General features: G+C 43.1%; 3 protein-coding genes, 1 long non-coding RNA gene and 1 pseudogene across 16 annotated transcripts; 3 read left to right on the top strand and 2 right to left on the bottom strand.

The window, feature by feature from the left end:
- Positions 1–1914: 1914 nt before the first annotated feature.
- LOC4325227 (protein DMP10) lies at positions 1915–2943 on the bottom strand. The gene has a single exon (XM_015779345.2). It carries the CDS (start codon positions 2918–2920, stop codon positions 2126–2128), a length of 795 nt encoding a protein of 264 aa, XP_015634831.1. The 5' UTR covers positions 2921–2943; the 3' UTR covers positions 1915–2125.
- Positions 2944–21257: 18314 nt separating this feature from the next.
- On the top strand, positions 21258–21384 carry LOC112937694 (small nucleolar RNA Z247; annotated as a pseudogene).
- A 3094-nt stretch (positions 21385–24478) lies between these two features.
- On the top strand, positions 24479–25686 carry LOC4325226 (protein DMP2). Its single transcript, XM_015788120.3, has one exon. The coding sequence runs from the start codon at positions 24766–24768 to the stop codon at positions 25441–25443; it is 678 nt and encodes a 225-aa protein (XP_015643606.1). The 5' UTR covers positions 24479–24765; the 3' UTR covers positions 25444–25686.
- Positions 25687–28178: 2492 nt separating this feature from the next.
- On the bottom strand, positions 28179–53101 carry LOC9271287 (piezo-type mechanosensitive ion channel homolog). 13 transcript variants are annotated; one of them, XM_015755187.3, is made up of 21 exons: positions 52862–53101; positions 51199–51279; positions 50227–50386; positions 49964–50109; positions 48852–49008; positions 48562–48748; positions 47100–47215; positions 45571–45655; positions 42729–42944; positions 42469–42659; positions 41811–41939; positions 40908–41081; positions 39515–39751; positions 37570–39114; positions 34921–37472; positions 34402–34797; positions 33400–33558; positions 31969–32484; positions 31742–31883; positions 30415–30559; positions 28179–28617 (listed from the first exon to the last, which is right to left on the bottom strand). In XM_015755187.3, exons 1-10 carry the CDS (start codon positions 52920–52922, stop codon positions 42546–42548), a joined length of 1323 nt encoding a protein of 440 aa, XP_015610673.2. In that variant the 5' UTR covers positions 52923–53101; the 3' UTR covers positions 28179–28617; positions 30415–30559; positions 31742–31883; positions 31969–32484; positions 33400–33558; positions 34402–34797; positions 34921–37472; positions 37570–39114; positions 39515–39751; positions 40908–41081; positions 41811–41939; positions 42469–42545. The 13 variants fall into 13 exon arrangements, with proteins under 13 accessions (XP_015610673.2, XP_066167448.1, XP_015610642.1 ...); XM_066311351.1 differs by having other exon boundaries at positions 40924–41081; XM_015755156.3 differs by having other exon boundaries at positions 42469–42646.
- Positions 53102–68427: 15326 nt separating this feature from the next.
- On the top strand, positions 68428–71018 carry LOC4325223 (uncharacterized). The gene is made up of 3 exons (XR_010737637.1): positions 68428–69239; positions 70003–70155; positions 70490–71018. It is a non-coding gene; the product is annotated as an uncharacterized lncRNA (long non-coding RNA).
- Positions 71019–72089: the final 1071 nt, after the last annotated feature.

Here is a 72089-nt window from a genome sequence, read left to right as displayed (position 1 = left end):
CTCAGTAAATTCATAAAAATGCATTGAATCCATTAAAAATGGTTTTGTTTCCTATTTCAGTAGACTTATAGCATGTTTTGCTTGTGTGCTTTGTTTGTCGCGTAGATTTCGGCTGTTTCGTCGATCCGCGGTTTCTCGAAGACGTTGCTGTGGTCTCATCAGTGCGAGAGCAAGGAAATTCATGCATTACAATTGATCATATTGTACCCAATTTACAAATGTCCCGCATTTCTATTAAATGTTGCATTGTTTTACAATATCATGTGGGATGGGTCCTACTACTCAGTCATATATTATTTACCTTATGCCATTGATAACTTGGGTATTAACATGATTAGATATTAGTTTAGGGAATGCTTAGCCATGCTTAGTTCAACTAGTACACAAAAGGGGAATCACATTAATGCATATACTTTGATTATTGGCATAGCTTTGGATTAGTGCCACCGCAATGGTGTTAGTTAATTAAAATACACTACATGGTGGGCTGTGGGTGCATGGTTTTGCTAGTCGTGCCCATGGCGATTAAGGACCGGTTCGCGGGATGCCCTGGAAGAACTTATCGTACTTACCACAAGCCAGCGTGGGCAATGGCTGGACTTGTAGTGTAGCTTTCCTCTAGCCGATGTACCCAGGCAAGGGTGGGCGTGATGGAGTTGGGTCGGCCGGGGTGTCCGGTTGATCGGCTTCCGAATTCACCGTGGCACGAGAGGGGACTGCCCGCTGCCTTGCGAGGAGTGGGGGTGAAACTTGAGGTGTGGTGCGATTGGTTAGAGGGGCTTATGCGAAGGGTCCTGTCACGGCCTCTTTCTGGTATGTCATGGTGGCATGTCGGCGTGCGGTAACGTGTCGTGGGGCTGTTTCTTGTGGGTACAGTTGTACACCTCTGATCAGAGTAAAACTATTCGAATAGTCGTGCCCGCGGTTATGGGCGGTCGACCAGATTCACTGTGATTAGTCTCACCCCTAGTTAGCTAATGAACTGGTGTAGTTCAGGTGGTTGGTTGGGCCTGTTGCAACGTGGTATAGTGTTGGACAGTGATTGGTTAATATTGATTAATTACTACAACTGTTTTACTGCTTTCAACTACTGCTTTTAAATGTCTGCTTTATTGCAAATGAACCTCTAGCCACAGTGGGTAGTACTCAGTCTTGCTCTCTTTTCCCCTACACCAGAGCAGAAGTTCTTCCCAGTTGGAGCCGTGTCGAAGAAGTTGGTTTTGTTGATGCCATCAAGGATGCCTGTGGAATGGAGTCGCCCACTGCAGGAGTCAAGTCTTCAGGCTTAGCTCGTTTTACCTTTTCCGCTGCATTTGTAATCTTTTATATTTTTGTAAGACGTGGATCTGTATGTCAATAATTATCGTTTGTGTACCCTGACTGGTCCTGGACAGGGGTTTAATGCACATTCAGCTTAGAAATTCTGGTTTGTGAATTTCTGGGCATGACAATAAGTTTGTGCACCTCGAGTACAAAACTAAAAAAAATACTCCCTCCATTTCAAAAAATTTTAGAAAAATGTAATAATATTTAACAAACATATTATCAAAATATATTCAATATTACATTTAATGAAACTAATATGTAATTTGGTATGGTAATATCGCTACTATTTTTTTATAAACTTAGGCAAATATAAAAATAAGTTTGACTAAAAGGAAAGGTCAATCTAACTTATAATATGAAATGTATAATTCTATAAATAAAACCCGGGTAGAATTATTTATAGAATTCTATGAAATATATAATTCTATAAATAAAACCAGCTTATGATAGCAAACTAGCAGCGGGGACCGCCAGGCTCCACCGCTGCATCTCTAGTACCAACTGCTATATTTACCATTATCGATACCTTAGAAAAATGATTTGTCATTGGAAAATTCTATTAGTTGTATAGTATTGTTGGCTCCACTATTGTAAACCAGTAATCTATAGGGTATGGTATTCATCTAATGATGGGTACAATAAGAATAAAGAATAATGTACGTCAAACAGTAATAATTTTACTCGACAATAAATTGAACGGAGGAATTAGCATTGTGTCCTTCAAGCACCTCCAATCTCGCTAATATGCAAACTAAATTAGCAGTTAGCAATACTGTAATACAGTGTAAGTATAATGGTCCTATGGCATGTGATCTGAAACTTGTGTAGGCTTGTTCGTTTCTGGCGCCGGACGGGGAGTGGTGTCGGTGTATCCGATGCCCTTCCTTTTCGTTGGGAAGAGCAAGAAGACGAACGTCGACATGAACGCCATCCCCAGGGGCAGGTTCTTGAGCAGCTCCTTGGTGTCGTTGCCGGCGTCGGGGAAGAAGCACTTGGTGAGCCCGACGTCGCTGAATGCCACGGTGAGGAACACCACCGCCGTGAAGAAGGCGTGCACGATGTCCAGCGGCCGCACCCGCAGCTCCCGTAGCTTGGTGCGCGACAACTCCTGCGCTTCCTCCTCCTCCCGGGACAAATTGAACACGTTGAACCCCCGCGGCGTGGCCATGCCGTAGTATAGCTTGCCACCGCGTCCGACGACGCTGTCCGTGAGGGAGAAGAAGATGGAGGAGGCGGTGAGGACGGCGACGAGACCAGCGGTGAGCCACCGGTTTGACCTGTAGCACTGGCCGTGGTTGGTGAAGGACGTGGACAGCGCCTGGTAGGCCAACGCCGTGCCCGTAGGCAGCAGCTGCGCCAGGTTCGCCGTGCTGGCCATAACCTTGTCAGTCATCTCCGGTGGCGGCCTAGCCGCCGGCAGCGCAGGCGCAGCTGTCGCCTTACGCTCGCCGACACCGTTGGGCATCAGCGTCGTGGCCATGCTTATATCTGCCTCAGGAGCTGCCTCGCCGTCACCATTGGTTTCTTGTGGTTGTGGCATATCAATCAGCTTGGTCTCAAGTGAGGATTCCATTACTTGGTTTTCCTTGTGCATTAACGAAATCCGGTTGATAATTATGTATAATACGTTACGTTCTTGAGGATTTATATAGGTGAATCGTTTGCAGTTTTTTCCACGCGTGGTTGGTACGCGTGCATTGGATTAAGAGGAAATGGTCAACCAGAGACTAAGCTGAGCTAGGTAGTTGGAAAGTTGGAATCATTCTTAGCTTTGGAATTGGTATACTAGTTGATCCTCCTCCCATCCTAAATTATTGGGCGCCCCATTTTTTTTTAAAATCAAAGTCGGTAATTTTTAACTAATGATCATACTAACCACATCTATAATAAGTATTATATATGTTATATCACTAGATTTATATTTTGAAGCACTTACATATGATGTTAATTTCATATTCATCGGAAACTTTACATAGAATAAATTAAAAGTCAAAGTATGCTGCTCATCTCTACAAATGGATTCATGCAATCCATACTGAAACCAAACCTTATGTTTCATACAGACTTTTCGAAGTCTTGAAATGTGATGTCGATGCTTCGCCGATGCGATCCATCGGCAGAGTTTTTTCCCATATGTTCTTTTACGTGCCAACGCATCATTTTAACTTGAGCTTTGTACCTAAAGAAATGCCTCAGCCGTGATATTATAGGGAAATATCGCATTACCTTAGCAGAAACTCTCGTCTTGGAAGGTTATCCGTCAACATCACCGGAGTCATCTCGTCTAATCTTATATTGTAACGCCATACAAACTGGGCATGTTTCTAAGTTCTCGTAATCCTCACCACAATAGAGGATATAATCGTTCGAATATGCGTGTATCTGATCTGTACTTCAAGTCCTAGAGGGCAGACTACCTGTTAGCTTCGTACGTTGTTTCGGGCCATTTATTTCCCTCCGGAAGAATATTCTTTATGAGTTTCAATAACTCACAAAATGCCTTGTCAGTCACACCATTTTTTTGCCTTCCATTGTAAGAATTCCAGCGTATTACCTAACTTTTTATGCCCTGTTCACAGCCTGGGTACAAGAACATTTTGTGGTCCGTTAACATACGCTCAAATTTCGTGACCTCCTTTTCACTTTCGTAGTCCTTCTTTGCGTCGTACAACATCCGACAAAAATCATCTGCACTGTCATTTTCTGCAACAGGCCCGCCTGTCGCGCCTGTTGTATTTTCTTCAAATTCACCGAATTGAGCCTAATCTGGAATGTTGTTATCTTTTTCTTCATTTTCAACCATTGGAAACTGTCAAGGTTACGGGTAGGGTATACCCTCTACCCTTCGATATACGTCACGTATCGATATGGTATGCTCACGAGTATACGGACGTGTTCGTCATACGTTAAGGAAATTCATCATGGAGTTCACAGGTAGAAGGAGTCCTATTCGGTCAAAACTGGGTCGTCATTGTGTCATGTTCGGTCCGGCTTCTCCGAGTCCTACTTGGAGACAGTTGACCTGCGATATAAAAGGGACCCCTCGGAAGGACCTAAGGCATCGAATCTCAGAGCCAACACATCCACCACAGCCTACGAAGCCGAAGCTTGTCAGAGCCAAGTCGCCGGGAGATCTAGTCGAATCAACTCGACTACGATCTCGTCGGTATCATCGAGTTCTGCTATTCCCTTTGTAATCTGTGGTTTCCACCATATAATCCCATATCAACTAGATTAGGGCTATTACCTGCCAAGGGGCCTGAACCAGTATAATCCCTGTTTCCTGTTTGCTTGATGTCGTACTACGTAGATCCTCGTACCAGCGTACCCCAATACCCTCTATATTCGGTCTACGGGTATCCCCCGTCGACAGTGGCGTGCCAGGTAGGGGGACTTGGTGCTCAAGGTTCTACTACTATGACATCCAGTTTCACCGACAACAGCGTTAACACCAATCTCAACCAAGGAGTTCCTACTTCAACAACACTGGTGTGGACTCAAGTCGGCGAAATCGTCTTTCCGGTTTACACCATAGTGCTGATCTCAGCTGGTCCGCCAATGGCCGGAAACGAGAACGCAGTGGCTAGAACCCGGGGTGACTCCATGTCGAAGAATCCAGCCGCCGAAGCGGAGATCGGAACGTCGACAACATCCGAGCCCGAGAAGGATCCTAGTGCGGCCAAGCCTTGTCTTTCCAACAGGAATCACGAGCCGATGAGGATTACTTCCGAGGTGACAAGGTCCTGGTGTCCTATCCACAAAACTAGGAAACACACCCTGCAAGCCTGGTGGGTCTTTCTCAACGTTCATGCTGAAATTCGTGCCTGCAAAGAGTGTGGAATTCAACATACCTCTCCAACTCGTGATGTCCATTGTCCTATTCACAAGACAAAAAATCACGACCTCTCGAGTTGCAAGGTCTTTCTCAGCGCCATGAAGACACCACCTCCTAAGGTCCAGCAGTCACGCATCCCCATCAGGGATGAAGACAAGGAACAAGGAGCGACGCCGATTTTAGATCGATTTGTTGGGGTAATCGACATCGATCCCCACGAACCATCAGTCTTGCACTTGCTCGAAGACTATGGATCATCGACAACGAGTACGCCGCGTGAGGTATTGGCTATTGACGATGTCGGCACGTCAGTGCGCACCAATGCGGAAGCGGAGAATCAAGTGACTGCTCCGACCCAGCACATCAGAGCCATCAACGCAATACTGAGGGAAACCCCCTACGATCCCATTCTGAACGACGATCTCGCACGTTGGATAGAACGACTACAGGAATCAGTGACCAACCTCAGCAACGTGTTCGAAGAGGCCGCTACCGCAGCACACCCAGAACAGCCACCAACTGGCGATGCTAATGGTGAAAACCCTGAACGGCGGGAATCGCCTCATCGAGCCACCCCTCCACCTCGCGGCACCTGCGATCTCCTCGATCACCTGAATGGCCGCCGAGAGGCACGACACACACGAGACAACGAGAACCGTTCCCGGCATCATGTCTCTTCACGGGCCATTCAAGCGAAGATCGAGGAGGCCATTCAAGCGAAGACCGAGACCGTGATAACCACCATAACCACGATGATCGCGAACGGCGGTGCTGGGCGATACTGGTCGAGGACATCGCCATAATAACGACGATGATGGAGATCGGCGCCGAGACAATAACGGGAGACGACGACAGGATTCTCGAGAACCCGGCTGACGTCCTCATAATCGTACGCCGGAACCAAGCGACCCATCATCATCGTCATCATCCTCGTCATCTTCATCATCAGATAGACATCCACGAAGGACTTATGATCGCCGACAACCCACCGCCCCAGCGCTAGGTGTAGAGCTTTCAGTCGTTCACTTCGGGATGTCCGATGGCTACTCAGAGATTATTCGAAATTGTCGATCGATGCGCTCATGCGGATGACGCACTGAACGACAAACCGAAGACCGGAGAAGAGAAGAAACCAGCCAAGGACGCACCTGAGTCAAGCAAGAAGAAAAATCGCAAGAGTGGGAAAAGGAAAGCTCAATCGGAAGTTCTCGCAACAGAATATGCGGACCCTCCCAAGCGCCCAGACCCACAAGGCAGCGACACGAATAAAGCATGGTGCCCCATACACAAGTCGGACATACATTCTCTAGAAGATTGCCTCGTTTTCAAAAAGTCGCTCGCAAAACACATGGCATCGGAAAAAGGCAAACGAGTACACGTGGTTGAGAAGGACGCTGAGGCGCCTACTCAGGAATCGGACTCAGCATACCCAGATTCCGATCTTCATGTCTCACACATCTTCGGAGGTTCCACGGCATACTCCTCAAAGCGAGAATACAAGAAAGTGGAGCGTGAAGTCTGTTCGACGTGGCAGGGGGCTACGCCAAAGATGAAGTGGTCCGAGCAGAAGATAGAATTCTCGGAAGAGGACCACCCCAAGATTGCTGTCATCCCAGGGCGATATCCGATCATGGTCGAACCCACTATTCGTAATATCAAGGTCGCACGAGTCCTGATCGACGGCGGCAGCTGAATCAACCTTCTCTTCACCAGTGCCTTGGACGCGATGGGGATCCCACGAAGCGAGTTGACACCCACTGATCAACCCTTCCATGGAATTACTCCTCAGTCATTGTCCAAATCATTGGGCAAAATTACGTTGCCTGTGACTTTCGGCCAAGCAAATAGCTTCCGAACGGAACAGATCACCTTTGATGTCACTGAATTCGATACAGCATATAATGCCATCATTGGGAGAACTGCACTCGCGAAGTTCATGGCCGCATCTCACTACGCGTATCAAGTGCTCAAGATGCCAGGACCGAAGGGAACAATCACTATTCAAGGGAACGCTAAGCTGGCAGTACAATGCGACAAGCGGAGCCTCGACATGGTCGAGCACACGCCTAGCCCACCCGCCACAGCTGAATCACCCAAGAAAGTGAGCAAAACAAACAAGACGCCGAAGCCGGACGGCGCAATCAAGATCGTTCCACTCTCCAGTGCCAACCCCGACAAGACCGTCAAGATCGGGGCATCACTAGGCGAGAAATAGGAACTCGCACTCATCACCTTCCTCCGCGACAATGCTGACGTGTTCGCTTGGCAGCCGTCTGACATGCCGGGGGTACCCAAGGAGGTGATTGAGCACAAACTCATGGTGCGACCCGATGCAAAGCCAGTAAAGCAAAAACTGCGGAGATTTGCACCAGATCGAAAACAAGCCATACGAGAAGAGCTCGACAAGCTTCTCAAAGCCGGTTTCACCAGAGAGGTACTCCATCCAGAGTGGCTAGCCAACCTAGTCATGGTACGGAAGGCCAATGGGAAGTGGAGAATGTGAGTCGATTTTACCGACCTCAACAAGGCGTGTCCCAAGGATCACTTTCCTCTTCCTCGAATAGACCAACTGGTGGACTCAACAGCCGGTTGCGAGTTGTTGAGCTTCCTCGACGCTTACTCCGGTTACCACCAAATAAGCATGGCAAAAGAGGACGAGGAGAAGACAGCATTCATCACGCCGTTTAGGGTATTCTGCTACGTTAAGATGCCATTCGGACTAATAACCGCAAGAAACACTCTCCAGTGCACGGTCCAAGGTGCACTTAGCGACCAGCTCGGAAACAATGTCGAGGCTTACATCGATGACATTGTTGTCAAGACCAAGACAAGCGACTCATTGATTGATGACCTGCAGGAAACGTTCGACAACCTCCGACAATATCGCCTCATGCTCAATCCAGAGAAGTGCACGTTCGGAGTACCATCGAGCAAGCTACTCGGCTTCCTCGTCTCTGGCAGAGGAATAGAAGCAAATCCCGAGAAGATCAAGGCAATCGAGAACATGAAGTCGCCTACAAGACTCAAGGAAGTACAGAAGCTAACCGGATGCATGGCAGCACTAAGCAGGTTCGTCGCTAGGATGGGAGAGCGAGGACAACCTTTCTTCGCTCTGCTGAACAAGCAAGACAAATTTGTATGGACACAGGAGGCCGAAGAGGCATTCATTGCACTCAAGCACTACCTATCAAATCCACCTGTACTTGTTGCCCCCCAACCTAATGAAGAATTATTTCTCTATATTGCCGCCACGCCATATTCCGTTAGCACTGTCATTGTTGTCAAGAGAGAGAAGGTGCAACGACCAGTCTACTATGTCAGCGAAGCTCTCCACAACACAAAGACAAGATATCCACAGATCCAAAAACTGCTCTACGCAGTAATCCTGACATCAAGAAAGCTACGCCAATACTTCCAAGCCCACAGGGTCACAGTTGTCTCCTCCTTCCCTCTCGGTGAAGTCGTGAGAAACAAAGACGTTGTCGGCCGCATTGCCAAATGGGTAGTCGAGCTAAGCCAATTTGATATCCACTTCGTGCCACGAACAGCCATCAAGTCCCAGGTACTCGCCGATTTCGTAGCCGATTGGACCATGCCTGATAACAGGTCAGACAACAAAATCGGCAATGAAACGTGGACAATGGCGTTCGATGGCGCACTCAACAGCCAGGGAGCAGGGGCAGGATTCATCTTGACATCACCTTCGGGAGATCAATTCAAGCATGCAATTCACCTCAACTTCAGGGCAACCAATAACACAGCCGAATACGAAGGACTACTCGCCGGGATAAGAGCTGCAGCTGCACTCGAAGTCAGGCGACTGATCATGAAAGGGGATTCCGAACTAGTCGTGAACCAGGTGCGTAAAGATTACAAGTGCTCTACCCCCGAGTTATCCAAGTATCTTGCAAAAGTCAGGAAGCTGGAAAAAAGGTTCGATGGGATCGAGGTCCGACATGTATACCGCAAAGACAACATCAAACCGGATGATCTAGCACGACGTGCGTCCAGATGAGAACCACTTGAACCTGGCACCTTTCTGGATGTCCTGATGAGGCCATCAGTGAAAGAGGCAACCAGTGAAGATAGCCCGGTCGCCCCCAACATCGGCTCGGGGGCTACAGAGGCAAAGCGCGCCGTTGCCGATATAGAGACCACAGACGACTGGCGCACCCCACTCATTAAATTCATAGGCAGCGAAGAGTTGCCCGAGGACAATGCAGAAGCCGAGAAAATATCCCGTAAAGCAAAAGTCTACTGTATGATCGGCAACGATCTATACAAGAAGGTACAAAACAGATACTCCTAAAATGCGTCTCGTCCGACGACGGCAGACACCTCCTCCTCGACATACATGAAGGGATCTGTGGGTCACATGCCGCCGGTCGGACATTAGTTGGAAAAGCTTTTCGACAAGGGTTTTTTTGGCCAACTGCCCTCGAAGATGCCTGCGACATGGTTCAGCGGAGTGAAGCCTGTCAATTCCACAGTAAACACAAAAAGCTGCCAGCGCAAGCACTCCAGACTATCCCTCTCACTTGGCAATTCTTGTGCTAGGGGCTAGATATACTCGGGCCATTCCCACGAGGACAGGGCGGCTACAGGTTCCTATTCGTGGCGATCGACAAATTCACCAAGTGGATTGAAGCGACACCCATGGGGGAAATCAAAGCCGACAACGCCATCAAATTCATCAAAGGGATATTCTGCATATTCGGATTGCCCCACCGTATCATAACAAACAACGGCTCCCAGTTCATCAGTGCCGATTTCCAGGATTACTGCATCAGGCTGGGAGTCAAGATCTGCTTTGCCTCGGTTTCTCACCCTCAGAGTAATGGACAAGTCGAGAGGGCAAACGGCATAGTACTACAAGGAATCAAGACCCGCGTCTACGACAGGCTCATGTCACACGACAAGAAGTGGGTCGAGGAACTTCCATCAGTACTATGGGCCGTGTGTACCACACCGACAACATCCAACAAGGAAACACCCTTCTTCCTCGTGTATGGCTCAGAGGCCATGCTCCCCACCGAGCTACGACATCAAAGTACATGAGTACAGAAGTATTTCGATGAGAATCAGGAGGAGCAGCGATACGCGATGTGAATCTACTCGAGGAACATCGTGAACGAGTTGCCGTTCGAGCGGCCAGCTACCAACAAGCCCTTCGCCGTTACCACGAGAAGCGCATCCGAGCACACATGTCACGACCGGAAATAACCCAACGGGCGTTCCTTACGTGCGTGCATTATTCCTTGTCCCAGGAGGCAAGGTACACCAAAAGTTGATACAATTCAGAGTTCAACAAGCGGAAGCGTAAATAGTTAATTTATTACATGGGCAGCAAAGGCCCAGCACACACAAAGACAAACGAGAAACAGCGGAAGACTAGGGCGACGACCACAGGCGCTTGACGGCAGGCACGAGCTAGACACCAAAACCTTCATCTTCCAGAGACTCCTCTTCTGGGTTTGGGAAAAAAAATTGAGCAAGACTGAGTACAACCACCGTACTCAACAAGACACACCCACAAGTGCATAATAAATGCAAGGGAGTACAAGGGAGTTATAATATAAAGGGTTAGGGTTGCAGTAAACAGCATTTAAAGATACTTAGTTGCTCAAAGCTATTTTGTAAACACGATTCTAGAACTATACAATATTATTTATCAAGGCCGTGAACCCACACGAACCTGCCTTAACCCAAGGCCTACGATGATTCAGACCGAACCGGCAACTCGACCCTGGGTCCCAGCTCGTCCCAAGCCAACCCAGGCCAACCATTCCACATTTTAGTTGTTAAGCAGGTTTTAAGAATTAAAACACTAACTTGGGTACATTGCTCGGCTTGCCCATAACCGAGGGCGCGGCTATTCGAATAGATTATACTCTGATCAGAGGTGTACATCTTTACCCACAAGACACATCTTCCTCACGTGCAACCACGTGCCACATACCACCACGGTATACAGACGGAAGACGTGACATAGTTTCCAACCCATCCTAGCCATAGACAAGAGTACCGACCCAATCCCACCTACGGCCGGAACCCCCGGGACAGGTAGGCAGGACACCGGCCCTGTGCCATAACATCTCGACTACCGGGCCGCAGCTCGTGTAGCCTTCATTTGCCCTGGAGATGTCCATCGACCCCCGACTTTGTCCATCTCCATCCGTGTACTTTTGTTTATAACCAGACTGAGCCACAAACTAAGCCTTACCCACTAGACATGTGGAAGTACGGTAGTGCTTTGCAACAGAAGCCCGAAGACCGGTCCTTATATGGCCGAGGTGCTACTATCAAAACCATGCACCCCGAGCCCAGCCTAAAACCATTTTTGGGGATTTTGAATAGGGGGGGGGGCGGTGTGAATGCAATTCCACAATACTCCAACAATTCCAAAGTGTCCAGGTGAAATGAATATCCCAAAGTCTAGAGTTGTAAAACCGCCTAATGTTACCTAATTAAATAGCGAAGCATCTACCTAAAATCATACTAGTAGTACCCTGAGTAGAGTGTCCACTAGTTGGGGTTTTGTTTATCCTAGGGTGAACAAGGTAATAATAACAATAGCAACAATAAGGTCATAACAAAGGTAAATAGGCATGGCTAGATAAAACAGTGATAACGCGGGAATTTAAATAAAGCGATAATGCAATAATTTTAAAGCAACATAATTTTATAAACTGGGATTCAATATGTTCAAGGATGATGTGACTTGCCTTGCTCGCTTTCCCAAACGCCGGCTTCAACTTCCACGAAGAACGGATCTTCCGAAGCTGCAGCGTCTACACGACCAACGGAAAAGAAAAGGCTTTTACTCTAATAAACTCCATATAACAAGCAGAAACAAAGCACAAAAATGGGTTCTTGACTTCTTAAGAAAAAATTAGAGACTTGAACGGTCCAATTCCGAGTTCAAATGGCCAAGTTATGGCCATTTGAAGTTTATATGCTCTTTAAATGAATATTTGCGAATTTCTTCATTTAAATTTTAATTTAAAATGGATTTATTGCGTCAGCCGAGGGGAGGGGCGCGCGGACCGGGTCCACGGGGGTGGGGCCCATGCGGCAGCCCCACGGCCCACGGTGGACCGGGCGCACCCGGGCTCGCACCGGCCGGCGCCGTGGGTCCCACGCGTCAGCCGCACCCGAGGGCGCGGGCGGCTGACAGCCGGGCCCCACGCGGCAGCCGCACGGTGCGCCCGAAGGCGGCCATGCCGGCACAGCGGCGGGAGGTGGCGCGCCCGCGCCCCTATGGTCGCCGGCGGCGGCCATAGGCACGGCGGAGCGGCGGCCGAGAGAGGGGAAGGGAAGGGGGAAAAGAAGCGGCGGTCCACGGCTCACCCCGGGTCGACGGCGACGACGGAAACGGCGACCGGAGCGAAGGAAGGCGGCGGCGCGGCTCGGGTGGACGGGGTCGACGGTGCTCCGGCGGTCGGCGACCGAAACGGAGGGGTGGACGAGGTTGCCGGGGATGCGGTGAAGCCGAAGGTGGCGACGCCGAGGCGGGAGGTGGTCCGGGGCGACGACGGCGGCGGACCGGAGCTCGGCGGTGACAGCGGAGAGAGAGAGCGACGGCGCGAGCTCGATTCCGACGGGGAGAGAGGGCGGCGAGTGGCGGAAACGGTGGAGGGAGGCACGGGGAAGGTTTATATAGGATTGGGATGGGGAGAGAGCGGCCGAACGAGGGGGAAACGGGCGCGGAAGATCCGGTCGCCATTGATGGCGCCGGCGAGGTTAGGGGAGGGGTTTCCAAACGAATCCGAGGGAGAGAGGGAGGGAAAAATGGGGGGAAAGAGGGAGGGAATCACGGGGAATATTTCCCCCCTCTTGATTGCACGCGGGGCGGACGGGGGCGGCGGGATTCGCGGCGGCGGCGGCGGCGCTAGGGCGCGGGCGGGGCGGCGGGAGCGGCGGGAGGAAGGGGATGACGGGTGGGCCCCACCCGTCAGCGAGGGTGGCGGGCGGGCCCGCCCATCAGCGGCACGCGCGCGGGGAGGAGGCCGAATGGGCCGCGGGGAGAGGAGAGGGAGGGGGAGGGAGCTGGGCCGGACCGGCCCAAGAGGGGGAGGGGGAGGGAAAGGGAACTTTTTAGGGTTTTTCTTTTTATAAAACCTTTTTAACTTTGTTTATTTCTTCTTAATTATTATTTGTGCTCTGAAAATTCCACTAAAATTTATTTACGCATTTTAGGCTTTTAGGAAATATACAAAAATCCTCCAAGCCTTATTTGACTTTTAACTTTGCACATTTTAATTGTTGGAGGCTTTCACACGGATTTTAATTATTCTAGGCATAATTTCGGGGATGTATTTTAGAGTCGTTTTGGGACGCGACAACACACGCTTTCGATCGGTGACTACGTCCTCCGACGGGTTCAAAGCCAAGCAGGGCACAACAAGCTCTCACCCAAATAGGAAGGACCGTACACGATCACACAAGTTCTGTGGCCAGGCGCATTCAAAATCGCAGACAGCGATGGTCGCGAGTTGACAAATTCCTGGAACATTGATCAATTACGTAAATTTTATGTATAAGTCAATAGTATCCATACTTGTAAGACATCTTACAGCTTCAATAAACCCTATTTTTTAGGTACAGACTACAATCAAAGTGTTCCTTCCCGATGATCCCTTACCCAGATGACACCTAGCGTTGAAACCTATCCTCTTGTCCCTTTATGCCGTCTTGACAAGGCCTCCGAGGAACCTAAGGGAACTTCGGCTGGGGACGCCTAGAGCCGATAAGGCCTTGTCGGATCCTATAGAGATGAAAGACCATGTAAGATCTGGTCGTAAAAGAGTTCTCGCCGTGCGTATTAACCAAGCCGTGTAATCGGAAATAAACTTTCCATCTACACGGCTGGGGGCTAGGATCAGTGCTTGTTCAACCAAGGCAGGTCAAAGGTCCAAGAGCCTTATCTTCCGAGAAGAATTCTCCGACGACAAGGCTAGGGGCTAGGGAGAGTGTATAACTCAAACGACTGATCGAAGTCGCGAAGTGAGAAGACACTCATACATACTTCATCCAGAGTAAGGAAGCTTAGTTAGATAGATTTCTTTTCTATTACACAAGTATTTCTTACAATTCCATCAAAATCCAAAACTATATTACACTTTTTCCCTAAGACATTTGTCACAGGATACGGAGACTACCAAGAAGGCCAACGCCAGTCCATCGACTGAAAAACCATCTCCGCCAGCGGCGCCATCGACTTCGCCAGGCCATCTATCTCCGTAGGAGTTCTCCGAGAACGAGAAACCCTCCGTGGAGGAACTCGAGGTGCAGCTGCGGACGATGATCTCGTATGGAAGCCAACACGTCATATCGGCTTGAGCGACGACACTCCTGCTTCAAGGCTTCGTCGATACGTTGACCGATGCCTTCGAGCTGGGCGTAGGCCCCATTCAACCACGAGATGTATCCGGCCGCCGATTCCTCGGGATCCCCACGAGGTACTCGTAGCTCTCTACAGACTCGTGACATGGATGTGCAGTAGCTCTTCAGATACGAGTTGAACCACACCTCACAACCCCAGAGTGTCTCTACGGCCTGATCCTTTCTCACTTCCAGCATAGTCCTCTCGAGTTCCGCGACCTCAAACTTCGTCCTCCGATACTGGATGCGACGATCCTGGTCAGCAAGCGCACTCTCGAGATCTGCTCAGCATGGAAACGACTAAGTCAAGCTGCTCTTCTCTCCCGAGAACACAAAAAATTAAGTCGATCTAGACGGAAGGGCAACGGAAATGATAACAAAGACAACCAACCTAAGGGAGTCGCCACCATGCTCGTTTCCACAGGCGAACTCCGATCTACATCGCCTTCCGGCACATGTGGCTCGGACGCAAGTAACGGAATGACCACTGGCAACTCAGGTTGCCCGTGCTGCTGGACATCCTCGACATCAACATCTCTACAAAGGACAACAAAGTACTCGAGATCAAAATGCTAAACAAAGCTAAGGCAATGACCGCACACACTAGTGCGGTTGGGACCAATAAAAGTTTTACAAAGCATGACTAAAGAGTAGAAGAGAGCTAAGACCCTACTCTTCAAAAAGCGGGAGGACGGACTCCCCCAGATCACCGACCTCCTCCATCACATCCTTGCGCGTGTCACTAGTCGCCCCCTGATCCAAGATCTTCCAAAGATCGAGTTTAGGGTGTGCCAGCCTCACACACGCAAGCACGTGGCACGCCCTGGTGTAGATCCCGTTAGACGTCTCCTCTCCGATCCTGGCCGCATGCTTGGAGGGGATCTCCTCCATCGCCGTCACCAGCTCCGCAAGAGAAGACGTTAGCGAGAACTCATCGGGATTCGCCGGGATGGTGGACTTGATACCGTACTCCCCGGCGAGCTGGTGCAGACCAGTGTAGGTGACCCGCAACGAGCCACGGAACTCCGACAAGTTGTTCTCAAGCTCCGACATGCGGTGCTCGAGCCCCTGCCGTTGTCGCTTGTTCCCGGCCACCAGTTCCCTCATCTTCTAGAGGTCCTCGCGAACCTCTGCCAGATCGCGCGCCAGCCGATCGGCGCGCTCGTTCGCCGACGACGTAGCCGCCGCCTTTGCCTCCGCGATCTCGCGGCTAACACCGCGAGCACCGGCCTCGAGGAGGCGCCCCATCTCAACCTGGAGCTCCTCCCAGGTGAGGACGGCAGCCGGCGAACCACGACCAGCCACGAGATCGCTGGCTGGGCCGCTAGGCGTTGCCTCACGGCTCCTGGGTACCACCACGACATCCGTCGAGGCCGCGGCAGGAGACGCGCTGGAGGTCCCTCCAGACCTATCCTGCACCGCCTTCGCCCGCGCTGCCCTGCGAAAGGCTGTGATTGAGACTGAGTTCGACGAAATTACGAAACCTCAAATTCATTCACTCACTTCTCGCTGAGCATGACAAGCCGCTGCCGTCGCAGAGGCGGGGGAGATGCGTCCGAGGCCTGGAGTACAAACGATATGATGTGAGGTGGGAGTTTTCTGACTACGTGATCAAATAACAGGAGAACTTACCGAGGGAGTGGGTGTCTTCCGACGATGTCCGACTATAGAGGAGAATTTCCTCCTCTTTTTCGGAACGTCGCCGCCACTCGTCGTGGCAGCGGTAGCAGCAGAGACAGACACCTCCCTGGCGACCTTCTCCTTCAGTGACGCCGCCACCTGATAGTCCACGAGCGGCCCGATGATATCAGTCGGAGGGAGAGCCTACGCTTCATGAAGTCATAATGCGATCCCGGAAGAAAAATGCAAAAGGACCGCTGAGTACACTTACATTGATGGCAGCATCGCGCTTGGCTGCCCCTTTCTCGCAAAAGGGGACGGGGACGTTGCTCGTCGTTGTCAGGCCGCTGATCATCAGTTGGCTGACACGACGCTCCACGGTTGCGCTATACAAGCCTGTAGATCGAGACCAGAATCCGATAAGCTGGGAAGAACACGCGCATAAGGGAGTCAATTTAACTAAAAAGGAAATACCCCAAGGAGAAACCCGGGTCGTGTCCTCTGGCCCAGAATAATCAAAGGCAGGATGGGCTCGAGCCTGAAGCGGCTGGATCCACCTACCAATGAAGTCGGCAGCAACTTCATACCCCGACAACCCCCGTTCTCGGAGGTCGTCAATGATATCGATGAAATATTGGAGGGAAAGGGTCAAGGCGGGTTTGGTGGTCCAAGATGGAACCTTGTCTGGTTGCTCCTCAGGAACAACAAAGACCGGATCCGAATCCTCTATCTGAAGATAGAACCACCTCCCACGCCATTTGCTGCGAGATGAGGGGCACTGAAAGGGGATGTATCACGACTTCAGGCCATCCCGAAGTCGGAAACCAACACACCCGGACACCTTTTTGGATTCCATCCAGCGTAACTCATAGTAAAAGCGGAAGAGGTCAAGAAACGGCTCCACCCCAATGTAGGCCTCACAAAGATGCGTAAAAATACTCAGGAAGGCGATGGAGTTGGTGTTCAAATGGAGCAAGGAAAGACCGTAGAAATTCAAGACCAAAAGGAGAAATTCAAAAGGCGGAGGAAGAAAACCGCAGAGAATAAAGTCCTCAACTGCAACCATGCGACCCAGGACAGGCTGGGGTTCAGTACCTCCTACTTCCCTCTTCGCGGTCCCGCGACCGGGAAGGGCGCCATCCTCCTGCAGTTTCTTCAGTGATGCACTGGTGGAGGTAGACTTGTCGAGATCCATGGCCACCGGAGATCACCGGAGAAAGGACCGAGATGAGTTGGCTAGGGTTTTTGTGGGAGCGAAGAAGACAAGGGACGCTTGGAAGCTGGAGAGTTTTTTTAATAAGCGGACCTCAAATTGGATCCCCAAAACTCCCTTAAATAGACGCACCCCCGACGGTGCGAATTCCAAGGAAAGGAGAGAGATGGCCGCCGGAAATTTCTAGGTCCATTACGCGCGACAGTTTCTCGGACTTCAATTTAAATTCACTCATGACCGTTGAGCTTCACCTGGCGTTGTTGATCACTCCTTGTCTCTCGGTCATCACGCCGAGAACGACGACAACTTCGACATCAGAAGTCGCGATCGGTTTCACGAGTTCATTTAAGCAGAAGTCGGGGGCTACTGTCAGGGTTACGGGTAGGGTATACCCTCTACCCTTCAATATACGTCATGTATCGATATGGTATGCTCACGAGTATACGGACGTGTTCGGCATACGTTAAGGAAATTCATCATGGAGTTCACAGATGGAAGGAGTCCTATTCGGTCAGTACTGGGTCATCATTGTGTCGTGTTCAGTCCGGCTTCTCCGAGTCCTACTTGGAGACAGTTGACCTGCGATATAAAAGGGACCCCCCGGAAGGACCTAAGGCATCGAACCTCAGAGCCAACACATACACCACAGCCTACGAAGCCGGAGCTTGTCAGAGCCAAGTCGCTGGGAGATCTAGTCGAATCAACTAGACTACGATCTCGTCGGTATCGTCGAGTTCTGCTATTCCCTTTGTAATTTGTGGTTTCCACCATATAATCCCATATCAACTAGATTAGGGCTATTACCTACCAAGGGGCTTGAACCAGTATAATCCCTGTTTCCTGTTTGCTTGATGTCGTACTACGTAGATCCTCGTACCAGCGTACCTCAATACCCTCTATATCTGGTCTACAGGTATCCCCCGTCGACAGAATCGCTAATTTTCCATGCGAGGTCCAACAATTATAGCTAGGGCATGAATCCCAGCTCCAATAAGTGCACATGCAAAGTTCTTGACGTAGAATATTCTCTCAGGTTTTTGCATAAGATATAAAACCACCCCTAGGCTTGTTGGCATCGGCCACACTCAAAAAATTATGCACATAATCAATAAACTCCTTCGACCGTCGGTCCGTGGTATACATCCATTGCTGATTCATCTACATGAAACAAAGAAATGTAAAAGAAGTCGACGAAAGTGAAAATAGTTAAATAAAAAGCATTTAATAATTTAAAACACTATAATTACTCAAAACCAACAGTAAACATAGAAAGCCCATACACACTCATACACATAGAAATCGTATATGAGGAGATTGTCATTGAGCTTACAAATCTCTATGACAATTTCTTTAGAAAAATATGAACTATATTTTTTCCTGTATTATCCTTATTTTAATTATTTTTAAAGTTTTTTAAAGTTCTAAACATATTTTTAATGCATTCTTCTTATTTCTCACTATTCTAATGATTTTTAAATGGACTTATTTTTCTTTTTTTCTTCATTTTCTATAATTTTCCGTTGTTGTGTTTTTTTAACATTTTTATCCAAATGTTTCCAATATTATGAAGTACCCTTATTTTCTCTACAAAATTCTCTCCTCTTTTTTCATATACCTTTTTGAGAGAGTGACGTACAAAAACATAGCTAGAAAAATAGAAAAATAATATGTTAACCATACATCGATAGAAAATGAAGGTGCTAACCTTTTATATCCCTTTGATTTGTGTTGTATCACCAAAATATTTTCACAAAAAAATTTGGCAGCACCTCCCTTCCTCCTAGTTCCTTTACTTTGGCAGCAATAGCTCGGGCTGAAGGAGGAAAAAGACATATAAAAAGTAAATTATCTTTATTACCAAGTTGATTTCACCAACCGATACTAAAGATCCCAAAAATCTTTAGTTCCGGCTAGGACTAAAGACTTTATCTTTAGTATCAGTTGTTTACACAAACCTGTACTAAAGATTCTGGGGGGCAGACACGCTCTAACAGGATTTGAACAGGGAGAAAAAATTATCTTCAGTATCAGTTGGTGTTACCAACCAGTACTAATGATTGCACAGTGTCATTGGACTTTTTAACCAGTAATAAAGATGATCTTTAGTACCGGTTGATAATAGATCCGAGATATTTGTGTTTTAGGGTACCACGATGAAAGATCAGTTCTCCAATGGTGAAGGTAAGAATACCCAAAAGTTAGTCACTCCATTATGTTAACATATGCAAGAGGAGAGGACGGTGAAGAACAAAATTTCCGTCAATAAGAAACACATGAATATTGTATGAGAGAATTTGCATGAATTATAAACATCTTTATAGTTCAATTGAGAAAAAAAAATTACAAGCAACTTATCGAGGGTCTAGAATCATGTATGGATGACCCATAGTTATCAACTGATATATGATACACTAAAGATTCAAAATCTCCTCCATGACCATACCTATTGCATGATGCATATGTCTATGCAGTTAAACAGATCATGGTGCTCTTCAGAGACCTGCCTGCAACTTCCATATGTGAAGTAGTGTCATTTACCTCGTCGTTGGGGTTGACGGTGTCGAGTCGGGCACACGGAGCCGCATACGGAGGCGTGGGAGGAGGCACAGTAGGTGAGGGGGCCGGCAGCAACGGAACAAGATAGCTGCACGGTGTGGTGGAGACTTGGCAACAATCGTGGGCGGTGGTGTGTGGGTGTGAATGACGGGCGGAGGTTGATAGTGAATAAGCGGAATCGGGCGATGACGTGGTCTTTGAGACAGGTGGCGATTAGTGGCGGATCACAATGGGGATTTGTGCCGACCGAACACCACGGTGGTCCCAACAATGATGGATCGGTGGCATGATGGCGGAGGTGGGGGATCGGCGAGGATGGGGCAGAGGATGTGTGGGATCGGTGACAGCGAGTTGGGGACTAGGGTTCGGCGATGCTGAGAGCTGGATTTGGGGAGCTGGATTTGGGGTGGAGGAATCGGTGATGAATAGCGGTGTAAGCCGCGGTGTATGGGGGCAGCGACATTTGCGAGAGGAAAAGGATTGATGGGGGTGCGATTTAGGGCAGGAAACAGCGATCCGCGTTGCGCGATTTTGGGAGAGGGTTCGGATGATACGCAAGGGGTGCAGGGGCGGGTGTTAAAGATATTGTTATTTTATGTGATAGGATAAGTTAGTCCTATCTGTAGTTAGTTGTTTTCCGATAGATTGATTTGATCTTATCACATGTAATGCGTGATCTGTTGTAACAGCCACGGTAGGGGCTTTTCCTACCCTATATAACATGCAGGCGAACCCGAGAGAAAGGGTATCGTTTCCTCCAAAGTATTACATGGTATCAGGGCCTATCCCTTCAATACCGATTCAATCTCTCCAATCCTATCTCCATCTATGGCTTCTTCTTCCTCCGTCGGCTCTCCTTCCTTGCATGGGCAGATGGTGTCAGCGAAGCTGACCAAATCCAACCATGTTCTATGGAAGGCACAAGTTCTTGCCACTCTAAGAGGAGCTCAGATGGCAGGATTCCTTGATGGCGCAAGCCAGGCGCTATCGGCCATCATGTTGGTGTCCGGCAAGGACAACGACGGGAAGGAGGTCACCGAGAAGGTGTCAAATCCTGCGCATGCGGTGTGGATTGTGCAGGAGCAGCAGGTTCTCAGCTACCTACCATCTTCTCTCTCGCGCAACATGCTAATTCAAGTCACCACCCTGACAAGAGCCTCTAAGGTGTGGGAGGCTATCGAAGGGATCTTTGCTTCTCAATCCAGGGCACATGTGATCAACACGCACATGGCGCTGTCCACCACCAGGAAAGGCAACCTTAGTGTTGCCGAATATATTGGTAAGATGAAAGCTTTGGCTGACGAGATGGCATCTGCAGGAAAGCATCTTGACGATGACGATCTGATCTCATACATCCTCACAGGCCTTGACTTCGTGGTGTCCTCTGTTGCTGCACGTGTAGAGCCCATGACAGTGGGTGATCTGTATGCGCAACTGCTGAGCTTTGAGCAGCGCATGGAGTTGCTCCAAGGCGGTTCGCGGTCCTCTACAAACTCCATGTTGTGTGGAGGGTGCGGAGGTGGACGTGATGAACACGGGCATGGAAATGGCGGTGGCGACCGCGGTCGTGGCTACTGCCATGACAATGACGGAAAGGGCAACAACACCAACAAACCAATCTGCCAGCTGTGTGGCAAGGTTGGCCATACTGCCATCAAATGTTGGAAAAGGTTCGACACCTCTTATGCAGGGGAAGAAAAGGTTGCTAGAGCTGCCATGTCCACCTATGGCATAGATACCAACTGGTATGTAGACACAAGAGCTACGGATCACATCACCGGTGAGCTTGAGTGAAGGACAAATACAACGGGAACGACAAAGTTCACACTGCTAGTGGCTCAGGTATGGATATTAACTATGTTGGTTCAGCTATTGTTCATTCACCTGTTCGTGATCTACATCTCAAAAATAGCCTTCATGTTCCTAGAGCCCAAAAGAACTTAGTATTTGTGATTGAACAATAGTTGAACCAAGTCCGGGATAGACACACCCCACAGCCGACATAGACGCACCCCACAACCAGCAGCACCGAGTCTGGGATCTCCTATGGCCTCTATCCCTGTGATTGAGCCGTCGGAGCCATCTGCAACAGTAGAAGAACATTCACATGTGGCTGCAAACGATCCTGCTCCAAGACGGCTGACACGCTTGCAGCATGGAATCAGAAAACCAAAAGGATATACTGATGGCACAGTGAAGTATAATCCTAGTATGGCCCACTAACAGAGATAGGAGAACCATCTACTTTACATGAAGCTCTTAGTAACAAGAATTGGAAAGATGCCATGGATAAGGAATTTACTGCTCTTATGCATAATAAAACTTGGCACTTAGTCCCACATATACAAGGAAAGAATATAATTGATTGCAAGTGGGTTTACAAAATTAAGAGAAAAGCAGATGGTTCGATTGATAGGTATAAGGCACGGCTAGTTGCAAAGGAGTTTAAACAAAGATATGGTATTGATTATGAGGACACTTTTAGTCCTGTTGTTAGGGCAGCAATTATTCGTCTAATCCTATCGATCGGTTGCAGTTTCTAGAGGTTGGAGCCTAAGACAGCTACATGTACAGAATGCCTTCTTGCATGGTTATTTAGAAGAGGAGGTATATATGAGACAACGACAAGAAGTCTCTGCACTCGCTGTCTAAGTTCGACAAGGCACTTGGCTTGAAACAAGCACCGCGAGCTTGGTACTCTCGCCTAAGTAAGAAATTGTAGGAGCTTGGCTTCACTTGTTCGAAAGCTGACACATCACCGTTTTTCTATAACAAGTATTAGTATTTGTTGATGATATTATTGTTGCAAGCTCCACACAGGCACTGAGTGTTTGTTAAAGGATCTAGAAAAGGAGTTTGCACTTAAGGACTTGAGGGATCTTCATTACTTCTTGGGAATCGAAGTCAAGAAGACCAGGGAAGGTTTGCTATTGACTCAAGGAAGGTACCACTTCTGAAATCTTACAAAGAGCAAATATGAGTACATGCAAACCTGTAAACATCCCTCTGTCCACGTCGGGAAAACTATCATCAATGAGGGATTGTTTTGACTCTACACAGTATAGAAGCTTAGTGCTTTGCAATATCTAACCTTGACCTGGCCAGATATTTCTTTTTTTGTGAACAAAGTATGCCAATTTCTGCAGCAGCCCACAGCAGCGCACTGGAGTGCGGTCAAACGGATACTTAGGTATCTTAAGGGAACACAAGATGTAGGTCTGAAAATTAATGTCTTCATCTATTATGATTAGTGCTTTTTCTAGTGCTGATTGGGCAGGATGTGTAGATGATAGAAGATCAACAGGAGGTTTTGCAGTGTTTTTAAGATCAAATCTTGTTTCCCTGGAGTGCAAGAAAATAAGCAACGGCCTCTAGGTCCAGCATGGAGGCTGAATAGAAGGCTTTGGCAAATGCAAACTGCAGAGGTAATGTGGGTAAGAAAATTACTTGATGAAATTAGTGTCCCACAATCTGGTCCAGCAAGGCTTTGGTGTGATAATCTAGGTGCAACCTATCTATCAGCAAATCCAGTCTTTCATGCTAGAACTAAGCACATAGAGATTGATTTTCACTTTGTGCGTGAGCAAGTGGCGTAGAAGCTACTGGATATTAAGTTTGTGCCAACAGATGACCAAGTAGCAGATGGGTTTACAAAGTCACTTCCTGTTATAAGGCTTGAAATGTTTAGAAACAATCTCAACTTATATAAGTTGTGATTGAGGAGGGGTGTTAAAGATATTGTTATTTTATGTGATAAGATAAGTTAGTCCTATCTATAGTTAGTTGTTTTCCGACAGATTGATTTGATCTTATCACATGTAATTCATGAACTATTGTAACAGCCACAGTTGAGGCTTTTCCTATCCTATATAACACGCAGGCGAACCCGAGAAAAAGGGTATCGTTTCCTCCAAAGTTTTACAGTGGGGATGCGCGGAGGGAAGTGCAGGAGAGAGGGAGAGCAATGTGTGGATCTGGAAGGGAGGTGCTATGGGAGAGGCGCGGATGCGGAGGGAGGTGTAGGAGACGCGCGGATATGTGATGGTGCCGTTAGATGCAACTCATCAAATCGTTTTGGATCGTTGGATTTGTCACATAATGAATGAGTAAAATGAGTTGGTGAACTATAAGGTAGATAGATGTAAAAGAGAAACAAAGGGAAAAGAATTCACGGGGACCACGTACATGGAAAAGGTTATACCAAAAAAAAGGAGTGTCACCGTATCTGGTAGCAACTAGATCTCCCACGCCGGCGCGCGAGCATCAGCGGTTTTGTTGCGTAACACCGAATGTAATCATGGCGTCCATTCGTCCAACCAGGGCGCCAAACACAACTAGCTGTAGCTGGCTGCTGAAATGGGAAGTTTGTTGTGGTTTGGCCGGTTTCTGACGCGCGCAACCGCAGTGCATGAAATAGGTTCTTTCTTGCCGTTGTAACCAAAACGCATGCATACGTACGTAAGTGACACCAGCCACCATGCATGCGAATGGCCAGGGAATATATGCATTGTATCGTATGTGTTTCAGGCACAAGTACGACTCCGCTGGGTTGGCATCGTCACCTCTCGAACTATTTTCTTGTTGCTTGTTGTAAGTTATAACTGCTGCTCCCCCACTTTTATGTAATATACTTGCACTAAATAAAAGGGCAGCGCAGGCAACAAAGCCGTTCACCTGTCGCCACCATCCAAACCAAGTATCTCGTGCCTCGCAAAGGAGAAGGGAAAAAAAAAAACCTAGTATCTCGTGATATCTGTCTCCTCCAAACAAAAAAGAATCTGTGCAAGATCTCTCTCCCTCGATCGATCTATCAGCTTGCAGCAGTGTGCACATGGATCCTAATGCCGTGCACGTCCAAATGCCCGCCGTTGACACCGAAGCGTGCTGTGACGATGAGAAGAATCCGCAGCCTGCACGGGAGATCATCAGCGACCACGTCGCCGTTCGGCCGACACCGGCGGTGGACAAGACGCTGTCGGGCGCGTCGGACCTGTTGAAGCTCCTGCCGACGGGCACGGTGCTGGCGTTCCAGGCGCTGGCGCCGTCCTTCAGCAACCACGGCGTCTGCCACGCCGTCGCCAACCGGTACCTGGTCCTGGCGCTCATCGGCGCCTGCGCGGCATCCTGCATGCTCCTCTCCTTCACGGACAGCCTCATCGGCCACGATGGCAAGCTCTACTACGGCGTTGCCACCCTCCGCGGGTTCCGACCCTTCAACTTCGCCGGCACGCGGGAGGAGCACGGCACCGTGTTCAAGGACCTGTCCAGGTTCAGGATCACTGCGCTCGACTTTGTCCACGCCTTCTTCTCGGCGGTGGTGTTCCTGGCCGTCGCCTTCGCCGACGCAGCCGTGCAGACGTGCCTCTTCCCGGAAGCAGAAGCGGACATGAGGGAGCTGCTGGTGAACCTGCCGCTTGGCGCCGGGTTCCTGTCCAGCATGGTGTTCATGATCTTCCCCACCACCAGGAAGAGCATAGGCTACACAGACATGACGCCCCACTCGCAGTGATGACATTTCATTCAAATGCATGCAGCCATGGAGTGTACACCATCCGTCCCAAAATAAATTAAATCCTATGTACAAATCTAGATGTAGTAATATTATCTAGAATCGTAATTAGGATTTAATTCTTTTTTGAGATGGAGGGAGTATATATAGGATAATATTTCTCTCCCAAGTACTACAGAATGTTCTAATTAACAAGCTAACAAGCTATATGCATGCAATACATCTAACAAGCCCTTCAAGCTATGGTCAGCTCTATCTGGGCTTTCATGAATTAAGTTGTATACTGAAGCTCCGAAGACACGTACTCAAGAGCCACAATAACTGTTTTTTTCACAATTTGGTACTCTTGAAAAACTTATTTCATAAATAGACCCCTGAAAAAACTTATCCCTAAAATGATTCTTTTTGGGGCGCTAGAGTCACTGGCACCATCGTCCAATGGGACGGCGCCATATCCAATGGAAAGCTAAGAAGATAATCTTTCCAATGGTTCTGTTCCCATATCCAAATTCTTTCCGAGTCATCGGGAATCGACCGTACAAATTGACGCCCATAATTTGTTCCGATGCTGCGTCGTCGTATTTTAGCCCTTGGGCCGTGTATCGTGTTGGTGCCTATTAGGGTTATGTCAAGGGGTATTTGCACGACCCTAAACTCTATATATTAGTAGCTGCCGCTACCTTTAAGGTTTAGGTTTTGCTTATATTATTCTGTCAAGAACAGTTTCGCTGATCCTTCGGTTTGAGATCCCAACTTGTGAGCTTAATCATTCATATGCAATTTGGTTGTATTATTTCTTGTTCTTGTTTGTGTTCTTTGATTTGCAAGGAGGGATTAGCCTTCTCGACGAGGTCAACCGGGTTTCGACACGAGTGATAACCAGAGGAGACATGGTGCTGCGATTGCAGGGCTCAAGAGCGGGTTCGTTCAGAAGCCAGATCGATTTGTGTCATGACTCCATCAAATTGACTGCTTATCAGAACCTTTCGGAAGATCGGGAACGGAAACCCTTGTCCACATCATTTTCTGTACATGTCCGTGGATATATAATTTGCCTGATTCCGAGTCCGTATGAGAAAGTTATGTATGTTTTAAGAAAAGCCACTCGAATGTAAAAGAAAAAATAAACTCAACAAACCTTTTTTTATAGGATGTAAAAAAAAGCAATGTACTAATTTTTTGGTTTTTTTTGGACTATAGGAAAAAAAACAACGAAGAACATGAAGTCTCTTACCAACATAATCTAGAGTGAATTTGATAAAAGGGGAGAGAGAGCATTCGGACTCGAAGCGCCGCAGCGAGGGGCTAACGCGCTCCCCCCCCCCCCCCCCCCCCGGCACTATATGGCCGCCATGGTAGGGGGGGGCAGCATCTCTTGAGTCCAAAAAGGACAATTTCAGAGATAAGTTTTTTCAGAGATATATTTGTAAAATAAGTTTTTAAAAGAACCAAATTGTAAAAAATCCAGGCCACAATAACATCCTATGCTCATCGCATGCGTAAGCATCAATGCACACGATAAGCAAAATTGATCGCATCGATTCTGTAAAAAAAAAAAAGGAGTTGGCGTAGAAACAGACTCCAATATTCTATGCCAACTCCAAAATTGTGGACTTGAAATTGCAATGTACCTACTAGGCAAAATAGACAAATAGCTACTCTCTCCCTCCGTCCTATAATATAAGAAATTTTTACATTTTATTTACACTGTTTGATCACTCGTTTTATCAAAAAAAAATTATATAAATATAAAAAACGAAAAGTTATGCTTAAAGTGCTTTGAATAATAAAGTACTACCTCCGTCACATAATATAAGGGATTTTAAGTTTTAGTTTACACTGTTTAATCACTCGTCTTATTCAAAAAATTTGTGCAAATGTAAAAAAAAAAAGTCGTGCTTAAAATACTTTGGATAATAAAGTAAGTAAAAAAGTAATAATTCCAAAAATTTTTGAATAAGACGAGTGGTCACAATGTAAGCAAAAACTCAAATTCTCTTATATTATGGGACGGAGAGAGCAAGTAAAAAAAATGAATCTAAACTTTTTGAATAAAACGAACAGTGAAAAAAAAAAGTCAAAATCTTATTAAGAGACGGAGGAAGTACATATGAAGCTATACAAATGCACAGCACACCTTCTATATTTATAACCCCTGATCTCTCGGGAATAGATAGAAGGTTGTAAGCCTTTAAGATTCACAAGAGATTATGTGATATTTTTCTAGATATGTACATATTTGGTTAATTGACAATTATTTATTTTCAAGATGAGTTTGCCTATGGCTAACAAGACTATTGCGAAACCCCATAAAGGCATATATTTTCAACATCCACTTATAATTTGGTTGAGTGCATTAAAAACAATCAATTTACTACCCAGATTTAGTTTATTCTTAAAATTTCAATAGTTTGCTCAATTTGGTCCCATCTAAGATTTATTTTCATAACATAGTCCCTGTTTAGGGAGCTTTTGACTACAAATACTCTGCTCTTAATATCTCCCACCTGTACCAAACAACCCAAATTCTCATCCAGCTCCCCAGATAGCCCAGATTTTGTCACGCAAATTGAGACTAAATGGTTACATAATCTAGAAAATGTACAATTTTATTAGTTTGGATACTCACCGGACCGGCTACAATCTCCAGCTTTTCAAATAGGCCGTTAATATTCTGCAATAAATATGGACATAACTAAATATGTATCAACAAATAAATGGGAGCATATTCCGTATGTTGGGTGGATCTGCAGGCATCTTTGAAGTATATACATCTTTAGTAACTCGTCATCAATCTTATGTACATGTTAGCAGGAAACAAGAGAGAAAAAAAAAGCCAAGTAAAATACAACGCCTATTTGCATTATCTTGTTCCATGAAGTATAAAAGCTATGACGAAAGAAGTGAAGGGACAGCCCCAAGCCCCCAAGTGGGGTATTTCTGTTGGATTCAGTATAGACCTATCAAGTTAGTCTTTTCATCAAAATACTTTTAATCAAGTAGTTTGATTCTACGCCATTAGCAAAACTGGTGATATACTAGTCTGGCTTGGTATACTCAAGCAGCATATGAGGTGACCTGTATATATTTACCAATGTCCAATATAGAACTTCTTCCACTTCTAACTCACCCTCTGCTCGTGCTGCATAAATGCCTTCACAGATGTCAAGTAACCTATAGAAGACAAATATTTTCCATTACTGCAAAGAGAACAAACATGGAGAGAAAAATAGGAGGCAATCTGTTTATTCCGTGTAACCATTTATAGTTTTCAACAACTTATGATATATATCCTTAAAACCAGGACTCTGATATGCCCTGTTAGCTTCAGATTATAGCTTCAAGTACCAGCCAAAAACTAGATCACTAAATTATAGCTTCAAATTGGATAACTAGTTTTTTTTGAAGCCTTGCTACACAGTACAGTGCTAGTAGATTTCGCTGTCCTGAGCTAATCTTAGCTAATTGGATATTATAGTAAAATCATACAAGATCCATGATCATTTTCGTATGATGTTTCCGTTTGAGAACAAAAATGGGGAAAGAAAAAGGAAGATTTCTAGTAGTAGATAAAAATCATGTATCAACAAATTAAATGTGTGCGGTGTTACTCCATTGTAAAATTCCAAAACTATCATCAGGGCACTTGATGCAGAATGTGAAGAAATAGTTTCAGGAGAAGAGAAGAGCAACTATAGTCTATATGCCGTTTTCCAGCTGAAGTTGTGTCAAGGGTTCTTGCTTAATCCGTGAAGTTAATCTGATGCATTCATGGCATCTAGCCTCATAAAGGTGAAACGGAACTTTCTCCGTTTTGGATCCTTTATAATTAAAGATGGCTCCCAAATCAGGTTTTGGGAAGACAAATGGTTGGGCAATTCAACCTTGAAAGAATAGTATCCTTGCCTTTACAACATAGTTAGGCATAAGCAGGCTACAGTTGCACAAGTCCTTGAAACCAATCCTCCATCTTTTTCATGTAGAAGAGACCTTATAGGATCAAAACTAGCTGCGTGGAATAATCTATTACCACGTATGACTGGTTTTCAATTAACTCAAGAGCAAGACGAGTTTCATTGGAACTTAACCTCAAATGGGCAGTTCTCGGTGAAGTCTCATTATTTAGCTCTAATTCACAGCAATGTTCCCAACATTAATAAGCGTCTTTGGAAATAGATACCCCTAAAAGTTAAGATTTTTCTTTGGTACTAACAAAGAAAATAAGATTTTTCTTTGGTACTAACAAAGAAAATGGCAAGGATAATTTGACAAAAAGAAAATAGCAAGGCAATAAGAACTGGTTTTTGTTGCAATGACAAGACAATTAGACATCTTTTCTTCGAATGTCGTTTTGCCCATTCTGTTTGGTCCATCATCCAAGTAGCATCTAGACTTCCTCCACCGCATTGTGTAGCGCATATGTTTGGGAGCTGGCTTGCTGGACTTTATAATAATTTGAAAGCACGTGTCCTGTTAGGAGTATCTGCTACTTGTTGGTCGCTTTGGCTATACAGGAATAATGTAGTTTTTAATAAAATAAGTCATATCTTCACCTTTGCAGGTTATACATTCTCTTATTCATTGGCTTCGTACATGGCTATCCTACAGAAGTCTGGTTCGCTGGATAAGGTGGTTGCGGCATGTCTACATTTGGAGAAGGTTGTCAAGAAGTTTTTTACCCAAGGATATGGGTGGCGATCTCTAGTCTTAGGATTGGTGGCTCTTAATACTCTCTGCTTTTGGAGGAGATGGCCAAGGAGTTGTTCATGGGTGGCAATTTAGACTTTGGATTGATGGTTCTCAATACTCCCATGTCATTCTTTTTTTCCTTTTGAGTGTGGTTTTGTATGTTCGGCTGTGTGCATCTTAGTTATGCAGAGGCCGGAAGTGTTCTCAAGATAATTGTATCACCTTGATGTAACTGAGTTCAATAAAAACTTCCATTATCTAAAATATATCATAAGTACATACCTGTCACAAGATGGAAGATTCTCATAAGGTATTCTCATTCTCAGATCTGAGCATTGCAGTCTAATAAATCTTGCAACAGCTAACACAAAGGTAATGTACAAACTCCAAATGCTGAATTTGCTCAGTGTTTCACCAATAATACCCTCTGAAAAGCAAATAAATATATATATATATATAAAGTACTTGTTAGCAGGGAAGTTGCAACAGCTAATAGAATAAACATTGCTTTTATCATAAAATATAAGGAAAGAAAAACTTATAGTACTTAATATGGAGTTATGGACATACGTAGGATGAGAAAAGAAAATGGAAATGGCTACATGCACTATTTTTTCTTACTAACACTGATGTGTCAAGCTGTGAGTACATCTAGATTTCTTGTAATTCCCATCTAGTTAAATCAAATGGTTGACATCATTGTTTGTAAGAGTTCTGTAAGAATTTTTAATTACGTGTAGCAGTAAATCAAAGCAAGATTGGATTTGGTTTTAACTAACTGCCACTAAACTAACTGTCAACTGGCCATCCATCTATCTATCTATATTGTATATTAACCAAACATGAAGGTGCTAAATTATGGATTGCCCCACAAAAATTGGCAGCATTAGAAAAGATCAAAATGTTTAAAACGTCCAAATGGTTCCTTCTGTGTAACTGTTTATATCTTATCAGTTACACCAAAAAATATGCAAGTAAGCTCATGATAACTAAATGTTCAGAGTTGTGGCTAAAGCAAAATACTCTATCGGCACTTTTCATGATAACTAAAAGCTCATTGCAAAGTAATGCAGTGAAATGACAAAAAAAACAGAGAGCTAAAAATATGTCTAAGGCAGTGATGACAGTTTAAGAGAATTAAGCATTCGTTTCACACCTATGTTTTCTGGACAAGCAGCAACTGCAAACAAATAAATGTATATAAATGGTGAAAAGTCTTATCACAACTCAGAACTTCCATGTTAATCGGAAAAACAACCCTGGACTTCAGGTCTGTACTATAAATGAGTTTTTCTTTTTTGAAATTTTCTGAAGCTCTTTACTAATTTTAAAATTACAAAATCATTTAGCATTGGGATACATTTCCACATTAGCTCCATGCACCCAAAACTACTCCAAATCTGGTCCAAGGTTGAAATGTGAATGGTTATGACACTTCAGTGTTGATTATTGTCCAGATCTGAAGTTCAGGGTTGTTTCTGGACTATAATGGAAGTTTGGAGTTGTAAAATAGAAAATTTTCATTACAAATGTCTTCTACAAACTATTTAAGATCATGAACGATGCAGGGAATCATAGAATTAGCAGACTACGGGGGTAATGTACATACGAGGTGTTTCCTCAGACACAACGATGGCCATGGGACCATTAAGGCCTTGACAGCCAGCCAAATCTGATGGGTTTGTATCATAGAATGACCACCAAGGAGGAGTGCCATTATTCAAGAGCAGTTCGCCACTTACTGAATCTATCTGCACTTATAAACAGATAAAATTAAACTAGTGTCTGCTCAGCAAATCCAATGGGAAAAAAAGAGGCTATAAACATATCGCGTACCGATGCTTCTAATCGTCGCACTTCACCTGATCCAGTAACCCGAAAGTATCTAGGGTAAGCATCAGTTATCCTGAAGCTATTTATAGTCCCGTTTAGCACTCGTTTAACATCATCTACACTTGGACTACGATCAACAGGTGACTCATATTTCACTAGTTCCTTCCCTTTTGGTCTAGCTCTGAGAAAATCCCAATTTAAAATAAGCTCCATGTTTCCAAAAATCATTTCTGTCTCCTCAAGGGATTGAATGAATCTGGTTTGCACTGGAGCTGGTATCAACCACATCGTCGATGCATCCGGTTGGCAACAAATAAGTTGAATGTCCTCAACATTATATCCTCCCAAATAATCTAGAGGGTCAACATCATCATAGGCCCTCATGTGTTTCCATGGTATCTTTTCACAGACGGTGGTTTTAAAAAAGGTTAACCTACCACCAAGAGCTTTTATATCAATCTTAACACTTACATCAATAATAGGGTTGGCAATATTTGTTGGGTTACCACTACTGTATATCTGAAATTGAAAAATAAATGGCTTTAGACCTTGCAAAAGCTAATAAAATGTGGGGCCTGCTAAAAAATATTGAAATGAGAAAGGCTAAATATGGAATAACATCATTAATGCCATGATGTCCCATAAAGGTCCATGGTTGCACAGTGGATGCATGTTAGGTTTTATGTAAGCAGAAAAAGGCATGCCATTCACATTTTGCTATGGAAAATGTTTCTGTTAATATAATTTCGTAATTGGTAACTAAAGCAGAAAAAAGAGGATGAATGGGAACTTGCTTGAATGGTAGGGTCCTTATGAGAAAGATATGTGACAAACCAAACTAAATTATTTGGTCCGTATACGGTAGACCATGACACACCAATCTAAAATCTAGACAGTGACACATGCAGTCATAATTCAGTAGCTGCAGCCTGCAGGTATTCCCCCGTGAATCATGGCATCATGCAAAAATGAAATATGGCAGTAAGAAGAAAAGTTAGCTTCCTTTCTAGAAATATATAGTGGTAACAACTAACTGGAAACAGAAGAAAGCGCAGCAGCTTCACATGCATGCTAATTAAAGATTAGACTCCCACAGGTGGATAAACACATAACCTACCAAAAGATGCTGACAATGCAGAAGTAAATGTGGTTTTGTGTGACCCAAGTAAATGTTCTTAGATAGGTCGCTAGCTCCGCAAGGATAAGGTCGGTTTCAGGTTCTTGAGTTTGTAAAGGCCTAGGCCTGTGGGGTCTTGGTGAGGGGAGGGGGCTCCCCTCCCAGTTCCCCCGATTTCTCTTCTTCTTAATGAAATGATATGCAACTCTCTTGCATATTCAAGAAAAAAAAATTACCAGAATAGTTGCAGATGCAAACAAGTGGGATGGCAGAACAAAAATTAGTGCAAATATAAAACATAGATGGCATTCACCTACCAACATAGGTGCCCAAATAACACAGATAAGTACAAAGAATAGGCATATCCCGCTGCAGAATTTTGTCATTTTCGTTTGCTTCTCCCCTTGTTGGTGATTTGCCCTGTTTAAAATTGCATCGCATTTCACAAGGAACAAGCTTGCATATATATCCTCCAACTGAGAAGGGGAAAAAACATAAGCTATGAAAATTTGCCTTACCGAAGCAAACAAACAATTAGTGTAAAAAAATACATAGTAACAACAAGAAATATAAATGTAAATAATTTCATGAAACAACCAACTGAAAGAAGTAGAGATGCACTATGAGTTTGGCTTTTTTTTTTCTTTTGCAAGGATGCGATGCACAAATAATATCAACTTTTCGTATTTGACAAGTTTTTCAAAAGAATAGTGAGTTGATAGGTTTATTTCACTAAGAGGAATAATTACTATTGGACACCCGACATAGATTTGGGTTATGGGAATATTAGCTAACATGTATGAAAGAATGCACATACAACTTAAGAAGTCTACATACAGAACTAGGTACTAATAATGGATGTGGACAAACTAAAGGAGCAATGCTTTAAAAATGAAGTGATATTTAAAAAAAAGCTAATATATATGCTACAGACCTGATAAATGTCTACTACTCCCTCCGTCCCATAATATAAGGGATTTTGGGTGGATATGACACATCATGGTACTACGAATCTGGACATAGAGTATGCCAAGATTCATAGTATTAGGATGTGTCACATCCACCTAAAATCTCTTATATTATGGAATGGAGGTAGTATATAAAAGAAGCTAATGGTGGTGATGAATCTGCCACTCGACGTATTCAATCTTCTACTAGCACCAAATCAAAATTCACTAGCTGTGATTCACTCACAGACTCACAGTATACAATGGATTCAGGCCTTCAGCTTAAATTTCAACGTGCAGACCTATATGGTAATATGGCAAAATATTTTGAAACAACCATGATAGTTTGGGGAAGATCAAGTATAGATGTACCTTAAGCCAATCATACATTGTTAATGATGTAGTTGTACATGACCAATCAAGCACACACCGCAGCTCATACAAGAAGGGCAGAGCACGGTAAAGCCGGAAACCAAAATAATTTACTTGTGTAACTTTGCTTGTCAAAAACTGTCGATACAAGTTACTCTTGTTGGGAATACCATATCTAATCTGTAAAGCTTGAAGTGCCAAGGAAATCGACTTTGTAAGATAGATTGCACGTAGAACAAATCCTCCAACATTTCTGTGCACTAGCTCCATTCCCCAAGCATATTCAGTGACAGAGTATGTGAAAAGCACTAGGTTGAAAAGATAGAAAATGACTTTTCCTGTGGCAAATGACCACAGATATATGATGCGATCAACCACAATCAAGAAAAAGAGAATCTGCAGAATAATTGGTAGAATAATCACCAATAGTTCCAATAACTTATACATAGCATATATTAGAAAAACAAATAATTAGCATGTAAGTGAAACATAACAAATCCAATGGAATAGGGAGCTCACCATTAGGATGAAAACAAACTCTTTGGGAAACTGATCCTCCAGCTGGTAAACTTCCAGAAATTCACTTTTGTTTTTAAGAACAGATTGATAGAACATGGCAACAAGAAAGAATACTGCCAAATCAGCACCAAAATAATATGCATAAAGATCAATTTCCCTTTTACCACCGCCAATCACAGAGACTACTGGGTAAGGAAAATTTACATCTTCAAAAAGTCCTGCCTTTTGTGATTCATGAATCTCCTTCTCTACATCAGCAGCTGGAGTGAGTGATTTGTACCATCCTGCTGATTGGCAGTCCAAGGGAGCAGCATAGACAACTTCTAGGACAGCAAGAGCCATACTAGAGTTTTCTTTGCTTCGCTCAATACTTTGAATCCGAACCCGACTACAAGAATGGCAAGATGAAGGCGAGTTGGCTTGACATCTTTCTTCATGAGCTATAGCAAGGACCCTGTTTATTGCTGACTCTATTCTTTCTGGTTGAATTCCATCTTCTGGCCAATGGTTTACTTCCATTGTAACTTGCACAAAATATGGAGGAGATTCTGCCCCTTGTGTTAGTGACAACCAATATCTAGATATGCCTCTCCCAATCATCCTTATAAGATTCATTACAGGCAAGTGAATATTTTTTAGCCTATCTCTCCAATTGTAAGGCATACGTTGTTTCTCTTCTACATTATTTCTTGCACTTAGAAAGCTGAACTCTGTTACAGGAACCCATTCACCATCTTTAGCCGTTATGGAACTCTGCAAGAGGGTAGATATATACACCAGAAAGAGAGGCAATATGCTGACAACAAATGATGCCTTTATTTTATCATCCGGAAAACCTAATCTCTGGAGAAGAGGTATATGTATGTTCAAACCACAGTGCTGAATGACAATCTGGTATATATATTGTGAGAGAATGTTCAGCTCAGTGTAGATCAGAACAATGACCCAAAACAGGTAACTTGGCCCATAGTTCACACAAAGAGCATACAAGAAAAGTGCTCCAAGGTAAACCATGGATAGCAAGCTAAAATTCCACAAGAAAACCAGAACGAAACAGCAATAGCAAACATAATCATAATTACTTCGCATCTGATACCATATATACCGAAAGATTACACCTATCGGCATGTTTGCAGACGATTTTGTGCCATTTCCAGAGGTAACTGAATGTGTTCTTAACAACTGGCCATCATGTGTTTCCCTCTGACTTTCTACCATATCATAAATGTCATCTTCTGCAGGATGATCACTGGAATGTGGTTCTTCTGGATCAATGTTCAAGAAGCTCACAATATTTGTAACTGCCTGGTTTCCAAAGGACTGAACTTGGGAGACACCATCACCAATTAATTGCACAGCAGATTTTAGTGGGTTTTCCTTAACTGCCCCTCTTCCATACTGCAGTTTTAGTAAATTATGATTCACTTTGCCCTCATTTTCTTCGACCTCAGTGATCTCGGATGTTGAACCCAGTGAGTTCCTAGCATTATCAGTCACCTTAAATTCTTCACTTGTCCCCCTGATTGGTGACCTAGGAGTATCACATGGAGTCCGGAACATTAAATCTGTCAAGCTCTTCTGTGCATCTTCTACAGAAAATTCAAAGGATTGGGATGAGTCTGTGCTACCAGTCTTATCCTCCTTTCTTGGTGATCCAATCCCACTATCTTGCAACGGGGTGTCAATATCAGTATACAACTTAGTATTCCTCCTGTGACGTAAGCCTTCACTGTGAGATGCATTGTTGATTGGGGTGAAGGAATTCATTCGATTAAGCTGACTTTGTAAATTGTACATCTCAGATTTCATCCTTTCCACTTGCATGTTCCGCTCACGTTTTTGCTCCTCGGACCTTCGAAGATGTTGGAGCTGTTCAGTTTTCTTCAAAGCTTTTTTCTCCTGCTCATGGACCATCGCACCAATTTGTTCAGCCTCAAGGTATCTTGATACATAATCAAATTCACCAGAACTAAAGATGTATGATTGAATTGACACCAATAAGAAGATCACTATCTCAACAAAAGCTGATCGTGATGTTATCTTAAAACCATAATCATACTTGTAAAATCCAATAATTTCATAAATATAGTCAATTTGGTCACACTTGCCAGAGCTAAATTGCCCAAAATAAGGAGATTGATAAGCAAGTGATAAAACAATAAGCGCAAAATTATACATCCGCAGATACTTGAATATTTTATTTTTTCTCTTCAATATTTCAAGCCTCATTCTGAAGAAAACCAAAGCAAATCCAAGATAACCAAGGTGCAGCACATCATACTCCAGCGTACCAGTAATAGCAATTAATGCTAAAACTATGTCCAATAAATGGCAATAAGCATAAAGCCGTATATAATCAAGAAAAGTCCAGAAACTTTTTGTTTCCAATGAGAGGTCCCTCCAAACTAATGCATTTTTCCTTTGTGACATCATCTGATGATAAGTATCTGAGTCTGAGAAACCAGAGAAACGATCGGACCGTAACTTAAAAGAGGAAAAAATGAAGACAATATAGTAGCTAATGAGCATTCGAGGATCGTCAGCTATTAACCCTGCATCATATAATACACATGATAGTGTTATTGATAAGCACAATAATAATATACATGTTAGATTGGCATAAATTTCAGCTATTAAACAAGGACATACCCAGCCAACATTTTGAGCAATATGCAAAGAAAATCCTTGAATTTTTCCAGCATTCGCGACAATGAACTTCAATGTCATTGATACTGTGTAACCAGGGCATTCCTTCCTTCCAAAGAGCAAAGTACTCGAGTAGTAGGACCGAAGCAAAGAGAACAACAAAAAGAGGCCACAGTTTCTGGATAAGATCTCTGTTCATAAGAATACATACAACGAGGCATGTGATGTAAAAAATTGATATAACATTCAACAATGTAAAGCTGGCCAATAGTAACACGATCATGTTAATTTCAAGACCTCGCAATTTAAAGAGATTTTCCATCCAGAATTTCATGTAGCATTTAAAGGTTGTCTTCTGAGTTTCAAATCTTTCTCTTCTCAAGGAAATAATCTTTCTCTTATCCCACTTGTGGCTTTCTTTTGACATTCCCCAAATCTTTGAAAATGAGTATCTTTTGCCCTCATCTGAGCCGCTTGTCTCATTCTGGACAGGTTCTGATGTCTGACAAGTGCTCCCTGAACTCAGAGATGAACTTGAGCTGCTACCAATCAGACCTTGAACTTTTGAAAACAATGAACTAAACCTATTTGATGAATGACTATCCTTGTTATTGTCCCTAGCGTTAGAAGATGTATCACCAGAGATAAAGAGCTGGCAAGGTTCTTCCCATTTGCCCTCATGTAAAAGAGATGTTGGCATCAAATCCAACCAATGGAAAACATTATACTGAATGGTGCAAGCCACGATTACCAAAACTTTTCCTCGAAGACCATATTCGACACCCCAAAATCCAGCATCATAATGCTTCAAACCAAGAAAGACAGACAAGCCATGGAACTGCTGACCAGGACACATTTGAGCAGGTTCACATAACATTTGAAATAGGTATTCTGATGTAGCAAGTAAACCAGTGTAAACAAGGTAAACCTTGGAAGGAATTCGAGAAACTTTAGGTAAAATGGAAAACATAATGAGACCTAAAAGATAAATTAGGCCAGATAAACTGATTGATGATAGGCAAGCATAGAACACAGTAACTGATAATATCTTCTCACTATGCCAAATTAACAATCTCCTTAGGAACCCCAGAAGCCCAGATTCAGAAGCATCAGATACACCAAAGTTCTTGTCACTATTCTGCCGTCTTTCATAGCTATAAAGTTGCATTACTACTAGAACAGCCAATGATTGCCAAACATTCATCAACAGCGAGGCCTCGGGATCAAATCCCAGATCAGGATATAGTTTAACAAATTTTGAGACTAACCCTGCAAAAAGGGGTGACACACTAAGGCAGTATGTAAAGATGAAAACCAAAGTGGCATATACTTTTAGTGGAAACCAAAGCCGTCTCTTTGTCTTCTCGACAAGTTGCCTTCCAATTATCCAAACCAGAAGGAAAAAAAGGTAACCAAAGGATATATAATTAGGAGTCACCAAGTAGAGAGTCAAAAGAATTGTGAGGAAAGCCACATAGGTTCCATACGAGCGATACACCCAAAGAAACTTTTGGCCAATTTTACTGAGATATGATGCTATCTTTTTCTCTGCAAAACAGCACAAAAATGGAAATGGCATGCCATAAAAACATAGACTCAATTAATAGTACATGTTACTCCATTACTTGTCAGTTTGGATATCAACAATATCATATGCAACTTTGAGCACTAATTCCTAAACATAATAAAATATAAAATTACAATATCAATAAAGAATTCCATCTATCCAATCTAAGTATTTAAAGAGATAATTAGAGTTCATGTTATTTGTGAATTCAGTATCATCTATCCAATCTAATAAAATTACAATATCAATAAACAACTGAAGAATGATATTTGTGAATTACATCTAGGTGGATTAAACTTGTTCATGTTCTAGAATTTATACACAAATATCCTGCCAATTTTTTATTTAAAAAAAAAGAAAAGTGTGATGGCGGAAACATACCATGTGTACTTCGATCAGCTTGACCATTTCGCGAATTTTGCGAGTTATACACTGACAGCAGAACTGACTTGTTCAGACCAGCCTTTAAGATAGTGAACCCAACAGGAGTAGAAGGTGTATGCCGAAGAACCGCGGAGAGTGCAAAAAGCATTTTAAAACCATGACTATGGACAGCACAAAAGCACACAATTGAACCAATTTTCATGAAATCCTTTGTTGTAGATTTATTTGAAAGACCTGTCGGATGTATCAGAGAACCAATTTTCTTTACAAATGGTATGACAAACATGGATGGTGCATAGGTGCTTTAGTTTAACCACAAAATAGTAGAACACCCACAAATAGGTGCTTAGTTAATGTGTACGCCCACAACAGGAAATAATAAACAGGACAAACAATATAGTAGAAATTAATTAAGAAAAAATGGAAAGCCCAGGGATGCTTTAGTTCAACTAAATGAACTAGGATCACTCCACGCCCTAGCAATGCCTATTACACCGAAATAAACCTAAATAACAACAGTAGTTCAATAAGTGAGTGCATCTGTTATTTAAGATAACATGCCACAGCTTACTTGTACTAATTTTCAAATGAATTCTATTCAATCTGCACATATGTTATCCACTGACACCCGTTTGTGCTGCTCACAGTATACCAACTCTACGGAGTAATTGTGGGTAACTGGGGGTTCTGGCCCTGGGCCTTGATAGCCAAGGTACCATGGTGAAATGGAAGCAGAAGTATGGACAGGAGGGGCATGTAGGGAGGAGGATGAGAGAAAGGATAGACTAGGGATAACTCTTGTTTGATTCATTCAATCCATTGGCAGCCCTTATATAGAGCGCTCCACAAGACAATAGAATCTAAATAATACTCCCTCCGTTCCATAATATAATGCACAACTACTTTTTTTTAGATGTTCCATAATATATAGCATGCATGCATGCATGCAATTAACTAGGACCTCTTTTCCATTAAATTATTACTTTTTTAAATACTCCACCCTCAAGATCTCTAATTCTATTGGACGCATGCATTATATTTATTAGGGTGATCTAAACTAGGAGATGATAATAATTGTTTCTTGGTCTTCGGGTTAAGGTGGTTGTGTCTTATATTTTGGAATGGAGGGAGTACTAAACTAGAGATAACAACTCAATCATACCTAACTATAACCCCAGCTGTTTCTAGCCTAATGCACTTGGCGCCTAAGGTAGGGAATGCTGCATATGACAATTATCAATATAGATCTTGTGCAATATAAACTGCATCCCTTGATCATATGTAACAGGCAAAAATGTTGTCTCTCCAAATAAGCATAGATGGGATCTTTGATTCTTAGGTGATGAATCAGTACAGAAAATACATGATTACAGAAAATAAGAGTGCGCACCTAACTGTGAGAGTACCTCCATTGTTAGGGAACCACTACGCTCCAAAGCACTGGAAACTAAATCAAGCTGAAGAATGTACAGTATTGAAAAATGCGCCTCACAGAATAGCACTAAGATCTGGCGCAGTCCCTTTTTGATTGAATGATTCAACAGAAACACCAGAAAAAAACACACTGAAACAAAAAAGTAACTCTAATTAGCTGCATTATTTAGATTGAGGAAATTAGTAAGGAAAAAGGTAAAAGATTACGGGCCGTTTTAGATTGATACTAAAAACTGCCCTACCAATTCTTTGGCAACTTGAATAGTACTTGTGAATGTTTGAATTGATATCAAATCATTGGTACCAATCTAGAACTTTCTTCATCATATTAAAATTGACTTCACACTTTTAGCAAACCAAAGAATTGGTAGTACTGAAACTTGTCTAGATTTTGGCACTACAAAAGAATTGGTAGGGTAAAGACTAGAGAACCAACCCTACCCTTCATGCACATGCTTAAAATATATCAGCAATATAAACAAAGCAACTACCAAGATAAATACTTGCTCTAGACAGAAAATAAATACGTAATAATACATTGCATAATGATAGAGCATAGCCTACAATTTTCAAGTATCAATAAATGATGGGGACAATCGAAAATAAACCCTAAGTGCATCTAATAAGGATTGGTTACAGGAACATGAACATAATGCACATGCTTGTCACAATTCGTAACAGAGTATGAGCTGTTCATGTATTATTAATTCGAGCAATCCATATATAAAGTATTAAATAAGGTAACTTATCAACAAAGTACACTATTCATTGGGTCAACTATTTCCCCCAATATAGGACAACACATAACAATAGCCACCATCAAAAAACAAATAAAGCTGAGAGGAATGTTTCACCATACTGTAAACAGCATGAATAAAGCCAGGTTTCACCACAAGAAGAAACAGTAGCATCAAAGTGATTGCACGTGAAAGCTTGCGTAGACCCCATGCTAGAGTTGCTACAATCAAAACCATTGTATCTTCCTTCTCTGTAAAGAAGAGGCCACAATGCAATTAGGATGTTAAGTCGATGATACCATACGATAACGAAATATTTTCAGTATCAAGAGCTACCAATACTTGCCTACAACAGTTATACTGGGCAATTGTATACCTGATTTATATCAGAGGCAGTTTCATAATTTGAAAATTCCAGCCCAACGTGTTATTCAAGTTTATGGCATTGGAAATAAATAAAGCAGGTAGCTGATGTGATTCAAAAAATCAGCATTCCATGGTCAAAGGAAGGATTCAAATATGATTCAGCTCCATCTCAAGGAGATTCAGCGCATGTCCAAGTACGAAAAATAAATAGAGTCTGGAACTAAAATAAATGAACAACAAAATCTATAGAACGTAAAGATATTGGCTTATAGTTAATGTTGCTATAGTTAGATACATAATGCATATCCAAATCATGCATCGATTTATGATTCAAACATAGCATTATTTTACACAACTTCACAACGAGAAGTTATGAAAATGATAATTCAAAATGCATATCAATGATGTACTTACCATCAATGAGGTGGTCATCACTCGATGACGCTCCCCCCTCAGTAGTTGTGTAAACAAAAACAGAATTGTTTACAAGATTACACAGTGCTACAAAGACGCCAAGGCAGAACTGAGCAAGAAGAAATAATCCAGGAATAGAATAGTGCCAAAGCCCAATGGTTTCCCAAATCATCATATCCTGCAATATTTATCTAATAAATCTTTATAAATTTTGATACTTATAATAATTTCCAATGGACTTAGGTAGCTAAGTATGATACCTTTTGAAATCTTTTATTGAAGAATGTAAATGCCACATTGAAGATATATGTGCTGGCTGCCCATAGAAGAATGAAAACTAGGAGTGACCCATTCAACCGATGCATTTCAAATAACGAAGGAAAAGCATATAAAATGTATCCAACATAAGCTAGAAGACCAAAAGCACAGATGCTAGTAAAATTGAAGCTCCAAAGGGAAAGCGCAAGCAGCAAAACCTGAAATAGTTAGCAAAAACTTTTCTTATTAGATGAGAAAAAGGCATATATTTTTTTTACTTTAAACAATAGGCTGTTAACTTTCTTTTCACTATGGCTGTGTTCGTTTCTTCGACAAGACATGGATAAAATTTTGAATACTTGTGGCACGCTTTTCAAACTACTAAATGGTACGTTTCGTGCGAAAACTTTCTATATGAAAGTTGCTCTAAAATATCAGATTAATCCATTTTTCAAGTTTGTAATAATTAAAACTCAATTAATCGCACGTTATTACCACCTTGTTTTGCGTGAAACACTTAATCTTTATCTTCATCTTCATCTTCAGGAGATTCAAACACCACCTATGTTTGGCACTGCAGTGGATTCTGATAATCACATTTGATCCAACAGCTTTTACACATTTTGGTGTTTGGTGAAGTGATTTTCTTTTAATCTATGTTGCAGAACATAATACCATTATGCTCTGAAAATATAAAACAATCTATCAAATGGATAACTTAAAATACGCACAGCACCACACAGCAATCATAAACTGAGCCTTTGTCTCAATCATGACAGCATAACCGGTTGTCTCTGTATACTTCACGAGAATCTCATCATATATTGCTCAGAAAATGTCATTCTGTAACACCAAAATTTGTAATATACTAATAGAACCTAGCGCACTTCAGTACTAATAAAAAACTTTTAAGTTTTGTACCACTCTGTGATCCATTAGCCCTTTTTGCATCTTTTTCTGCAATGAAAAATATGATGACATCACCAAATCCCCTGCCTCTTGGAGGGCATTCTTCAAGAATGACCTCTCTCTCCTTTATACTGTTTAAATTTAGATGACAGATCTCTTCTATCCTCTTGGTTAAACCTGTTGTAAGTTTTCTTTGTATTTACCTTCTTTTAATATAATTATTTACTGTGGGGGCTTCCCCTACAGTGCTTTCTTTAAAAAAAATTCCATGGCTTAATGACAGAGGCAGACAATCCTTCCTAATTTGACAATATCATCTTCCTTCGCCTGTCATCAGGCTAGACACACCCACACCTACAACTGTGAGTTCTTCCCCAGCTTGTGCACGTGTTAGTTTAGTTCGAATGACTTCGGTGTCATGATTCCATCTTCTGCATCTCAATCTGCAATGTAAGTAAAGAAAGGAGTTCACCTTTTTTATGTGATATTTGCTAGGTCTCTTACAAGCTAGTTCTAATGAACTTCAGTGTCTTCCCTTCTTTACGTCATTCAACGAATAGTGCCCACAAGTAGGGGAATTCCCCTGTAGTCAAATGCCATGACAAAGCCAGCAATGGCTCCAAGATGCATCTACTAAGGGTGTGTTCGGCACCCCCTTTTCCCAACCCCTCTCTCGTTTTCCAGCGCGCACGCTTTTCAAACTGCTAAACGGTGCGTTTTTTGCAAAAAGTTTCTATACGAAAGTTGCTTAAAATAATCACATTAATCCATTTTTGAAAAAAAAATTAGCTAATACTTAATTAATCACGCGCTAATGGACCGCTCCGTTTTCCGTGCAGGGGAAATGAGTTCCCATCTGGTAGATGGGAACACAGCCTAAGGCCGCGGCTGTGTTCCGCACGGAAAACGGAGCGATAGATTAGCACATGATTAAATAAGTATTAGCTACAAAAAACTGGAAAAATGGATTAATATGATTTTTTAAAGCAACTTTCCAATATAATTTTTTTGCAAAACGTGTACCGTTTAGCAGTTTGAAAAGCGGGCACGCGCAAACCGAGGGAGATGGGTTGGGAACCCATGGGAAAGAACACAGCCTAAATATCTAGCCCATCCCTTTCCCAAGTGACATAGTAGATGAAACAAAGTTGCAATCAGTTGCACTAGTAACAAAGCTTAAGATAGAAGGCTATGGCACACAAATGAGAAGGCTCTATCATTGCCAAAAGGCAGCTTTTTGACCACTCCAAATACTGAAATGATCTTGCCCCTACTCACTGAATTGGCTGCCGCCACCATTCGAAAAAGGAAATAGGCTCGAGGGGCAATAATGTTGAAGTTGATGTGGGGAAAAACAATAACATGGATAGGGTCAGCAAAAAGGTTCTTGGAGTGGTGCAGAACAATTTTTTTATTGCATATTTAGTTTGTACTGGAAGTAGAACATAGTAATAAATTGTAAATGATTGTTTGTCTACCTTTTAAGTGAGATCAGTTATACTATGAACTTGGGCAATAATAACATTGTTCCATGACTAGCCCACGGTTCCTTACATGCCAGATGAATATTCATCATGGAATGGCTAGCTTTGCCTGCCTGACCTAGTTCAGTTCCCTATCAGTCAGTATAAAATTTCCAGTTCTTATAATTCTTCCTGTTTATGCGTACAATTTTTTTTCTTAACTTCATTGTATAAGATATTAAGACGTGCGGCTGACATGCTCCTACTTCATTCCTAGCTGTGTCCCATCGACACTGCACCAGCAATCAAGACCATTTGACTCCTGAACATCACTGACTAAAGAACACAGGTAATAAGAACAATAAGGAGCAGTAAGACCTCCAAGCATAATAAGAATATGGACTGCAAGAATAGTTTAGTCCTAAAAAGAAAGCGGTAAGGGTTGAGAAGAAAAGTGCAAGGAGAAAAATACCGGGAAGCCATAAGTGAAGAAGTTAATACTGAAAGTCCTGAAAACTGATCCTCTCAGCAATACATTGGCATGCCTTCTGCCTGATCTGAATTAGAGAAAATTATTTAGCAAGAAGCACACCAGATACAAAGAAATTATATTTAACCACACTTACACCACACCTACATAAACATATTGAAAGCCCATAAATACATTTTGCAAATCTATACCCTCTATATAGCTGTAACCCATTAAGCCTAAAATTCAACATGCAAACATGCCACCTCATCATCTACAAGCAATAATTACATACAAAGCTCATGCAAGCATGCAACATCATCTACAATTCATTGAATTCTACAAATCAACATGTAAGCATATCCAATCATCACCCTTTACATTATTTCCACAATATTTTTTCAACATACATATCCATCATTTTTATAATACTTTAACATATCCATCCATATAATCAAAGTGTGGGATATCATATTACATCTACAGTCTCCTACAGAGTCTACTAAATTTATTTCTCAACATAGTTTGGCAAACTGGTTTTATTTATTGTTACTCCCTCCGTCCCAAAATATAAGCATTTTTGGACCCTGACACGGTATCAGAGATGCTACTTTGACCAACAATATCTATAAAAGTAAGATGTTTTAAATAAAAAGAGTTGCATATTATGATAGTTGTTTAATGATAAATCTAGTAACATCAATTTTACATGATTAATATTTTTTATTTTTTTGCTATTAATAGTCAAAGTTGAAAATGTTTGACTTGTCACTATGCTAAAAATGCTTATATTTTGGGACGGAGGGAGTAATAACTAATATCCTTTTTAATCTTAGCTTGATTATGAAAAATACATATTAAAAATTACTTAGTAATTACTCCCTCTGTCGCAAATGTAAGCATTTCTGGAGTGGTGGAATTAAATGGGGAAGGTCGTGATTAGTTGAGAAGAGGAAGTAGGTGGAGAAATTTAATGGGGGATGGTTGAGATAGGGGGTAGGTGGAGAAAGCGCTACATTTTGGGACAAAATTTAAACACTAGAAATAGCTGTTTTTTTTGGGGGGGGGTATATAATAATTAACGTTTAAAATGAAGAAAAAACAATCACTATACCGAAGAAACATGAGGGAATTATGTCGAACCTAGTTGACAACATTATTACTATCAAATAAGAAAGGCTGTAAATTGAAAAGTACTGTTCAGCTTCAAATAGGAAATATCTCGACTCCGAACTAATGATTTTATTAAAATGCTATTGCTGGTACATTACCATCTTAAGTGAACAATGTTCACCAAGTGCACCATTCACAGGTATCAAAACCACTAATGTTTCATAAAAACTATTGTTATAGCACCTAAATTAAGAAACATGGACTTCTACATGGAGGAACCAAAGAGGGCCTAGAAACACCGGGACCTTGGGAGGTGTGCTACAAGAATTCCAGAATCAATATATTTGCACTAGTGTGCCTACTTCACTTCATAGCAAGGAGTTCAAATGCAGTATGGAATAAACAAATTATTTGCATACCGAGATTGGCGAACCAAAAAAACATTTCTGGAAGGAAGAAGCTCCTCCGCTAAGCTGTCATTTTCTAGAGACATAAGAGAATCCATATCCTGTATGTCTTGTTTGGCTGATGACAACTACGATAGTAGAAAAGGAACAATCATTAGAAATAAAATATTCTGTCTACTCAAAAAGCTAAAAACTAGATAAAGTGATTGAGTTTCACTGTTATCGCCTGTTAGCTGGAACTAACAGAATACTATTCTGTGCTCTACTTGTAATTATGTACATTGCATCACATGTTACTTCACTTTAGTTACTCATTTTGAGTTTTCAACAATATTAAATATAATATAATAATCCATAACCATCCAAACACACAAGCACCACCATTATTAATTGAGGGAACTCTGAATGGCATATCTAAAGTAGATCTGAGCATTATATTCAAACAATATATTAATACCGGCAATCTGCACAGTTGATTTCAAGATCATACATTACATTCATATCAGCACAACCTTCTGTATTCCATCACTGCAAATTTTTCTTATCTTTTCTTTATATAAAAGACATCATTGGCAAATGATCATTGCCCATTGTTGCATTAAGTTCGACCTTGTATGTAAATCACTAGGTTCACTTCAGGGTTACCTATTACTCCTTAAATTTCAAAATGACTGTCCATTTTTCTTCTAGATGCCATTTTAACAATTTAATTTGAAACAATTACATGGTGAACAAAATTTAGTTCATGAAAAGGCAATTGAGTAGTCGTAATATGTCACTCGATAGGAAGTATGGTCATGTTCCTTTAAATCTCTAACAATAACATTTCTTATTTACATTATATAAATTGGTATGTTTGTGTGGATGAAGAACACATAACTGCATAAGTGCATGGAAAGAACCATTTTAAATCAAATATTCAAATGTACACATTCTTCTGCATGATGTTCCAAGTTAATGAGTTAATGGAAAAGAAAGGCATTTGAGAAGAAAGATTATTTAACGAGTAAATTTCAGAAAACTGCAATTATTTGGTCAAAATAATCACTTTGCTACAACTTTAACTAGGTATTCATAAAACTGCAACAATAGCAAACAATTTTATCAGAAAACTGCAACTTTGTTAGGCATATAAAGTTCCCTGAAATGTTTATCTAAAGGTGCATCAAACTGATAGTTTTGACAAAACAGTTGTAGCTTTCTGAAATTTACTCTAATTTAACAAGTTGTGTTGGAGCATATCTAAATATGTGCAGGTAAACTGTTTAAAACTTTGTGCAATAAATTACTAAAGATCAATTTTCCGGAACTCTCTACAGTCATAAAAAAAAATTCAAAGGTTATTTCTGGTATTGTGATAACTATTTATTCTGCAATGTTCCTCTGACATTAACAAATAGCATAGCTGCATGAGGATTACTAAGCAAACAACATGATTCACATTCTGCATGCTAAAAAATGATTAGTTTCTTACCATGAAGTAATAAAAAAGAAGAGAAATACCAGAAGACACCTCAGGCCATTCTGAGTTCGACGAAATTTTGAATAGGCCAATGAAGTCAGCAAATGCTAGAACGACATATGGAAACTTCACAGGTAGTTGGTAGACATAAAGCAGAAGAATGATGAAAACCGAATATATCTCAAGTAATCTCCACCATCTTCGGAAGATAACATATACAATTTCACAAATATTACCAAATGCACATTGCTAACATAATAAACAATTGTTCAACTTAGAAGAAAGGGTAACAAGGATCTTACCGGAAAAGACCAAGGAAGTTGCTAGTTAATGACCAATCCACAACACCAATGCAGCTAAATACAAAGAATGGTAGAGAAATCCAAGAAGGATGACTAATACTAACAACTAATTGAACAGCAGGCAGTAAGAAACAGCATGCAACCCGCAGATGATAACCTGGACAGTGCAGACAGCAAAGTTATAATCATTAGACAGTGCATAGTAACATGTTCCAAAAAAAAATGTTTCACATTTCTCCAGTGCAAACATATAATAGAACAAGAATCTTAGATCTACAGGTATATTGCAATAGGAAGAACAAATTTAAGTACTGAGTCAACAAAACATCATTTCCCAGTGGTCAAGGGATAAACTAGAGTAAAATGCACCTGCGGTATCACAACTTGCGAGGTCGGTGCAGTTTAGTCACTCATCTTGCTTCGATGGTGCAAATCTTACCAAATACATTGTCACATGGACTGTTTGTTTTCAAATTAGAGGTCGTATTGACCTAACATCATGCATTTTTTAGCCATGTGGGCAGGGAAAGCATTAGAATTACAAATTAACACTCATATTTTTCATGCATATGCTACTACTCCTGATTTCAATGAACATGACCATATTGTGCTTGGCAATCAATAACAAAATTCATCTTTAATTAGAATTTACTACCAGTAGTATTGCATGTTGGCTTATTTATGGATCGTGTGACCATGTTTGTAAAACAAATTAACATAGCATATAACTTCATTGCGAATATCCCACACGACACATGTTTTATGTGATTTGCACCCCTAAAACAAGATGAGTGACTTGTTTGAGAATTTTACAAGATGGGTGACTAAATTGCACCCACCTCACAAGTTGCGGTACTAGCGGTGCATTTTACTCGATAAACTATATCCACAAGAACCAACAATAATGCCCAGTGATACAAACTAATTAATTACACAAAACAGTTCAAAATATTTTACTTCAGTCTGTTACTTATATACTTTAGTATTTTCTATAATCCAAAGTGATGCATGGTGCTCAACCCCAAAGGAGAAGTCGACGCAGCATGAATCTTGATGTTTATTTTTAATAGGGTCAATAATCCAAAATGATGCATGACGCACTGCATACTAACCTATTTGCTCAATCCCAAAGGAGAAATTGAGACAACAAGAATCTTGATAAAGCCTGCTTCCAAAGACTTCAACCAAAGCAAGGACAGCAGCAGATAGTTGTACAACTAGAAAATAGATAACAGATGGCGATTCCCCAGGCTGGCTCCTGTATTAACTGACATGGTTAGTTTTATAGGAGACATACCAATGGATAAGACCAAAGACATGAACATGCATACAAATGAAATCAACAAGACCAACAGCTATATATAAATTTAAATACCTCGCAAAACCAACCAACTTTGCCCACCAGGAATGGGCCACAACCCATCCCTCTCCCTCAATGCACCAGATTAGATGAAATGTAACTTGTGCTAAACTAGCAAGTACTGAGTAAACAATTGTACACCAAAATAGTAGGTACAGCCTCCAAGCGCGAAACCCTTCCAAATAGCATAAAAAAAATATAAGTCATTTATGATCTGTATAATGTATATGTAGATAGTAAATTGTAAAAAGTACATCAATTTCTCATGTAATGGTTGCAACAGGAATCATTTTGTAACTCAAGGCAAAAGTCATTAACAATAATTAATAGTGAACTTCTTTAAGGTTTTTAAAAAATTTCATACCAATAGCATTTCATTTAATATATACGCGTCTTTAATTCCTTATGAACAAATGACAATAAAAATGGTCCGACATCATGTGTTTTCTACTGCACAAGCTAAGTTGCATCAGGCATCAGACCTCCAATAGAAATGCAAAATTCGTATCATGTGACATAAACGCGGTGAGGAATACTCCAAACTTAGGATAATACAAATGCTACCATGATTTATAACTTTGCTTTACATATCAAGTGCATAAGGTTCAAGTAGTGTCCTTGAATAGCTTGTTTGATGGGGGTTATTGTACTTGGACAGAAAGCACGATATGCAGCAGGTCTCAGCTTAGCAATCAATCTGATTTCAGATTTAATTGGTGTAGTTGAGGTTGTCACTTGTTATTTGTGCTGCTGTAATGCTGAACTGGCCACGAAGAGGAAAAGGGGTGCGTGTGTGTGTGTGTAGACGGAAACAGAGATGCTCAACAAGAGAGGGATCATACGTGAGATCTCAAAGGGCAGTTCTCAAAAAAAAAAAAAGATATGGAAGGGCTATTCAAATTAAGTTGGGCCTTATAGGACAGAGTTAATAGAAAATTTTCATTGAAGCTACTTCAAAATGCATCCATAAAAAGAGCATAATCATACCTCTCCTTGGAGCTACAAACCGAATTGCAAAGAAAAATATCATATTGACCAGAGAAATTAAGCTCCAATCAAGTAAGGAAGCTGCAAAACAGTGGACCACAATGTTGGATTAGATCAAGAAAGGAGTCAAGAGAAATGTGTTAGCAAACTACTCAAATTTTAGAGATTTGAGCACAGGTTCAATCGCCCTAATGGCCAGCATGCAATTTCTCTTCACTTGTGCTTTATTGTGTTGAGTTATAGTCCCTCCAGAAATGAAAACATGTTTTGGACATACATTAAGTCAAACTTTCATAGTTTTAAGCAAAAAAAGAACGTATTCTTTTAGATAATTAGGTTGAATAATGAAAATCATGTGAGAATTTTCCCGTAAAGTACTTTCATAGCACAATATTTTATCAGGTTCTACAAATATATTACAATAGAAATTAGTGAGAAAATTGCATTTTTGGAGATGGTGTTGATATCCAAAGTGACATGTTTTTGTGACCTGAGGAGTAGCATCTAGTTAGTTACAGGAATCAAGATAATAAGGCAATTGTAAAAATTTTGGAATGAATTGACCATAGAATGGAACGTGTCTGTTTTAGCAGAAGGCTTAATCATGCAAAGGAATCAATCGGTTGTATATCACTGAATTAGTTATTGACTAAATTAACAACTGGAGTATAATTATTTAAATGTTTTACTAATAATAATATCCAATTAAACATAAGGATTCTAGGACTTAGCCATACAATTTCACTCCAATGTGATTTGAAGATTCAGCTGAAAACAGATTGAACCATCAAAACAGATTAGGACAACCCCCTCCCCCACTCTTACTAATACATTCGTCCAAAGTCCAAACAACTTGTCAGCACAGCCTGTCCAAACATAAACAACCCTCCTTGCATCCACTCAGTGAGGCCAGGACCAGCCATGACAGATCATAAAAGACTAAATGCGCTATGTATGAAATGAGAAGTTCAGGTGATGGCCAACCTCAACAATAGTAATGTTTTGCCCCGCTATCTATTACCTCAACAATGTTTTGCCCACCCACCTTACATTCAGATTTCCAAATAGGCATACAGCTAATGACATAAGTACATAAAACATTGGTTCATTACTGATAAAATATACAATTATACAGTATAGTCAATAAACTCAATCATGTAAACTGCACATTAATATTCGTATTTTGCAGACTAAATTTGGGTCAATAATCATTAGCATGTAATTTTGTGTGAGAGAAATGAAAAGGGAATAAGGATAGAAAGCTGTGCATTCAGCAGGTACATTGGTAGCAGCACTACATACCATTTTAGATAAAATATATCACAAAGGAAATTATCCACTATCCACAACATCCAAATCTTATAAGCAAATAGCAGCAATAACATCAGAAATCTCTAAGCAGCTCGTCTTATAAGCAAATCAACGGTTCAATGAACTTACTCTCTTAACAGAATTCTAGTTAGCTGTAATCAAGCTACCACCACCTTGGTGCAGAATCCTAACAGCAGGAACCTATTTTTATGGCAGAACCTAAACCCTAGCTTAGCCCCGAGCGCAACATAAAGAGGGAACACCCATGAATTTGGCAGCTAGAAGGACCGCGACGCACGCAATCAGCTATACAGAAGATTCGCATCGGATGGGATGGACGGACGAAGCGTACCTGCCAGGAGCACCAGCGGCAGAAGGCAGCGGCCGGCGCAGCCGCCCGTCCGCCACGCCATCGCGAGAAGGTGACGGCGGCGGCTCCTCCTCCCCACGCTTCGCTCCCGCTAGCCCGACTTTACCGCCATCTGCGGTGCGAGCCGAATCGAATCGGAATCGGGTCGCTCGCCTTCCGCCGGGTGGAAGAGGATTTGGGGGATTAGGGCAGGGCAGCGAGGAGATCTCACTGGTTGGGCTCTTCTCTTGCCGCTGTACTTTTTCTTTTTTATTTGGATGGCCTCTCACACACGAGCGTCGTCTCTGTCTGCCTTTCGGTTCCGACGTCTGTTCGCGACAAATCTGACGTTATGATGCCACCATGGTTAGGCTTGATTTTTCACCTTTTGGTCCTTTTAAAAAATTTATTCTACAAATGAACCCCTAAAATACTTATTAGCGAGAAATGGTCATTTCCGCGGCGTCACCATCATGGGTAGGGATGGCAGTTTTGCCCACGGGTCCAATGGGCATGGGCATGGATGTAATATTTTGTCCGTGGGCACACCCGCCCGAGACCCGAGAATGTAGCGGGCAATAATTGAGTAATACTTTTTCCCCGTAGATAACCCATACCCGACCCGATACCTATGTTTTAGCTAATTTTGGCCCACCTCTTAATTCCGATCCCTCTTTCTTTTGGCCCATTTGGCCCATCAACCAAGGGCATATATATACTCAACTGAAACCTTACTCTAATTCCCCACTCTCCTCTCTTACCTCAATCACGGCGGCGCGGGCAGGTGACGGCGGACGCGTGCCGGCGCGAGCAGGCGATGGCGACGGCAGCGCGGGCGGGTGACGGCGGCGGCAGGCGGCGACGCGGGCCAGCGCGAGCAGGCGATGGCGGCGGCAGCGTGGGCTGGCGGCAGCAGGCGGCGGCGTGAGCTGGCGCGAGCAGGCGACGGCGATAGAGCAGGCAGGCGGCAGCGCGAGCAGGCGGCGCGAGCGGCGGCAGGCGGCGACGCGGGCCGGCTCAAGCAGGCGACGGCGGCTACGCAGGCAGTCGATGGCGGCGACGCGGGCCGGCGTGGGTTGGTGAGGGCAGGTGACGGCAGTGGCAGCTCATGATGGCGACGGCGACGCCATGACCTGAGCCAGCCTCGCGGACACCGCCCGTGCTGCTGCCACCCGTATACGGAGCTCCCAGCGCAGAGGCAGTCCATGGGCGGCGCACGGGCACAGTGGGTACCCGTTGGGCATGCCCGTGCCCGACGGGCATGGGCATGGGCATTGGGTTTTACCCGATAGGCTTCGCAGGCGTGGGTTAGGCACGGGCACGTGGGTCTCAGGTCGGGCATGGATTCACTCGACCCACTGCCATCCCTAATCATTGACGCCTTGGTCCAATATGACGGTGCCAAAAACATTAGCGCCGCCCCCTTTCCAGTGAAAGCTAAGTCACTAATGTAAATGTAAAAGGGGGCAGGGTCGTCCCGTTAAATTCGGGGACCCTATATAAAGTCGTAAAGAAGGATAAAAACTTAATTGATGATACAGTATGACAAAAATTTAAATTCCTGTTGATGCGAAAAGTACACACTGGCCTGAGAGATCTGCTTAACTCCAGTGCAGGTCCTAAATCTTGTTCTTGGGTTCAAAGGCGTGCCAGTTGATTTGATCCTGCAATCAACAAGAAAGAAAGACAAGAAAACCGTGGTTAAATCCATAAACGATAGCCGATCGGCTAGGAGCCGATGACATCGTCAATCATTAAGCCGATGTTATTGGCATTAGATCGGCAATGAAGAATAAAGCAATATAAAGCTAAATCTACTCAATCGGCTATAGATATCAACGATATATAATCCTTCTCTCGAAATATGTTTAAACTAAGTGATTGGATAGATCGAAGAGCAAGTCGAGACAGTATAAATCACTTATGTTTAAAGATACTTTAAGATAACGATTATACATACGTTTATAGCATAGCCGATCAAATAGCTAATACTCCGATACCACTCTATATTAAGATGTTAGAACAGACGAAATATATCAAACAGAAGGACTTGATATACCTTAATGCAATAAGATCTTAATATAAAGGGCGGATTTAGCATGTCAAGCGAACATATAGGGTATAAAATAGCTAAATCAGGTAAGATCGGCTGAAACCCCGATGCTATCTCTATTGGTAATCATAAAACAGGCTAGACAGATGCAGCATTAAGCATAAGAATAAATATAAGATCTAGACAAGATGATGAAAACCTCTAAGAGATGTTAGATATGCTATATAATCTAGATTAAAAACAAGATCTAACTCTATCGGCTACTCTCTAGCGATAGATACAAGCCGATTGCAAGTTAGATTGTGAAACTAATAAAGATTATGAAGCATATATGATAACTCGACGATTTACATAAACAACATTAGAGTATCGTAACGACGGAAGCACTAATTGTCACGCCCTGAAAATCGCCTAATTTAATAATTCATTCTTTAAATCATTTTTAGAAATTATTTTTAAAAGACTACAAGTTAAACTCTAACAATCCAGGAAAAATTTCAACATAAAATTGAGATAGATAAAATTTCATTAAATACTTTGCTTGTTTATCTATTTTCTAGATTTTTCTGGGAATTATTTGAGCAAAGGAAGTATTTTTAATAAATGAAACATCATTTCACGAATTATTTTAATTGGAAAAGTTTTAAAATTCCCCCCTAGGCCGTTGGGCCCTTTCCGGCCCAACATCCCTCTCCCTCGCGCATGGCCGTGCGGCCCACGCCGGCCCAATCCAAGCCGAGCCGCCCCTCCCCTCCTCTAGCCGCCAACATGTGGGGCCCACATGTCGGGGTCATCCCCTACCTCCGGCCGGGCCGAGCCAAGCCCGAGCACCGCCGCCTCTCCTCCGATTCCGCCTCAACCAGTCGCCCCCGAGTCCGATTGCTTGAGCGAAAATCCTCTCCTCCTTATCCTCTCCCTTTCCCCTAAGGTTTCGGGGATCAATTTTGCCCGGATAAACCTAATCGAATTCATTTTGAGCTTATCTCTTCAAACTAACCCTAGTTTTTCCCGGCTCGTTTCCTCTCGGCTGGAGTCCGATCTCTCTAATCCAAGCCTTTATAAAGCATCCCCTAGTCGTCCTCTACGTTTCCCCTCAAGTCCCGAGCCTCGCCGTCGCCCGTAGCGCCGCCGCCGCGTAGCCCTAGCGCCGCCGCCGCCGACGCCGCTCCAGCCGCTCCGCGCCGTCGCCGTCCGTCACCGCCACCGGGTTCGCACGGTGGAGGAGCACCCCGTCCGCCCCTTCGCCGTCGTCGTAAGCCGCCGGAACGCCGCCGCCGTCGTCGAGCCAAGCCGCGCCGCCGTTAGTCCTCGTCGCCGGTCGCCATTTGTCGTCGTCCGTCGTAGTTTCTTGCACCGGTGAGTTCGCGTCGTCGTCCTCTTCGCGTAGGTGTTCTCGGATAGCCCAACCGAGCTCTCTTTTGCCGGTGGTCGCGTGGAGCCGTGCCATGGCCGGTGATGATGTCAGCGATGACGTCATAAATCCTTTTTATTTAGTTTTCTCTATTAAATGAAAATCGATTAAACTTCAGAACTCATCGTAACTCGGATTCGAGTGGTTGAAGTTGCTAAATTCATCTAAATCAAGATCAACATGTTAAAAATATCCACATGTACTGTTTATGCTTGTTTTTGTACTGTTTTGTTGATTTTGTTTATTTGCTTTAGTTTCCGACGTTCCGGAGGAGAGCGTTTTCTTTGAGGAAGGTTCGGAAGCATTTGAAGAAGCTCAAGGCAAGTCACACAGATCCCAAACAACCCTTTGAGCATGTTGAACCCGTTTAAAGCTAATGTTTTATTTCAACTGATGCATTATTTTCGAATGTCATCGGGTGGTGAGCCTTTTCCAATTAATTAATGGCCGAAGATGACTTTATTTTTCCTATGGGTTATAATTTGATTAGCTAGAACCTTATATATTGGTTTGGTTCAGCTAAATGCTATATGTATAATTGCTTAGCCATACTTAGAAACATTAGCTCATTAATGGGATGAATCATACTACATTATTAATTATGGTTATATTTAATGGTAGCTCACGATGGTTAATCGTGTTATGATAATTAATTGATAATTAAAACCTGATTAAAGGTGGGTTGTGAGCATATGGTTTTGATGGTTGTGCTCATGACAATTAAGGACCGGTTCGCGAGCTACTGTTGTGAAACATTAACCGTGCCAACCAAAAGCCAGCGTAGGCAACGGCTTTACCTTTTGTATAGCATGGTTCATTACGGGGTGCCAGACTGAAAAGCAGCGAGAAGTCCGTGGGGGTCGCTGGGGAGTCCATTGGCTCTGGTTTTGAGGGGGAGATTATGATCCAGGAACGGTGCACTGTGGTTAGTTGTGTTGTGTGAGAGGTATTGTCACAGTTCCTTTCCAAGGTATCGTGGTGGTATCGAGGCGCATGGTAACATGTTGTGGAGCTGTGTCTTGTGGGTACAGTGGTATATCTTTGGCCAGAGTAAAACTATTCGAATAGCTGTGCCTGTGGTTATGGGTGGGTTTAACAACGTTTTTCGTGATTAGTCTCACACTACTCATTAATGATAATGCTGTGATAATTAATTTGACTCCTGGTTTGGAATGGTATATTCCTGGTATGGAGGTTTGATCTGTACAACCGGGGTTGGTTGTTCGGATGAGGTTGGGCCTATGCGACACGGGTGTGTTGTATAGTGTTTATTTAATATTGCTTAATTACTCAACTGTTTTACTATTCTCTCAAATGTTTATTAATTGCTGTTTATGCAAATAAGCTATATAATGCCATCCTTTGTTATCTTGTGCACTTGCATATTTGTTGTGTGGCTTGTTGAGTATGTCATATGCTCATTCTTGCAATATTCATTCATCAGAGGAGGAGTACTTCAGTGAAGGTGATGATCAGGAGGATTAGGCTTTGTTCGGGTCAAGTTGCTTGTGGAGTGGAGTCGCCATAGCTGTTTAGTCTTTTGTTTTTTTTCTGCTGCGTAGAATTTTATTCTTTTGAGAGGAACTATCCACCTCTGTAATAATTTATTATTTTGCGAATATTAATTAGTAGTTTGATAGTACTATATTATCAATTTGTTATTGTGTGCCTCGGCTGATTCCTGGACGAGGATTTAACGCACATGTAAGCGTTTTGAATTTTGGATAGAAATTCCGGGCGTAACACTAATCCTGAGAATGCAAGCCGCCATGACAAGTTTACCTCTTGTCGAAGATCGAAATCGATGCAGCTCAACCCGAAAGTAAGAACTCGTCGAAATAAAAGTAGAAACAAGGATAGCGATGCGCCGAAAGTATTATTGAACTGTTGTTGTTAAGTAATTAGGAAGAAGGCAAGATAGAATCTGTCTCGTAACTTTTCTCAACTACTATTTACACATCCAACGGTAGAGGTGTACCATTGCTTCGCTCTTTCTTGAATAGAGAACGGAAACAATTTCCACCGTACAGTTTCCTGTCTCATGCCACGAATCTTAAGGCATGAGCAGACTTGCTCAAAGTCTAGTAGATGATGGTAGGGATTTTCTAGAACAAAGCTAGAAAAAAGATTTTCCCTAACCATGCTGATTAGTTCGGGGCGAATTTCATAGCCAGTTGTATAAATGGGCTCCGATGAAGGAGATGGCTCATAGAATTCGCTCCTAGGAGCAGAAAACTCGAAAAGAGGTTGCTCCATAGTTGAGAAGAGTTTGACTGGAGTACTTCTCGGGTAGCAGGGGTAAAGGTAGAAAAAAAAGTGAAAAAGAGATACGAGGATGAATTGGGTTCAGAAATGATCAGCAACCGTTCCCCGGCAACGGCGCCAGAAATGCTTGTTGATAATTCTTACGGTCACAGATAAAATCCACAAGCGCATGGATATACCAATGTAGCACTTCCCCTACGGAGTATTCCAAAGGGTATCGAATCCAAGGGAACGTGTGTGGTCAGATCTTCCTCCGGTTCATCCAAGGACACCAAGCAAAAGATATGCCAGGATAGAGAGGATTTACTGGTGAGAAACAGTGTCTAGGGAAAGCTTAAGTTTAATCCTAACGCGATACTTCAAGCACTGGCAACCCGCTGTTCCCAGATATCGCTTTACTACGTACCTGGACAGGGAGGACTTAAGTGATCTCGAGGGTTGTCACCATCTCTACACCTACCTCAAATGTACTATAGGATACATAGCAATTACTGGATAACAATTACCTAAACACCACGTCTAAGCAATTAATATCTACTTTAGTGTTTATAACTCACCAAAGCAATCACTATATTTTAGTTGATTATAGTGAACAATAATCTCGTATGATGTTTAGGAACTAACCAAGAGATAATTCTCACAAGATAAATCTAAATTATTCAGGAAGAATATTATATTGTAATCAGAGTAATAAACAGAATAAAAGAAATGAGAGAAGATTACCGACAACTCCGGAATTCTCCTGACTTCTTCTACTCTACTCTCTTCCTATTCTAGTATACAATATAGTACAATAGAGCCTTTTGTAATTTAGCTCAAGCTTGTAAGTGTGTGTTGAAGTGAGTTAGATGATATCCTTATATAGGGGTAGGTATAACAGTTGTACAACGCGAATTGTCGGAAATGCCCTGCAACCGCCATCGGGAGATGATCAGGACCGTCCACACCAAACCCCAGCCTGAACGGCTAAGATTTTGGTTCGGCCGAACCTGGGCTGGGCCCTCCTAGCCTGGTCTTCAGCCTGTGGACTCCCCTGGCTCTCCTCTGTCCATTTCTCGGAGTTTTGGGCCGAGTCTCTGATATTTTGATGAAGTTCACAACCCATCCTTGTATGGATACACGTTTCTCCTCACCTTAGTCTGATTTTCCTCCCAACTTCGGGGTTTAACTCCTGCATACAAATATACACCAACACTTGTGGAATATGTGAGATTAAGCACCTATCACTATGTTGGATGTTTTATTGTCTGAACTTTATGCAGATGTTGGCGGTATAGAATCGGCATTTAACAGCCGCCAACAGGACGCTTCCATGATGTCTTGTACGTGGCAGCGTGCTTGCGAAAAGCGTTGCATATATTCCTTTGTGGATTCGCCCGGCTTCTGGCGAATGCCGAAGAGGTCTTGCTGCGTTTTCGGCTCCTCATAGGTGCCTCGGAAGTTAAGAACAAAGACATCACGAAGTTGCTCCAATGACTATATGCTATTAGGTGGTAAATTGAAATACCAAGAATGGGCTATTCCATCAAGTGCAAGATGTATTACCTTCGCCTTGGTATTTTCATCACCATGGGCTGCTTCGATTGCCGATTCATGGAACGACAGAAACTCATTTGGGTCTGATTCGCCCGAGTACCTTGCAACAGGTGGGTATTTGAACTGTGGAGGGATGGGATGATTCTTGAGGCCCAGCTTAATGGCAACCCCCTTTCGCCTCCACCCTTCATCATTACGCCCTAAAGAGGAGAATTCAGGCTTGGGTACGAGGTGGCGAAAGGACAGTTCATTGGCTGTACATGCGGTTGAGCCATTGTGTTCGGCTGTGGCCCGGTTCTAAACTGCATTCCTTGCATATCTGCCGAAACCGTGCTTGTCATCTGGCTTAGGTCGAATTGTGGGACTTGAGCCCAGGTCACGGTGCCTTGATTCACATGGCTTGCTTGTTGCGTCGGGCCGAAGCCCGTGACCATCCCTTGAATGTTGGTTGTCGGTGCCTGGTTCGCTATACACTATACGATGTTCGGCGCTTGCTGCCAGGTCATGTCTTCTTGGTTTGCTTGGTTGATCGCCATGCCGAACTGACTTGACGGCTGCCAGATTGAGGCACTTTGGTTCGCATGAGGGGCTGTGCCGAACTAATTCCCCGGTTGCCAAACCGGGGCACCTTGACTTGAGCTCCCAACAACATTCGCTGATGGGGTTGACTTGGGAATTGGGTAGGGTTGGTTGAGCTGTTGAAGAAAAGCTTGGAATTGAGCTTGTAAAGCCTAATCTGCTTCCATGACCGCACGCTGCGTCTGGACTTGCTTTGTCGATGGTGCTTGTGTTGCTACTGGCCGAATGGGCGCCGTGAAAGTATGAGGGGGCGGCCGCACCGTGACAGCCGGCAAGCTCTTTGCGACAGTCGAACCTTGTGCGACATGAAGTTGAGTAGCCTGGTCGAAAGCTTGAGTGGTGACCATTGCTGTGGAAGTGAGATGGGGAGCCGATGGTGCTGGCTTGGCTTGTTTCGCCGCTTCGTATGCTTGATGCTGTTCTTGCATTTGTCGAAGCATGTCCTGCAGCTTGTTCATGTTTTGACGCATCACCCCCATGTCAGCTTCTGCATGAGCTTCAAGGTCAATGGCCCCTTGGGTCATGTTCGCCACCTGCTGTGCCGAAGGAGTTGCTTGAGCCTGGCCGAGGGTGGTCGTAGGAGCTTGGAGCTGACCGGCGGTAGATGTCGAAGGAGCCTACGCCACTGCAGCCGATCGAGCTATGGCCTGTGAAGCCGAAGCCGCTGCCTTGACCGGTGCCGGCGCGGTAGGCGCCCCCGCAGGATCCAAAGGCTGGGTTGCTTGCATTGCCCCCTTCGGTGGAGCTCCTCCGCCCTGAGCGGTCGAAAGCTCTACCCCTTTGGCAACTTCTTCGCGCTCACTCCCCTTTCGCTGAAGCGCGGCTTTCTCTTTCACAACCTTCTTAGGTGGCATTGGTGGTTTCGCTCTGGGTTCCCCATGAACGGCGCCAGAAAAGAACAAGCAGTACAAAATGAAACTTTAATCAAGTTTTAGGTTGTATAAATTTTATCATCTTTTAGTCACATTATGTTATGGTGGTCCAGAGGCTATGTGATTTTTGGGTGGTCCATTTAAGAAAACAATCTAGAGGTTGAAGCACAACAAACTTATCCTATTCAAAACTACTCGTTTTAGGCCATACCAATAAAATTTTGAAATATCGGGAGAGAAGAGTACAAAATCCCACCAAATTCATTTTTGGTTCAGAGATAACATAGGGAGATGGAAATACTATCATTTCTATCAGGTTTTTAAATTTTATCAACCCATTTTCAAAACCCATACTCTAAAAGCTAGTTCTAACCCGATATTTTGCAAATCCGCACCTAGCACATAGGAGTAGGTTGCAAATGGATTTCAAATCTTTTCAACACATTTTGGTACTATTTATCTATGATTATTTGGTGATTTCAAACAAAGTTTTACAATAATAGTATTTTCAAAATGTTTCGGTCCTACAGAGCAAGACAAGAGTTTTAAAATCAAAACATGAGACATAGAGGAAAATAATCTCTAAAGAGGGATGAGATGTAAGATTGAATATGATTTTTGCAAGTAATTTGTAGCTGAGAGCTTAGCACTCAAAATAATTTTAAGAATCCATTCTAAACGACTAACTTAAGGGGCTCCTATAGTCGGTATTTGCTCTGATACCATGTTGTTGTAGGCTCTCCGGACCTTCCATTATAATTGAGAGATGAAGTGAATATTTCAAGTCACCAAATAAGCATAATGAAATATCCGACGCCTCGAGAGAGGAATATTGGAGACATTGCTAGGCCTTTAGTCTGCCAGTCAACTTCAGCCTGAGATATGCCCGTCAAACCACTCGAAGGCGGCGACCAGATGTGTTACACATTCAGGAGACTTGACAAAAATGGCTAAAGATCTACAACCTCTCAAATATTCTTAACTCATACTCATGTGAATCTAGTCCCCAGGATGTGTACTACATTCACACTTTCATCTTAAGCATGGTTATACATAGCAAACACAAATAAGATGAAAGCGATTAAAATTTACAACTACTTTATAGATACATAGGCCGACCGGCCAAATAAATATATATTAGAGAATAGCGGAAGCTTGACTACCCAAACACATGCACACCGACTAGGGGTTTACCCCATTAAGTTCTCATCCTAGAAGAAGCAATCAAAACCCGCATCACTCAAAGACAAGAGTCAGTACATTAAACAAGTTAATGTACTTGTCAGCACAAGTCAATCCTACCATTCTACATGTAAGGCATATATTCAAAGGAAGGCAAGTTGGCAATTCAACTATCAAAAACAAGTTTTAAGTTTCTTTATTAAGTTCATCATGATTCCATCATAATCAAACTCTTCTTGTTATCCTTGACAACAAGTCATAATATATCACCACACTCACACAACTCAACACAATTTGTCGAGGGATGACCCTTTATAGCGGGAGATCGTGAGACCCCCCTTTCGTGAGTTCGGCCTGGGGAAGAAGCTCGCCTCTAGAAACCATGTATCCGTCCCTAAGGCTCCTAGCTAGCTCACGCACAATCGAATTATACAGGTTCGGGCCGCTGAGAAGCGTAATACCCTAGTCCTGTGTTTGGGATTATGGTTGAGTGTACAAGGGTTCCTAAACTCTGGAGAGTGCTCTCGCTCTTCTTCTCCTAGAGTTCAAGCCTATTGAGTGTCATCCTCTTTCTCGGTGGGTAAGGTCCTCCTTTTATATCTCAAGGGGATACCACATGCACTGCCTCTACCTACTCTTCTTTCGGGTGGGGACCCGCCCTATCTTGACCGGAACTCGACCCGTGCCTTCGCCTGGAAGCTAAATCACAGCTTGTCCTTGAGTGGGGCCTAGCGTCGTCCCTCGCCTGACACGGGGGATAGCCCTGTCATTCCCTCATTAATGGGTGAAGACTTGTGGTGGCCGCCGTCCGAATGACCCTCCAATGGGACGGGTCATACCTACCTTCACTCCGCCGGAAGCAAACGCGACGTGGGAGCACGGTTGTCGGTCCAGTCAGATGTGACCGGCGTCAGGCCGGTCACAGACCGGTCATTCTTGATTATGGCGTGTCAGTTTAGCATGCCGCACGTCTGCCTCACTGCATTAAATGAGACAGGGGGCAGTTGGGGCGTTGCGCGCATTAAAGGAGGCTCAGCCTGGGCCCCCTCCTCGCTCGCTCCCCCCGCCAAATGGCAGCTGGGCAAGGGCCTCGGGGCAAAGCGGTGCAAAGGCCCGAGGGGCATGACGTGGCACCCCGAGGCCTCGACCCCCCCGGCCGCTCCAACGGTTCGCGGACTGCGGGGGCAGGACCAGGCTGTAGGGATACACGGCAGGATGGGAAGGTAGATTCCCCACACTTCACATACCCCCGGGCCCATATCTCCGACACAATTTATCCAATTTCAAATCATGTCACATGTTCACAATTTAAAACATAGTCTATACTCATGACACTTCACCAAAGCACTCTTGACCATGAGCACGGCTAATCGATTAGTTTAGAGAACTCTGCAGAGTTTGTACAGCTTTACCCACAAGATATGAATCGCTCTAGTTTGTCCCCATCTCGCTTCCACAACAATGGTCACCACCCAAGCTTTAGCTTCCAACTATTTTGACATGAAATTTTTAAGGTCTAGAATTTGGGTATGTTGCACTTAACCTCACAGATAAAATTCGCACAGAAAATACCGATGTAGCACTTCACCCAGGAGTATTCTCAGGTATCGATTTTCCACAGGAAAAGTGTGTGCCAACTCTAAATCAGGTTCATCCAAGGACACAAAGCTATGGATAGGCAAAACGATAGAGAGGATTGACCGGTAAGAAACATTGTCTACAAAAAGCTTAACTTTAATCCTAACACGATACTTCGGGCACTGGCCAGTTCGCTGCTCCTAGATATCGCTCTACTGCACACCCGGACAGAGAGGACTTCAGTGATAATGAGGGCTATCACCACCTCTACACCCACCTCACACCTGCTGTAGGATGCGGAGCAAACACCGGAAATTAACTACCTAAACACTGCGTCTAAGCTGATTAATTACTTATTTTAATGCTAGCTACACACTAAAGTAAATCACTATATTTTAGTTGATTATAGTGAACGATGATCCCGTATGCTGATTAGGAACTAACCAAGAAATAATTCTCACCAAGCAAAACTAAATTACTCAAAAGATATTTATATTATAATTAGAGTAATTAACAGAGCAAAAGAAATAAGGAGAGGATTACCGACAACTCCAGAACTCCTCCGAGTTCTTCTACTCTACTCTCTCCCTAATCTAGTATACAATAAAGTACAATAGAGCGTCTTATAATTCAGCTCAAGCTTGGAGTGCGTGAGTGTAGTGAAGAGGTGAAGTCCTTATATAGGGGTAGGTATGACAGTTACAGAACTCGAAAAGTCACTTTTGCCCTCCAACCATCATTCAGGAGCTCATCTAGACCGTCCACGACAAACCCCCAGATCAGACGGCTGCAAGAGTGGTTCGGCCAAACCATGGGTTCGGCCGAACCCATGGCTGGCCCAATAGGCCCAAGCCTTGGCCTATTGCTGCCTCTCTACCTCCTTTGTCCAATTCTTCGAGTGGAAGGCCTGATTGAGTATGTTTCAGTATAGTTTCTGGGCTACTCCTTGTATGGACAGGATTTCTCCTTCACTTAAATCTATTTTTGGTCCAACTTTGGCGGTATATTACCTGCATCCAAATATATGCGAACACTTGTGGAACATGTCAGAATTAAACCCTATCACTATGTTGGATGTTTTATTTTCTTAATTTATGCAAGTATTGGCGGCATAAAATTTGTCAATAACAGCTGCCAACACTCAAGTGCAAGTCCAAGGCTAGCCTTGAGTGTATCAAGGGTGTGCCAGCTGATTTGATACTGCAATCAGCAAGAAAGAATAAAAGCAGAATCAGCTGAACGATAGCCGATCGGCCGATAGGCCGATAGCGTATCGTTGATGGTCTCAGCCGATGAAGTTCGACCAAATCGGCTATGGAGTAGATATATCAAAGAATAATAAACCCTAAACACGCCCAATCGATGGTGGAGTAATACTATCTATAGAGTTTAAGAGATTAATTGAAGACAATATTATGAATGTAGCTGATGCGACAGTATTTAGAGCAAGAAAGATATTGTACTAGCTAATACTCTAGTACAAACTTATATAAATATATTGATCCATATAAACATTCTTGGTATTTCTTAACGACATTACTGGAAATATTCATTCCCAACAATGGCGCCAGAAATAGTTCTGGTATATTTATGGTTACAGAAGTAATCCGCAAGCGCACGGATATACCATTGTAGCATTTCACCCGGAAGTATTCCAAGGTATCATATTTTTATTCCCAAGGGAAGATAATAAGAGTGAACTTTGCTAATGTACTTTATACATATACTACTTATAATTGTCAAAGCCTAAGCAGGGGCTAAGTGTAATATAGGGGTAGAGTGACACGAAGCAAAGCTGATTAAATCCTCATCACGAAATAATTCTAACTAAGTGGGAGAAGAAATAGAAAGTATTAAATTTCTATACTTCTAGTATACACTCAAATCCTAGTTTACATCTGCTAATGTACAATCATGTGGCCAATACCCCCTAACAGTGTCCTCCTGGTACTTCGAGAGATCACCCTGGGTTGCCGAGTTTCTTACGACAACCTGTCATGGCTGTCCAACCGGGGCTAAATACGGAGGAGTACCCTCCCTATGAATTTATCTTAGGAATATATACTAACGTGGAGGAATACCCGTACTGAGCTATCACCATTAGCGGCCCACCTCTACTGTCCCGCAGCATATATGCCTAACTAATGATATTTAATAATCTAAGCACCATGCTCACATTACTAATTACTACTCTATATACCCCTGCAGCCGACACAAAGCAACTGATAAATCAGACATTAAACCCGCACCATTACACCTCTCTGGTAGGCTGCCCACACAATTAACATAATGCGGATATAAAGTAAGGCCAGTACTTAGACTAAGCAAAGTACCGAAGATATATACTACAGAAGAGATTACAAGAGCTGCTAGAGCCATACCGAAAACTCTTCCGAAGACTCTGAGGACTTCCGAACACTATTTTATGATACTCCACTTAGCACTATACTACTAATACTAATGTATGAAGAGGAATTGAGCTTGCTTGAGTGTGTTGAGAAGTGAAGTGAGCTTCTCCTTTTATAGGGTCGGTATGACGGTTACTCCATGCGAATTATCCATTTTACCCTTGTAACTGTCATTGAGAAGCAATCCTGGATGTCCACGTGGAAGGGGGAGGACCGAGCCGGCTTGCCCCTGGTTCGGCCGAACCAGGGGCAGCTCCAACCGACCTCCCCTTTATACAATGGGTGACAGGTGGGTTCTTTAGGCGGTTGTGGTAGTTAAAGTTGGTTTCCGACGGTTACACCTGACTTGTGGGCCCATGTTATCCATTTGTTTTCTTAGGAGTGAGGTTTCTTCACTTTCTATTTATTTTATTTGACTAGTGAAATGCCCGTGCGTTGCACCGGGTAATGTCACGGCAATTGATTGAAGTTTAACTGAACAATATTTTAAGCAATCTAGTATGTCAATAATAATGACAGAGGTTTTTTTTTACCATTATTCCACGTGTAAGTGTAAATATGAACGATGTACCTGATGAATTAGTCTGAAGCCCAATGCCGTGGTCACTTTCATGCAAGAGGCAATGGACAAAAAATGTTGGATTAACAAAAATAATACCAATAATAATCAGGATGGATCAAAAAATACTTTTAGATATTTACTCATAGCCTCGTATTGGTCACGTGTGCTTTCTCGGTCAACTCTCGCGTTGCAAGCATGTGTCTTGTTCTTAAAATCATGTGGACTCACGTTGAGACCGGTCATGTGACATGTGGATGATAGCACGCAGTTTTTTTTACAATCAATATTTTTTTTATCTCAAACAAATATTAGAGTGAAACTTTCCGGTGATTTTGATGTCAACAATAAAAAATAATAACAAAAAACTCACTCGTTGTATCTAGCTTCGTAACATAGCTTTAGTTGTCGCCGACCAGATTGACCACCAGTTCCAAGCCATCGTTGATGCTCGCGTTGAGCCGTTAATGGTGCCTGAATCCTGTCGTCTCTCTGCCTCCCTCTCGCATAGATCCACAGTTGGCAGCTACAGGAGGGGCAGATCCGGCGACCTCTTCCCCTCCCGCATGGATCCCGTTGTTTCTCTGTCTTCCTCTCGTGCGGATCCGTTGTTGGCGGCAACGGGAGGGGCGGATCCGGCAACCTCTTCCCCCTCCCACACGGATCTCGTCGTCTCTCCGCCTCCCTCTCGCGCGGATCTACCATCGGTGGTGATTGGAGTAAAATGCTAGTGCGTTGCATCAGGTAATATCGCGGTGGATATAGTTTTATAAACTAGTCATGTGTTGTGTGGTTGATATATAGTACCCAAACCTAATATGCCGCGGTGGATAAAGTTAAACACGGAGAAAAGGTGGCGAAAAAAGTGGATGGAGAAAAAGGGAAAACAACTTATTCCTTTTTGCATTTTATTTTCCTTTTTAAACCTTTATAACCTTTTGTTAAAATTGATTATTTTTGTCTCAGTAAATAGTGAAGTTAAGAATTGATGGTTTTTATGTTAATATTAAAAAAAGCAAAATAGTGAGGAGGTCATACCAGATTGAGCTGTTGCGCACCACCATCCTGACCAGCTGCCAGCTATCATTTTCTGGATAGCTCGAGGAGGTCAGAGAAAATGAGAGCTGTTGCACTTGCACACCACTCTCTCGTTCTCTCTCTCTCTCCCCGTCTTCCTGTGTCTCTTGCCCCATCCTCATCTGAGGAATACACTCTCCTGCTCTCCACTAACCTTTGCTCTAGTAGTTGTTGCCAACCAGATCCACCATGCCACCACCTGCTGCTCCAAGCCGTCGTTGCTGCTGCTGTTGATGCCTTCTCTTCCCCCTAGCTGCTGCTGGATTTAGCTTCTTAGATGACGCATTTCCGGATTGGGACGGCTTCACTCCTCCTCGCCTGGATCCTGTCGTCTCTCCGCCCCACTGTTGCGCGGATCCGCCGTCGCCGGCGACGGGAGGGGCGGATCCAACGACCTCTTCCTCTCCACGGATCCTGTGGCCGGCTTCACTCCTCCTCATTTGGATCCCATCGTTTCTCCGCCCCTCTGTCGTGCGGATCCGTCGGCGGCGGCGACGGGAGGGGCGGATCCGGTGACCTCTTCCCCTCTCGCATGGTTCCCGTTGTCTCTCCGCCCCCCTCCCTCTCGCACGGATCCGCCGCCGGCGACGACGGGAGGGACGGACCCGGCGGCCTCTCCTACGGTGATGATGGCGATGGATTTCAAGAGGTGTCGATGTCCACAACAAGACCGTCTGCGTCTTCTGGTCTCCATCACCGAAGCCACTGACAGCGCCGAGAAGATCTACATCACTCTTGAGCTGCCCCTAATCCCCACACACGCGTGCCGCCGCTGGTGATCGCTGGACGTCGCCTCCATCACCCCCTCTGCCAGCGACCGACATCCTTGACTCGCCGTCACTCCCAGCCTTTGCCGCCCAGGTACTTTAATTTTTTTTAGGATGCAAGTGATGCTTCAGCGAAAAAAGTTGAACTGGACATATAGATTTTGATTAGTGTTAATTATGAGTTACTTTTCTCATCTTGAATGGGTTATGATTGCTATATGTATTTTTCCTTTATATCTTCTCAACTTCTGAGATCCCTGTTTGCATGCAAGAGAAGGGCTTGTAGATACCAGGTCAGGAACTAATGCAAGTGATATGTATCCGAATTGGTTTTTGATAATCAGGATACGATGTGCAAACAGGCAGCAAAACCATGGCAATCTAGAGAACAGGTTGGCAATTTGGCATATTCATGTGAGAATACGATGTGCTACGGAGCTAAGGATGGAAGGAGACCTCTCCAAGCAGATTTTTTTTTTGTTTCTCCATGCTTCTTTTGCCTGCAAGTCTGTAACCAAACTACTCCTCTTTCAACTCACGGTCTAGCATCCGCTCAATCTGTATAGAATGTGTCTTAACTATCTAAGCTCAATAATTAATTGAGAGCAATATTTAGTTCTATTTAGTTATTGAATCCTTAGTGCCTCCTCCATCCTCCCTGTCTCTCTCTCCTCTTAACTGTTTGTAATGCTCTGGATTTTGGTGGTGGCAGGAGGATTTGGTCTGGTCTGAATATGTTTCCAGTCTAAACCAAGTCTAAATCAGTAGTAGACTATCACTGTTGTTGATTTGAGAGTATTTATATTTGTTGTTGATTTCCTTTTATATAATTAACTTGAAATTGAAATTGCATTCAGGTCACAAATCTAGGTTCACTAAACCCAAAGGCTTTTGTAGCAATGGGATGGCTGGTGCTAGTGGTTACTTGGGCAGCTATGGGGGTGATGGTGGGTATGGCAGTACACCAGGAGCCTAGGAAGAAAATACATGGTCAATAGGTAAGATATATGGTAAGTTCAATTCCCACACCCCTCTAATCGTTATGCAATTGCTGGTTGTAAATTGATTGGTTTATGCCTATTCGTTGCGGAGTTCAATTATGTTTAGTTTGTGTTTAATATTGATATTGATGTGTGAGTGCTTATGAATTGTTGTGTAAACCGTGTGAAATCTATATTGCCAGTGAGGTTTGTTGGCCCAATTTGGTGGTTTGGTCTGAAAATGCTTCTAGTCTAAACCAAGTCTAAATCAGTAGTAGACTGTCACTGTTGTTGATTTGAGAGTATTTATATTTGCTGTTGATTTCCTTTTATGTAATTAACTTGAAATTGAAATTGCATTCAGGGTTGAGTTCATTGATAACCTGGAATCGACATTGATTGGAGGTGCCTTGACATCCTCGACGAAGAGCCTTGCGATCTTCAATTCTATTATTTCTATTGTTTGTAATTGAATTTGTGTATTTTAGCCTGCGAAAAAATCTGTACAATCACGTTAGTGGGGTGCGCTAAAAATAGCGAAAAGAAAACAGGGATAGAAACTGACTCGGGATAGGCCTTGTAGCGCTAACCGGGATAGAATCTGACTCGGGATAGGTCTTGTAGCGCTAAAAATAGCGAAAAAAAACAGGGATATAATCTGACTCAACAAATCAAAATTGGTGTGTATGGGCTTATACGTGGGCTGAATTCTGGATGAATCAGAACCGGTGTGAGTATGGGCTTGTAGATGTAGAATACTGCACAAATTAGATTAGATTAGAATTGGTGTATGGGCTTGTAGATGGACAGTAGATGGACATAGAATACTGAAACCAGTTTGGGCTTGTGTATGGACTGAACCAAAACAGAATCGGATGCAGGCGGATGAATCAGATCGGATGAGTTAAATTTAGCGCGATTAATGACGGAGAAAAAATGCATGACCGGACGAAAACCCGCGATTACTACGATGTGATGACGGAAAAATCCAAATATTTATATTAAGTTATAGATAAATCCGTGCAACATGTTATTCTCGTAGAACTATATTATTTGAAAGCAAATATGCATTGTAAGCATAGCTAATTCACCATTATTTTAGTTATATTGACGGTCGAAATTTGTCTATAGTGACCGTCAACAAACATATCATACATAAATCAAGCATGAAAGTGTAGAAATACGGACTAAAACTTGGTATGCTTATATAAAACGATCCATCTGTATAAGTAGTGAATATACATGAAACAGGAGGTGAAAAACGCGTATTAGGTAAGATTGGCTGAAATCCCGATACTATCCTTATTATGCCTAATCGTGGGCTAGTTTGCATGGTTCTAAGCACGACTAGGGATGATGTATCTCAAAGTATGAAAAGAAACATGCAGTCTAGATAATCAAGCAGTTAGACACTTTTCAGGATGGTAGATGTCTTAGCTAATCTAATCTAGCAAGACAATTTAACCGAAACCAACATAAGCCCTAAAGTGAGCAGCAGCCGATAGAGCTAAATTGAGAAGCTAAGAATAGATTAACTAAAACATATGATAGCAATGACTCACGATATCGAGCCTAACGCATCTAAAGCGACATGTTAGCCGCAATAGCGCGGGCCATTGAAACGGGTTACCTCTTGCGAAGGACTCGCCGGAAAACGAGAAAAGTAAAAGGGTGGCGATACAATGAAGTTGTGTAGGATTTGCTCTCCTATTACAATACTATGGGGTTCATATTTATACCCCGAGTATAAACTTAGTCCATTATGAACACGACTCAAACCTTTAATACAAACAAGACCATATAAGGCGATATCTTACCAAGTCTTTAATCAAACCGACTCAATATCCTAATTAATAGATACAATTGCCTTAATCGAGCTCCATCTCTAATTAGCAATGACAGTTATCCCAATCTAGGCCCTTGTCGAGCTAAGTCATGCTATATCGGCTGTATCGGTCATCGGC

This window comes from Oryza sativa, chromosome 1 (assembly GCF_034140825.1).
Source record: "Oryza sativa Japonica Group chromosome 1, ASM3414082v1".
In the NCBI taxonomy this organism is placed as follows: Eukaryota; Viridiplantae; Streptophyta; class Magnoliopsida; order Poales; family Poaceae; genus Oryza; species Oryza sativa.
The sequence above is the reverse complement of the archived record's forward strand: the minus strand, read 5'-3'. Positions and strand labels throughout refer to the sequence as shown.

Excerpts from the sequence above, each read along its gene's own strand:
- LOC4325227 (XM_015779345.2), bottom strand. The coding sequence starts at position 2,920 with ATGCACAAGGAAAACCAAGTAATGGAATCCTCACTTGAGACCAAGCTG.
- LOC4325226 (XM_015788120.3), top strand. The coding sequence starts at position 24,766 with ATGGATCCTAATGCCGTGCACGTCCAAATGCCCGCCGTTGACACCGAA.
- LOC9271287 (XM_015755156.3), bottom strand. The coding sequence starts at position 52,922 with ATGGCGTGGCGGACGGGCGGCTGCGCCGGCCGCTGCCTTCTGCCGCTG. Across the intron at positions 50,110-50,226 it reads AAGTTGGTTGGTTTTGCGAG|GAGCCAGCCTGGGGAATCGC; the intron begins GTATTTAAATTT and ends CAGTTAATACAG. Across the intron at positions 28,618-30,414 it reads AATCTTCCATCTTGTGACAG|GTTACTTGACATCTGTGAAG; the intron begins GTATGTACTTAT and ends TGTCTTCTATAG.